Here is a 72,089-nt window from a genome sequence, read left to right on the forward strand (position 1 = left end):
GCTATAAACTTCTCTCTTAGAACTGCTTTTGCTGCATCCCATAGGTTTTGAGCCATCATCTTTTCATTGTCATTTGTTTCTAGGTATTTTTTGATTTCTCCTTTGACTTTTTCAGTGATCTCTTGGTTATTTAGTAGTGTATTGTTTAGCATCATGTGTTTGTATTTTTTACAGTTCTTTTCCTGTACTTGATATCTAGTCTCATAGCATTGTTGTCGGAAAAGATGCTTGATACAATTTCAATTTTCTTAAATTTCCCAAGGCTTGATTTGTGCCCCAAGATATGATCTATCTTGGAGAATGTTCCATGAGCACTTAAGAAGAAAGTGTATTCTGTTGTTTTTGGATGGAATGTCCTATAAATATCTATTAAGTCTATCTGGTCTAGCATGTCTTTCAAAGCTTGTGTTTCCTTAATTACTTTCATTTTAGATGATCTGTCCCTTGGTGAAAGTGGGGTGTTAAAGTCCCCGACTATTATTGTGTTACTGTCAATTTCCCCTCTTATGGCTGTTAGCATTTGCCTTGTGTATTGAGGTGCTCCTATGTTGGTTGCATAAATATTTGCAACTGTTATATCTTCTTCTTGGATTGATCCCATGATCATTTTGTAGTGTCCTTCTTTGTCTATTGTAATAGTCTTTATTTTAAAGTCTATTTTGTCTGATATAAGAATTGCTGCTCCAGCGGTCTTTTGATTTACATTTACATGGAATATCTTTTTCCATACCATCACTTTCAGTGTGTATGTGTTCCTAGGTGTGAAGTGGGTCTCTCGGAGACAGCATATATACGGGTCTTGATTTTGTATCCATTCAGCCAGTCTGTGTCTTTTGGTTGGCACATTTAATCCATTTACATTGAAGGTAATTATCGATATGTATGTTCCATTACCATCTTCTTAATTGTTTTGGGTTTGTTTTTATAGGTCTTTTCCTTCTCTTGTGTTTCCTGTCTAGAGAAGTTCCTTTATCATTTGTTGTAAAGCTGGTTTGGTGGTGCTGAATTCTCTTAACTTTTCCTTGTCTATAAAGGTTTTCATTTCTCCATCTAATCTGAATGAGATCCTTGCTGGGTAGAGTAATCTTGGTTGTAGGTTTTTCCCTTTCATCATTTTAAATATGCCCTGTCACTCCCTTCTGGCTTGCAGAGTTTCTGCTGAAAGATCAGCTGTTAACCTTATGGTGTTTCCCCTGTATGTCATTTGTTGCTTTTCCCTTGCTGCTTTTACTATTTTTTCTTTGAATTTAATTTTTGATAGTTTGATTAATATGTGTCTTGGCATATTTCTCCTTGGATTTATCCTGAATGGGACTCTCTGTGCTTCCTGGACTTGATAGACTATTTCCTTTCCCATGTTAGGGAAGTTTTCAACTATAATCTCTTCAAATAGTTTCTCAGACCCTTTCTTTTTTCTCCTTCTTCTGGGACCCCTATAATTCGAATGTTGATGCAGTTAGTGTTGTCCCAGAGGTCTCTGAGACTGTCCTCAGTTCTTTTCATTCTTTTATCTTTATTGTGCTCTGAGGCAGTTATTTCCACTATTTTATCTTCCAGGTCACTTATCCATTCTTCTGCTTCAGTTATTCTGCTATTGATTCCTTCCAGAGTATTTTTAATTTCATTTATGGTGTTGTTCATCATTGTTTCTTTGCTCTTTATTTCTTCTAGATCCTTGTTAAACATTTCTAATATTTTCTCCATCATATTTCCTAGATTTTGGATCATCTTTACTATCATTACTCTGAATTCTTTTTCAGGTAGACTACCTATTTCCTCTTCATTTGTTTGGTCTCGTGGGTTTTTATCTTGCTCCTTCATCTGCTGAATATTTCTCTTTCTTCTCATTTTGTTTATCTTTCTGTGTTTGGATTCTCCTTTTGCAGGCTGCAGAGTTGTAGTTCCAGTTATTTTTGGTGTCTCTCCCCAGTGGGTGAGGTTGGTTCAGTGACTTGTGTAGGGTTCCTGGTGGAGGGGATGGTGCCTTTGTTCTTGTCAGTGGGAGTGTATCTTGTCCTTTTGGTGGGCAGGGCCGCATCCGGTGGTGTGTTTGGAGGGTCTGTGAACTCAGTATGACTTTAGGCAGCCTCTCTGCTAATGGGTGGGGTTGTGTTCCTGGCTTGTTATTTGTTTGGCATGGGGCATCCAGTACTGGAGTTTGCTGGTCATTGGGTGGAGCTGGATCTTAGGTTTGAGATGAAGATCTCTGGGAGAGCTCTCACTGATTGATATTACATGGGGCCAGGAGATTTCTGGTGGTCCAGTGTCCTGGACTCAGCCCTCCCACCTTGAAGTCTCAGGCCCGACACATGGCTGCAGCACAAAGACCCTGCCAGCCACACGGCTCAGAAGAAAAGGAAGAGAGAAAAACAAAAACAAAAACAAAAACAAACAATAAAATGAACAGAGAGATCCCTAGGACAAATGGTAAAAGCAAACCTATACAGACAAAATCTCACAAAGAAGCATACAGATACACACTCCAAAAATAGAAAAGGGGGAAAAAAAAAAAAATATATATATATATATATATGGAAGCAAGCAACAAAACCAATAAACAAATTCATAAATGATAATAAGCACTAAATACTAAACTAAGATAAACATAAAACCAGAATCAGATTAGACACAGAAAACAAACCCCAAGTCTTCAGTTGCTCCCAAAGTCCACCACCTCAATTTTGGGAACATTCATTGTCTGTTCAGGTATTCTTCAGATGCAGGGTTTAACAAGTTGATTATAGGGATTTAATCTGCTGCTCCTGAGGCTGCACGGAGAAATTTTCCTTTCTCTTCTTTTTTCACACAGCTCCTGGGGTTCAGCTTTGGTTTTGGCCCCACTTCATTGTGTAGGTCACCTTCAGGAGTCTGTTCCCCACCCTGACAGGAGGGGGTTAAAACAGCAGCTGATTAGGGCTCTCTTGCTCTCAGGCCAGGGGGAGGGAGGGGTATGGTTGTCGTAATTGGAATTCGAGGTGAGCCTGCAGGGGCAGAGGCTGGCGTGACATTGCAACAGCCTGAAGCGTGCCGTGTGTTCTCCTGGGGAACTTGTCCCTGGATCACAGGACCCTGGCAGTGGTGGGCTGCACAGGTTCCCGGGGTGGGTGTGGATAGTGACCTGTGCTTGCACACAGGATTCTTGGTGGCAGTGGCAGCAATGGTAGTGGTTCATGTCCGTCTGTGGGGTCTGAGTTGATAGCCGCGGCTCACGCCCATCTCTGGAACTCGCTTAGGTGGTGCTCTGCCTGCTGTGGGCACACTGGGAAGGAATCCCCTCTCCTTGAGCACCCCGAAACAAAGGTCTCTTGCCTCTCTGACAGGTCCAGACTTTTTCCCAGACTTTATCCCGGCTAGCTATGGCACATTAGCCCCCTTCAGGCTGTGTTCACGCAGCCAACCCCAGTCCTCTCCCTGGGGTCTGACCTCCGAAGCCTGAGCCTCACCTCCCAGCCCTCACCCGCCCCGGTGGGTGAGTAGACAAGCCTCTCAGGCTGGTGAGTGCTGGTCAGCATCCATCCTCTGTGAGGGAATCTTTCCGCTTTGTCCTCTGCACCCCTGTTGCTGTGTTTTCTTTTGTGGCTCTGAAGCTTCACCCCCTCCCACACCCCGTTCCCGTCAGTAAAGGAACTCCCTAGGGTGTGGAAACTTTTCCTCTTCACAGCTTCGTCCCAGAGGTGCAGGCCCACTTCCTATTCTTTTATCTCTGTTTTTCCTTTTTTCTTTTTCCCTACCCAGGTATGTGGGGATTTTCTTACATTTTGGGAAGTCTGAGGTCTTCTGCCAGCGTTCAGCAGGTGTTCCGTAGGAGTTGTTCCACATGTAGATGTATTTTTGATGTATTTATGGGGAGGAAGGTGATCTCCATGTCTTAATCCTCCGCCTTCTTGAAGGTCCGATCTCATTTAATTTTTAATTCTTTATTCTTATTAAAAAGAAAGTTTGTTTCTTACTGCCAAAAAAGTTTTTTTTATATATCAAAAAAGAAGTCACTGTACTTTGAAAATTACTTTGGAACTTTGATGGACTCCTGATGATTTTGATGATTTTTGACAATATTTTACAAGATATAGGGTCATGGTGACTAGAATAAATACATCAGAGGAAAAATAAATTGTAATTTTGAGGTGATCATTTTCTGCTTTTGCTTGTTTTACAAAGAAGTTGCACTTACACAATTATTTGTAAATATTCACATTATCCATTCCCAACTTAAGATCTATTCATAATTTATATTTATGGCATTCTGAGGCCAATATTAATATTACCATTTTAATCAAAATATTACGTTTAAATGAACATTTATTAATAACTTATCTAGTTTCTATGAATAGAAGACAAACCACGAGGCAGTAATAGCACTGAAAAAACTAAAGATTTAATATATAAAAAACAACACATACCATAATAGAGCATATTGTAATAAAAATTAAATATTAAAGATAATGGAGAGGGCTTCCCTGGTGGCGCAGTGGTTGAGAATCTGCCTGCCAATGCAGGGGACATGGGTTCGAGCCCTGGTCTGGGAAGATTCCACATGCCGCGGAGCAACTGGGCCCGTGAGCCACAATTACTGAGCCTGCGCGTCTGGAGCCTGTGCTCCGCAACAAGAGAGGCCGCGATAGTGAGAGGCCTGCGCACCGCGATGAAGAGTGGCCCCCGCTTGCCACAACTAGAGAAAGCCCTAGCACAGAAACGAAGACCCAACACAGCCATAAATAAATAAATAAATAAATTTAAAGATAATGGAGAAATGACGTGACAGTTTACACTTTGTTTATTCAAGGTTGACTGAGATCAATTGGCCAATGTTGTTCCTTTAGGAAATGCACATACTTTCAAGGTGTATTTTGAAGAACGTTATAAAATGTCCAAGAGAATCAATAAAATTTTATTCCAATTATGTGAGATATACATGTGCAAAGTTAAATTATCACCTTTTCCTCTGACATCACCAAGGAGCCACTTGTAGATCATTGTCCTGTGGTCTGAGCAGCACTCACAGATAAAAACCATTAGAGATAAGCAGCAGAAAAATCTAGTCTGAGAAAATATTGTTCCATAAATATTATCTATCAGTCTATAACCTTTGTCTATGTCACAGAGCTTTCAGAACTGGCTAATGTGGTACAAGTGTGACGTTGATGTTCCAGTAACAACACTTCCTGGTCTCTTTTTTTTCTTTAGATGCTTTGATGTTGATTTGAAATAAAAGTTAATCATTAGTATTGTTCTGTAATGCACATAGATAGAAGTGGATATCACTGAGCTATTATTAAAATATTATGTTATGAATCAGCCAAACATTACAATTACAGAATTTTTATTTTATCTTATATAATTTATGATAAGCACAGCAGATATCTAAGAAGCACTATAACCATTAAATAATGAGGGGTAAAAGATAGCTCTTTATTGGAGTAAAATATTCAGAAAAATACATCAGATGACATCCGTAGAAAACCATCATTGACTTAGTACTTAAAATTGTCATAAGTTTACAGTAGAAAGCATTCTTTTGAGTACTTAAATAACCGCAGAATGGAAGACATTCCTGTCATTCATGGAAGAGCATTTAAATTCAAAATGAATTTGATAGTTTCCTGACATACTCAGCATTTATTAAATTAAAATTAACAGAAAAAGATGCAATGAAGAAGAAACACAAGCAAAAATCTGGCAAATAGTGTCTAGAAGCAAGGTACTAAATATGAGTTATCAACATTAACTATGTTGTTAACTTTAATACAAAAATTATGGACGATATATACTAATAATGTAGAAACAATTTGTATAGGCAAGATTAGGGTATCAGAATTTTAGTCAGTAATTTTTGTCGTTATACTAAATATCTCTACTTGGTTATAGTTCCTGCAACTTGGGATAAATCAGGATCATTTGGGAAAGTACAAAGGAGAATAAATAAAAGGTTTAAATGATTAAAGTGCAAAATATGTATTTAGGATTAAGAGATTTCAGTATTCAACCAGAAGATGAACAGTCTCTTGATAATGATGGAATGACTTATATCCTTTACAGAGAGAGAACTGAACCTCTATGCAAACTTGAGCTTCCATGTCTGTTTATAACTAGTTTTGATTTTAGGACAGATTTCACTCTAACTGAAGAATGGCAACAGCAGCAGCAGCTGCAACAACAACAAACAGAGAGAAACAACAATAATGAAATTTTGTTGCTCAAAACCCACACTATCTCCTGGTTGAGGAGTCCATGCCACCTACATCTGCACACTGCCGTATGTCCTCATTGAATCTGCTGGTACGCTGGCTTGTCCCACAAAGTCACCAGGGAAACGCTGTCAAGTTCTGTCATATTCTGTCACTGAACACCTGTCCTGCACTGCCATCAGTCTTTAAGTGCTCTAAGTTTTGCAGGCTCCTCTTTCAGACCTTAGGCATTTAATGTCCAGAGCTCATAACAACCACCCTATGTCTCTTTATCACAGCCTTGGAACTCTGGTCACCCAGAGTGGACTCTGAGACAAAAACAGCATTTTATCATCCAAATAAGCATATTCCTTCTCTGACACAAGGCTCTCAGTCTGATGGCAAGCCTTGTGACACTAACCTTCCCCATCTGAACCACAGAACAGTGGACATTGTTTGAGTGACTGTCCCTCAGGTGTCCCATGGATGGTACTAGTACCATATACTAGATGCATAGGATGTTTTCATTATACATAATGAACACCTTAAGACATTAAGGCTTAATTCTCTTTAGGTCCCTGGTGGGGAAATTCTAAGTTTCTAGGTCATGCTTGTACAACTTCTTTCAGGTAATTCTCCATAATCATCTGGATATTGACTCTGAGAGTTGAAGGTGGTAGTGGAGGTGATGACTCTGAAATTAACTCTGCACCCTCCTTATTCTTTGCTTTCCATTCTAAATAAGTGAGAGGAGTCAAACTTATTTTTCTTTGTTCTCTCTCTATCTCTTTTTTCCTAGAGATTTTTCTATCATGTTCCCTTTTCTCTGCCCGAAGGGGTTCGTTTGGGATGGACACCAAGCTCTGTTATCCTTCTAACTAGTGAAAATGGTTGTCTGCATGTTTTTTAAAAAATTCTATGTCTCTGAGTCAATCACACATGAATTCTGATAAAAGAGTTTTAGGATGATTAGGAATTACTGAAAATAAGAATATACTGGTTTAATACTGACTTGATATTTTAAAAACATTAACCCTGTAAAGCAACAATCTAAATATAACTCTGAAGCATTCTGTAGCTTATCTAAATTTGTGAAACTATGTATAAGAATTTACATGAATGTGTTGATGAGACCCCAACAAAATTCCATGCTGATTTTAAAACAGATCATGTTTTGAAAATATTTCCAAGAAACAGAGGACAAGTTTTCATGTATTATGTCACTTACAACCTGTGTGACCTTGACAAGTTGCCAATTCTCTTTGAGTTTTGTTTTTCTCTTCAGTCAAATAGGAATAATGACCTATTTGTCTCACAGTATATTAGAATCATAAGGCATGATTATTAAAAAAGAGATATTACAAACTATAAATTACTTCTTAAAAAAATAGCATCATTTTCTTTAAAACTCCAGCTAAGGTAGAAAGTCTCCCCTTAAGCATGCTTGAACATTCAGTATCATTTTATTTGGAGAAACCACCAGTAATTAGTTAAGATTTGGAATTCATTGTCACAGCTTGTACTTTCTAAGTTCTCACGCATATGAACTGCACTCATTTCCTTTGCACAGCTTGACCTTTTCTAAAATGCAGAGGATTGCCTAACTGCAACTTGCATTGATGTGCTGTGCCTATCGGTAATTGAAAAAGTTCCAGCTCTGTAAATTTCCAAACACTTGCATTGAAAAAAATATATCTTTAAAATTTTAGTTTATTGGATAGTACCCAAATTATTCTTAGTTCATTATTTCCTACATTTGAGAAGTGACTATTATGTAGTGTATTTCTTAATATTGCCAAGTCCATATTACATAAATAACTTTATTCTTTAAAATTATTTTTTAAAAAATTGTGGTTGCATTTATTGTTAACAAATGAGAGTGAGTCATTTAAAATAACAAGCTGACATAAATAAAAATTGGGGGGATGATCTACTAAAAAGGGAATATCTAAAAAAAATTTTAAGTAATATATCTTAGGCATTTTCTTTCTTAATTTCTCTTATTAATGCATCCTAAGTGTAGAACTCATCTTTTCTCTTATTACTCCACAGACCAGTAAAGGATAAGATATAATTTTTAAAGAAAATTGATTGAAGGCCCAAAAGAAGATAAAACAGACCATAAACCACAATTACTATACAAGTTCAAGGAACTTTAGGGTCCCTTATTGAACTACTTCTCTGGCTAGCTCCTAGCCTCATCCATCCTCCCACCCCCCAATATGATGTGAGTCAGCCTGTGTGTTTCCACCACAGCCTTTCTGGCATCCCCTCCTAGAATTCAGATAAACAATATTCAAGAACACCAAGTGAGCAAAAAACATAGACACGGCTCAGAAAATTTGTAAATACCTGTTTCTTTTCTCTACCTTCTTATTACCAACCAAAATTACAATGGATGACTCAAGGAAACACACTAACTTTAAGCTATGACTTCTACTATTCCCTGGAACATCCATGTATGCAATTACAATTTAAGAAACAATTCAATAAATTAATCTCTTTTAAGTGGAAAAAAAATTACCAGGTTGTAATATTAAGTTGCTATGAGCTGACACTTATCTTGCCCTTTCCACGGATAGGAGAGACATGCCCTGAGAAGAGGCAAGGAGGTAATTGCCTGCTATTTTAGATAAGATCAGTGAATTTCAAAATATACATGTTAGTACCGTACATCTTATAAGAAGGGGAAACTGAAATTTCCATCCAACGTCCTTTTGAAATGGAAGAAAATGGTAATGGAACTTTAGATGGAGGGAGAAGGGAAGAATCAACTTATTTTTTGCATTTTAATTTTCAAAGTGTTAATGTTTGGGGAAAATGTTCACATTATACTTCTAAGGAAAAAAGAAGCAGGTAATGAAACAGTATACTACAGAAAAATGTGATTTTTAAAAAAAATGTTACACAGTCACACACACATATACACACAATGCACACACCCTGGCATCACAGGTCTACGGCTACAAAATGAGTCACACTTAATGTTCAAATAAGAGGACTTGTATCCCCAAGGGTGTGCTTTCTGGTGCCTGAATCTCCACCCTTGAGGAGCCTTCCTCCCTGTTTTGGCTGCCCATTTGAGAAGGCCCACATGAGCTTGCCATACAGCTTGTCCACTGCAGTAACTCCGTGGTTTCTGCCACAATAATTTTCTCCAACTCCTTCCATAGCTGATGACTACGCCTCAGAGACTGCCAGAAGGACCCTCTGAGAAGCCAGTGCTGATGGTGTCCCTTGTGAAATCCCAGTTCTATGACAAGGATGCTGCATCCGAACTCTCCAAGGTGAGAAAATGGTGCTGGATTGCATGTAGAGCTGGTAAACTGGATCTTTCCACAGCTTCCTGCCACAAATTGTCACTTAGGTTTCTAAGCAACATTGTTCATTTTCATTGCTTACCAAATTCATAAAAAAAGTTTTCTGCTTTTCCTTTTCAATCTTTTCCTGTAGTGTCAACCAACCAACAAAAAAAAAAAAAAAAAAAAAAAAACCAAACAAACAAAAAAACTAAAAAAAACCCAAACCCTTAAAAAAAAAGAAAAGAAAAACTTCATTTTCTAGTAAACAAGAAAAAGTATTTAGCACAAACCTGTAGAGATTTATATTCTATCTAAACATTTGTCTGCTTCTTTTTTGGTCTCCTAACACCCACCCAACAAAACAGAATTTTTGAAATAAAAATAAAATGTCATTCTCAGTTTTAGAATAGAATCTGACAAATATTAATACTACCAAACCATAATACTAATAGCTATATTCAGGTTAAACATGACTTCTATTCCTACTCTGAAACAATGAATATATATTGGCTTTGAATTTATATAACAAAAGGGCCACTTCTGATCATTATTTTTCTGAAGTAATAAAATGATTTTTCTAACTCACAGAGAAGAAGGAATAGTGAGAGAAAAGTCTGAAAAAAATATAACAGATTGGAAATTAATGCATTTACCCCTGAATTATGGAAATAAGTACAATTTACATTTATTTGTAAATGTTTTACAAACACACATTAAAATGCTAAAATAATGCTATTAAAATGTGATTGCATATTTACATTCTCAAGAATCATGAAAATGTGTATGGGAGAGGGATGCTTGCAACTATTTTCTACTTATCCTGTCTTATATTGCCATTCAGCGTTCAAGGCAATGGCACTATGTCATGGTGAAGGGTACACACTCTGAAACTTGAGTTTGAATTTCACCTCTAATTCTTACCGTGCAACCACTGGTGTTGCATTCTTTGGGCTTCTGTTATCTCATCTCAAAATAGTTATAGTAAAAGTAAAAGGTCTTTTGTATGATTAGCTGATTTAATGTATGTAAAATTTTAATTAGTGTTGGAGTTTACAAAGATTATGGAGTGTACTGGCTGTGTGCTCAGGCCAGTGTATAAACTTCTGGTGAACGTGGTCCTCTGTTGACTGACTTTGAAGATGATCTCTGTGCATTCAATTCTCTTTCATAATTCTGAACATAACCTGGAATATCTGAATTGAGTTGTGGTATTTTTGCTCTCTTAGAGAAAAGTAAAATTAAATGTATAATGTGTTCAGACAATTTTAAGTGCCTATAGAATTACATTTTCTTATTTATGCACTCCTTTCCAATGCAGTTGTTACAGGGGATGCCATTTCTGATACTTTAAGTTGCAACCCGGCACTCATTCTGCCCTGTTTCACACAAACATTTGTTTATCTAATAACCTGTACAGACCATTGCAGCCATGCCACTGTATTCTTTAGAGACACATGCTTCCTTCTTTCTTCAGCAATTGGTACAGAATTCTCTGTATTGACTTTCAAATCAACTTTTTTTTTTTTTTTGCTTTCCCTGTGCATTTTTTCTTTTCATTAGGCTGCGTTACCTGATAGTCTTCAAATCCTTGAACTGATCAGGCAACGGTCTCTCATGGGTTTCCTCCCTATAGTGATCTGCAGGCAGCTGAGTTCTGCATGGGAAACTGAAAACCTCAGGGAGCCTCTGCTTGTCCAGTAGAGCAGCTAGAGCTTTTCCTGGCATTTCTTCCTTTGGATTCTCTCTTAAATTCATTCAGTGAGGCTGGTGACACACACTGGGCCCTCAGTACTCAGGCATTCATTTGGGAAGCTAACTTGCAATCAAGAATCAAGACAGGTGAAATAAGAGTGAGCTCTTGTGTTTGTTTAATAGTTTCTTGGGAGACATGATTAAGAAAAGCTGTGATGATGCTTAATAGTAAGAGAACTGGTAAGAAAGTAGGCAGAAAAAAAATACTACCTTTTTCTAGTTATCTTCAGCTGTATCTGTGGTAGTCAAATACTCTATGTAGTCTCTACTTTAGGATAGATTCACTGTAGCATATATGAATCTTTGCAAAAAAGTAGAAATTTCTTTAGGAGAACTAAAATTAAAAGTTTATTCCTAGGAACTTAGAAGTATAGCTTTTATTAAAATTCCATACTTTCTTTCCTCATCTTGGTTGCTTCTGAGATATGTGCAAAGTATCTGAGGAGAAGTAGTAGTGAGAACTGAACAGGTAATGTTGCTATAACAGCTATAAACAGTAAAGGAGCTAATATTTTCATTAGTGCTTTTGTTTCCAATCATATCAAAAGATTTATGCCCTTTAAGCTTTGAAGGTAAGCTAAGCTTTTCATCTGAGAGTAAAAAGAATAAAATGTTTTTTATTCTATAATTTTACATCAATCAAGCCATGACAAACATCATTCCTCTGGTGACTTGCATATTCATATAATGTCATGTAATTGCTTCTTTTTTTTTCAGTACCAGTAAGTCTTTATTCATTTTATTTTACCAAGGAAAAGAAGGAGAAGGGAAAAGGGTCAGCGTGTGTGTTATAAAATGATAGTAAATGGGAAAGGAAGTACCTGGCACAGCAAAATTAACCGTCAAATAAACACTGCCTAGATGGGGTCGCCAAAGCCCAAAGAGGCTCATTCACCTGCAGTTAAGGAATGAAGGGAAGCGATGAGGGAAAGAGCAGACAGGTGCATGTTTTTCTACTCTCCCTTCCTCCACGTAAATTCAAGATTTCACAGAAAGCTTTGGTTTCTAGCAGTAAACATGGAGTCACATTCATCCGTCTCCTATTAAACAATCTCATGGCCACTTTGACGTTTCTTGCACCTTCATAAAAGTTCCTGAGTGACTTGGATATACATTCATCTTTCCTTCTGTGGTCTCTCAACCCCACTTTCTACATGGAAGGCCCCCTCATTGCTTCTTTCCAACCTAGGATTAGAGATTAAACTAGGTTTTAATTCATCCAAAGGCAGCAGTCTGTTTGGCATGAATCACATCAAGGAATGGTCATGACTCAGGAGACTGGGAACAAGGGATGGAGAGTTCTTAGCTTCTTCAGGATCTTTGCACAAATCATTTAATCACAGACACCCCACAAACTAAATACAGGTGTATGGACTATTTTGGGGGAGCATGAAGGGGGAAAGACAAAGGGGTAGGAATCTAGTTTTTAGGACATAAGATCTTGTTTGAAATAGGAAATCGGGGAAGGGAAACACAAAAGTGTGGTTTAAGACCCCTCACTTCAAGGTGAGGGGCCCCCAAGCTTATGTTTCAGATCTTTCTGCCTGGTACAGAACCTTTAGTCAAAGATACTTTGGCTATTTTTCTCAATATAAAAAGAAGTTTGTAAACAATAAAACCCCAAAAGAACATGGAGAAGACCAACACATTATATTTACAAAAACTAAGCCACCTAGCAATCACCAAATCAGCTACTTGTGAAGTCCTACAAAGCCCAGACAAATACAATAACTAGAGGGGGGCAGCAATTGGGGGAGACAAGAACCCAGGATCAGACACACATCACCCCATGTGTTCTATTGCATTTGCCCCGTTACAACACATTGAGGTAGGTTTGCAGTGAGCTCACAGCATGTAGACGAAACCCCCTTTTCTCCTTTAGCTAATCCGTGACACTAATCACTGCTGCAGCAGGGCAGGACACTGGCTCTGGGAACCACAAAGAAGCCATGGCTGATGGTCTCTCTGCAAGCCAAGGAGGAAAAGCCCAGAATTGTTAAAAGTTAAGGATCTTGTCCTTGCTTCATATATCCATCCCTGGGCAGCTCAAGATGGGTACAGAGGCATCGTTCTTAACACCTATCCTTACCAAGTCACATTTTTTACAAAAACACACACATACACCCTGTTGTGCATGGTAGGCCTAGCCCAATCCAGTGAAGGATGCATCTGGTATGTAAAGCAAGTCCTGTGCCCTGGGATTAGAGGTCTGGAACAGGAATCCTTTATCGCATGTACAGATGACCTCTGCCTAATCTAGGCTGCCCCTCTCTGCACCTCTTACCTGGCCCAGCCTCTCCTAACCTCTCTGCACCACCTTTTCCTGATTAGACCAATTTCCAATCTTTCAGTAGAAGGAGACCAAGTCATGCGGCAACCCAGTTAGAATCTAGTCTCCCATGAAACATTGAAGATGGTGGGGTTTCAAGAGAACACTGTGGCAGAAAAGCCAGCTCTAACTGGCAAAAATGAGGTAGTTCAATAGGCTATATGCTCCAAATAGTTGTTCTCGCTGGTGATATAGAAACAAAAAGTATTCCTGCTGTGCAGACCCGGAGCTGCTGCCGACTTATCCCTGAGATTGCTCACGTACCTGAGAACACAGTGCAGGAATGAGGGCCTTAGATTAAAATACACAAAAATACAAAGCCAGAACACTTATATTACAGAAAAAAAGTTAAAGTGCACAAGATATGTCATTCGCACACAGCTAGTGCAGTTAGCATCCTGGAGAAAGTGGGACCCAAGGTACAGTCATCCAAGGGAGCAAATAAATAAAATTGTATTGGCCCAGAATGGGGTGGGAATGAGCTTAGACGCAGCAGGTCTACAGTTGTTCCCATAACCACCCCTTTTGCCTATCATTACAACCCACTGTTTGGGACAGTTCTCAGCACTTTATCCCAAGAGGGGGTTATGAGGAGACAAGATGTGGAAAACCCTGCCTTACGCCTGAGATATTCCCTCCCACAGAATGTAATGGCTTGTGGGTTGGGCCCATCAATCTGGTCTCATGCTTAATCTTTTCACTCTGGCTGGGAAATATTCTTCCAAATCCTTCTTTAAGAGTAAAACAACTTCTCTATCCAGGCCACTTTCAAAAGCTGAAGATTCTGCGGGTGGAGACTCAGATAAAGCATGTAGGTAGGGTTACCCCCCCAGAGCCCTCATGTGCATTTGGATAGAGCATGACTGGAGTTCCTTTGCCTCACCCCTCTCCCCACCAGGAGGGAAGTGGGGGATGTTGTGGACCCCGGCCTGAGATATGTGACAGTGCCAGCTGTCCCCTACCCACGCTGTCCCCATGTCTCTACTCTGCCGATTGATGCCTGCTCCTCAAAACTTCCTGATCACAAAAGGATAGCCCCCATCCACTGTGGCTCAACTCTGTGCCTCTGGGAGCATGGCAGGGCTATGGATCTCTTCTTCCTCCTCCCGAAAGTAGGCTGGCTTTCCCTGTGAGCTGGGAGCCTGCTGGACCTTCAGTGGCCACGAGGCCACCAAATGGTGGATGCTCTAGCAGAAGTGGCACTTCCTGGGATGGGGTGGCTGTCTGCATCCCTTGGCATGATGGTTAGACCTCCACAGTTGTAGCACCTGTCTCCCTTTGATCTGCTTTTCTGTATGCTCTTCCGTTTGGGCCGCCTCTCGCTCCCAATACGGAACACCCCACGAGGGCCGGTGATTCGGAGAGATTCCAGGCCCTTGCCAGACCTCTTAAAGGTGAACTCCACGGCCTCACCCTCCTTTAGGCTCCGGAAGCCCTCCGTGTGCAGCTTACTCTGGTGCACAAACACATCCACGGGCCGGGGGGCGGGGTGTTGAGCGCGACCCCAGCACGGGAGGTCATGGACGGGAAGCCGAACCCCATGCGCACAGTGAGCCACTTAGAGGCGCCGGCACCGTGCGGCAGCTGCGGCTCCTCTGGCGCCGCCTCGGGTGCGGCGCAAACTGCGCAAACCCGCAAACTGCTGGTTTGACACAGAGCCCGTGGTCTTCGGCTGAGCCTGCGGCCCTGGGGCCCCTGGTCGGGCGGCCGAGGGCCCCAGAGAAGTTGGGAGGCAAAGGGGTGGCTCGGAGAAGAGGCTGCTACATCTTCCCCAGCACAATAGACGTGGGAGGGCCCACCCATGTAATTACTTCCGATATCGACAATTGATTCATTTTTCCAGTCTTTCAAATCTGTGAATAAAGTATCTTTGGAGAACGTTGCTGCTTGCTAATTACTTTGTACTATATATTCTGAGTTACTACAGTGTACTTCTGCATATATACCTTTATTATAGGTTTCCTATCCTCCCTCTGCCCCATTCCTACTAGATCATTTCTCCTTAGCTTGTTACAGATATTCTGTGCATGTAGGTCTTGTGTGTGTGCATCGCATAACTCTGTCTTTTTATGTATACAGCAGGGGGGGGTTGGTGATGGTAGTAGACAGTTTCATGATGGAAAAAATAATCCTTCAGTCTTTGGGTTCAGTCCTTACTGTAGTTTATTTTACTGGTAATGAGGGATCAGAATTTCAAAGAGTCAGGGAAAGTAGAGCACGTTAATGGTCAGCACAATACACGTATTCTACAATACAAAGAACATAGCAAAAGTCGCAGAAGTTGTGTAGCACAAAAACAAGAAATGAATTAGGGAATGATGGGCTGAAGTTGAGGAAGATAACTCTGCTTCGGGAGGCAGAGCTGTCGCATGGTCTGGGGATCTGAGGCAGAGATGTGGCAGAAGCAGGACAAAGCCAACAGTGTCACAGAACCCCGGGCCAAAGCTTCAGTATGCAAACGAGCCACAGACCCTTTACAAAAGGAGCTCTCCTTTCAGGAAACCGGATGATTCTAGGATGGGCCTCACAGAGCTCAGAAGTCATAAAATTACATTCAACCTAGAAAAAATGTGGATGTCCATCAACAGGGCAAAATTTGACTAAATTACAGTGAACAGATGACTATACAGCCACACATAATAATTTGTTCCACATATGTTAGGATATATGGAGAATTATGCAGCCATAAATAGCAGTTTTTATCCATATCTGTGGACACAAATAAATGTCTAAGATATTTTTTCCCAGTGGCACAAAGAAACAAGTTGGAAGGGTAATACTTTATACATATAATTATATATTTGTGAAAAATATATATATATATGTCTGTGAAGAGTGAAGGAGAGAGAAAAAGAGAGAGAAGGAGGCAGAAAAATAAATCTCAGGCCCTGAAAGTGGATTTTCTTGGTGGGAAAGTAAGAGGAAGCTGGCAAATTATCATATTTGAAGTGTATGGAGACTGTTATTCAATTCCAAATTCATATTTACTTTTTTATAATTTAATAAAGATTATGCAAAAATATAAACAATCAAGTATCTTCCTGATTTTATTATTTGCTTTTAGCTTTATTCATGGTCTTTGTGACACAGAATCTTTCAATTTCTCTGCAGTAAATCTGTCAAGCTTCATTCTTTCCTTGGATTGTATGTTTTAATATGTCTTCAAATTATTTCAATATTAGTGTTTTAAAACTGAATTTGTTTTGGCATAAATTGAGGGACATGCCTCAATGTTTGATGCCTTAATATTTGACTCTAAACAATTGTATCAAATCTGTATACTCTGCATTCAAGTGGCATTATAACAAATATCTTTTCATAATAATCAAACTCATTCAAACTTAAACCATACATTTCTCACTGATCATATTTTTCAAATATATGCTATTTTAGTCCATTCAGGTTTCTATAATAAACTGCCATAGACTGTGTGACTTAAAGAACATTTATTTCATATAGTTCTGGAGGTTGAGAAGGGCAAGAATAAGGCACCTGCTGACTTGATGTCTGGTGAGGGCCCCCTTCCTGGTTCGTAGACAACTGTTTTCTTGCTGTGTCCTCATATGGCAGAAAGGACATAAAGTCATTAATCCCATTCATGAGGATTCTACCCTCAAGACAATCATTTCCCAAAGGCTCCACCTCCTAACATCATCACATTAGAGATTAGAATTTCAACAGAAAATTTTTGAGGAGATACAACATTCAGTCCATAACACATGTCATAGATTTAAAAGTTCTAAAAATTATTTAAATAACCATTGAATTAAAAAAATGCATACTGATTCTAGAGTATCAGAAATAATTTTATATTTAATTTATATATTCTTTTAAAATATTATTTATGTTAAGTAAATTATATGGGGTGTTTGTGTGTGTATGGCGTGTATGTGCATAGGATGTGTATGTGTGTGTGTGTTTGTATGTACTTATATTAAAGAAAGTTAAGAACTAAGGTAGAAAATTTAACTGATTTTTCTGGCTAAGGGTACATTCCCAGTGCTGATGATTTCTCACTTGGAGGATTATTAATGAATCTGAAAGAGTTACCAAATTGAATCTATAATGATCTTTTATAATCTTCAGTTTTAATTCTCTTCATGGAGTTGTAATTTATATTTTATTATGCATTAAAATTAATAATAGTACATTTTAGACATTTGTTACACTTGGGTTAATATAATTATGTACTCCCTCTAACAAATGCTACCCACCACATTTCTTCAACTACCATCACCCTATGAAAAATTAACTGGTATTTTGAAAAAATAAATATGTATCTTTTTACATAGACTAAAGTTTAATTTTAAGTTACAAAACCATGCATAGTGTTCTTTCCTTGTGTTGAAAATATAATCCATATTGTTAGTTCCTATTCAGATGAATTAGTTCTTCATAAGCTTTGATGGGTATATCACTTAGTAGATTAATGTAACTTCAGCCCATTACACATAATGGTGGTCAAATTAATTCACTAAAACTCTGACCACATTCTGGATAGTAAACCAAGGAAAGATTAATCAGCTTAGTACTGTGCATCACATTACACTTAGAAGTGAATCATATGAGTGTAAATTATGCAAATTATTCCTATGTCTTTTCAAAATAGTAGCAAGTATATTGTGCAGTTTAACCATTGTAAATTCTATAATTATTAAAGTGTTTCATTACTCACCAATTCTGTTATAAAAATATCAAATGGTTATAGTAAATTGTGAAATCATGTACTTTATAACTAAAGAAAGTATACTTTGATGCATTCATAAATGAAAGCAGTTTAATTGCAACTGTAATAAATAAAGGTATTGCAAATCTGTTTAGTCACATAATCCAGTAAAATAGGTTAGGAATATAATTATTTTGATAAATTTTAGTCTGTTCAAAATATCATTAGGGAAGATATTATGAATCAAAAAATAAAACCATAAAACATTTTAAATTGTGTCAGACCATATCTCTATTTATGCCTTTGATTCAAAACCAAAGTATTGACAGTTTCCACTATTTCTGATTACTTAATTTTACTTCAGAAATATATAAATGTGACAGCCTGGAACAAAGGAAAGAAAAGAACAACAGAGTCAAGGCCCTGTGCTCCCAGACCAAATTTGTCTCTTATTTTTTGTAAAACTTTGAGCAAGTTATTTAATCAAGTGAAATATCTTTCTTGGAGTGTGAACAGAAATAGATGGATAAACTTCAAAATCTGAATAAACTGCAGAACAGTAGGGAAATGGATGAAAAACATGATTTCCCCAAAACTCTCAACAAATATCCATCAGAGAGTCAAAATGTTTTAATACTATTAACATAAGAAAAACAAACTTTGATTTCCACATTGCCTATTGATTATTCAGTATCAAATTGTATTTTGAACATATGCTGTGTTTGTGTGACACTTGTGTTTCATTATGATCTTCTCAGTCATCCACCCACCCATCCAATCATGTATTCATTCATCCATTTGTAACAGGACTGTATCCTGAAATGTTCATGTTTATGTTACTCTTTTTGAACATTCACATAAATGCCGTTCTACCCACGTTACCTCTAGGTGTATTATGGTTGACTTACTGAGAACGCAGAAGTGAAAGCTTTAAATACGAATAACTTGAGTATCGAAAAATAGACTCTTGAAAATCAAAAATAAAATGTCATGTGATTAAAAAAATGACACATATTCTTTCTGAAAGAAAATAATGTCATCAGCTAATCCTTCAGCCCCATTGGAGATAAGATGATGAATTTGTGGACTGGGAGTTGTGAAGAGAAAGACATGAATCATGACATTAGTTTGGGCCAAGGAGCTGCAAGCAATAGGGTTTCACATGGTGATAAGGAATGACCATTAGAGACAAAGGTAGGATGCTGACCAAGATCCAACCAGCCTCAGAGAGCCCAATGGAGTTGCAGTCACATATGCATACCACTAACTAACATTGGGTAAACACCTCCTGTTTCCCTTGCTGATATTTTTGAGCTATTCTTCTCTTTGGTGTGGGGAAGACCTTCTCCCAAGAGCTGGTGTCATGTTAATTAGGGATCATGCAAACAAACTACACCTACTGCTGAGACTTGGCTAAGGCAAGCAAAACAAAACCACTTTTTTTTTTTTTTAAATACATTTGCCCTTTCTTACTTCTTTTCAATCACCCAGGAAATGTAACATTTCAGTACAGCAGTGTTTTTAATCAAGGAAGATTCTACTGAAGGGGAAAGGAAAAATCACAACATTTCTCTATCAATGAAACACATTCTTGTTGCTCTTTCAGTAAAAATATTTTCATCAACTTAATGTCCAAACCCTACAGGAACAGGGCACACAGTCACAAAAAAAAGAATCTTTAGCTCATGGATATTATTGCCTGGTTAGTGGAGTCAAACATTAAACTTTAAAAATATGCAATTACTCACAATTACAAATTCTGGGAAATGTTATGAAGGATGCGTATAGGGTGATATCAAATAAATAGGGGGTAGATCAAAAGAAACTGGCTTGGGGGCAGTACTAGAATATTCTGATTTGAGGAATGATCAGAGAGTTGGGAAGTTTTGACTTTAGGATTCTCCCATGGATTCTAGCCCAAAGGTGGGGCTATGAAATCTAGGTTTCCTAAAAAGCACCAAATTACAGTGGGGTGGCAATCCATATGAGCAAAGTGAAAATAAATAATTATAAAGATGGAGTGGAACCTCAAACAAGAAGTAGTAATAAAAAATAAAAGTCAGTGGAGATAAAAAAGATTTGGAGTTTATTTGGAAAAAATGAGTAGTTGGTTTAGAATTGATGCCAGTATTAAGCAGGGTGCTCCAGAGAACCAATATGATATATCTATATATGTATCTATATCTATATCTGTCGATCTATGTCTAGATCTATGCACACATATATACACATATATGTATTTATATGTGTATGTATTAAGAGTTTTTTTTCTGTTTTAAGGATTGGCTCATGTGATTGTTAGGGCTGGTAAGTACAAAATTCATAAATCAGGCCAGCAATCTCAAAACTCAGGCAGGGATTGATGTTGGAGTCCTGAGTCTAAAATTAGGTAGCTTGGCAGGCTGGAAACTTGGCAGGAGCTGACATTATAGTCATGAGTAAGAATTTCTTCTGGAAAACTCAGTTTTTGCTCTTAAGGCTTTCATATGGTTGGGTGAGGCTCACTCACATTATCAAAGGTAATCTACTTTGCTTAAAGTCACTTGTAGATGTAGATGTTAATCCCATTGCAAAATGCCTTCACAGCAACATTTAGTGTTTAATTAAATCACTGGGTGCTATAGCTTAGTCAAGCTGGCACATAAAATTAACCATCATATAGCATAAACGGTAAGAAGAGGAAGGTGTGGTAAGTGGTGCTTATCAAATTCAAAACAAATAGATTTTTTATTTTTCACATTTCTCCATCTCAAGTATCTAGTTCTAGTTCTGTAATTTATGTTTATATTCCCTTCAGTTATTTCCTGAAAATGCCTTTACTCCAGTCATAATGTTTTATTTTCTTTAGTCTTAGAAAACTTTCTAATTTTGTCTTATTATTTCTTAATATCTGACTGACTTTATTTCTCCTTTTCACCATAAAATTATCAAACTTTTCACAATACTTAGAAATTCTATGTACTGTATTTTTCAATATTATAGTTAAATGTTTCAGTCATCTAATTTGAATCACTCTAAATATTGATTTAATATATTAGAGGCACATTTTCCAGTACATTATTAGTTATATAAAGTAGTGTAAAAATAAAACATATGGTTCTATTTTATTCAAATTAAAAGTCATAAAAAAGCATAAACACATTAAATAAACTTAGAAACAGCTTGTATCAAGAGTAATAAATAAAAACTGGATCTTTAATACACACAAATTATATAATATTAATTACAGGTCTTCAGACCAGATATTTTTATTTACCAAATGAGTTTAGGTTAAAGGTATTTTCTTCAAAGGAACAAGAAAAAAGCCTAATTAGTTATTTCACTTAGAACTAGTACAAATGTAAAAATCTGGATTTCCTAAATATCATTTTATTGTATTATCTATTAATAACTTTGTATACTGTATTATAAAGCTTACTTATTCAGTATCACATTAACATTGGTTATTGATATATATATATATATAAAACAAAGCACAGGCCGTGATCTTATCTGCATGCTTCTAGGTATGTTTCCAGTGTCACTATTCCTAACAATTGCTGCCCCCAAATTCACTTTCATATAAGACTTCATAATATGAAGGCCAAAACAAAGTTAAATGCCAAAAGAGTAATGTAAAAATAGTAATAAACATTTTTTGCAAATTTGCTTTGTTTTGAAAATAAAGCTAAGATAGCTTCATGGTATGCTATGAAGCAGGCATCATTGTTAGCACTATTTTTCAGCCAAAGAAACAGACATTTAGAATTAGTAAATAATTTTTTATGGTTAAAAGAGGTCATGTTTCAAAGCTGAAACTGAAACCAGGTAAGCATTAACCAAAACTTTAATTGTAATCGAAGTTTCCATGGTACTATAATCAAACAAACAAACAAAAAATAAAATAAATAATTCTAGCCATTACATAATTTGAAAAAACTATTATCTAATCAAGTTTCAATAATTCCCTTTGTGCTAGAAATAATATATTAGCTTAAGTGAACAAATGGATTTGCAGAAAATTTGTCCTTTTGCAACCAGACTCTCAGGATGACCCTCATGATCTCTATTTTCTGATATTCATGCCTTTATGTGATCTCTTTCAAATGTCTGTAGAACATGTGACTTGCTTCTAATCAACAGAAAATGAGAATCATGTCAGGATATATATGATTATGTTTTTGCTACTAAATGATTGCATTTCATAAAATTGGAGAACCCATCTTGATGGAGTTTCTCTCTCTCTTCCTTGCTGAGTTTGAACAAGCAAGCAGCATTTTTTGGAAACCCTCTTGGCAAGTAACTGTGAGAGGCCTCTAGTCACTGAGGGAAGTCATTGCCTGACAGACAGAAAGATGATTGAGTCCTCAATTCTAAAGATGCAAAGAACTGAATTCTGCTAAAAATTTGAGTGAGTTTGAAAGTGGATCCATCCCTAGTCAAAATTCAAATGAGACTTCAGCCCTATCCTACATGTTTATTGAAGTCTTGTGAGGTCCTAAGCAAAAGACCCAGATAAACCAATGCCTGACTTCTGATCCATAGAAAACTGTGAAGTAATAAATAACTATTGTAACAAGAGATAAATAATAGAGCTCCTTAGTTTTTCATTTTAGATTTCTCACTAAAAGTGACATTGGGTTGATGGCCATTCATGAAGTGTCCCTCATTGTTATTTTAAAATGCTTATAAGACACTCTTAAAGATAATCCATGCTCATGTACAGAAATATACCACAACTCTGAAAATAAAAACAAAAATATCCTATATGCTTCTAAATATAATCTTTCTTAAATATAAATCATAATGATACCTGTAAACTTCAATGGCTTAAAACAATACTAATTATATGACTCGTAAGTCTATGGCTGTTTTAGGCATTCTTCAGAAACAGGATATGCCAGCTCTTCCCACCCCCAAATGTCAAGACAGATGATCACACACACAGAAAAAGAGGACATACAAAATTTATTACTTATATAATGAGATATTTTATATAATGAGATATTTTAGGCCAGGTTTCCAAGCTGGCCTAAAAATGCCTGGAGAGTGCATGGAAAGGAGACTGGCTTGGGTTTTCATAGTGGTTAGGGAGTGGCACCAGGGTGTGGCTCTTGTGTGCAGCAAAGGGCTTATACGGTTTTAAATTCTGTGAGCACCACAAGAGGGAGTACACAGATATTCTTATCAGCTTTCTGAGATTTGAGACAGAAGGGAAAGAGGAAGAGGTAAGGCCCAAAAGTTGTCAGCAGCCAAATATCAAACAGAGTCAGACTCATTATTACAATGATAGATTGAGTAGGTTTTTCTGGTTTCAGCTCTGATCCCTCATGTGTCTGTGGCTACCTGTAGGCAGCTCTGTCGACTGCTGATCTAGAATGGATGTCTGGAAAACTGAGCTCTCCTCCAGCATTTGTTCCATAGTAGTGGAAGAGACCCAAAAGGGAGGCTTGAAGCACTCAGATATTGAAGGCTACGGCTTAGAACTAGAAACCTGAAACTTTGTAATATACTAACTAAAGTAAATCATAAGGTCAACTTAGATTCAAAGAGTGGAGGAGACTCCTTTTCTCGATGAAAAGCATTGCAAAATCAATTTGCGAGGACATGATTACAGAGAGCAGGATAATTAAAGTCATTTTTGTAAACAGTCTACTATAGAGATGACTAGAGGAAAACATTAAACTATCCATATTTTATTTCATGGCACGTAATTTTGAACACATTGAATTTAACTGAAACAAGGGAAAGAGTCATGATTTACACCTCACCATTCAGTCTTCTAACCAAAAAGAATAAAATTATACTAACCAAAAATTTAAGTGGCCATCTTTTTGCAACGTAAGTTGATTTTCAGTCACTCAGATGCTATTTCTTCCCTGAAAGTTATTGAATAATAGTAAACAATGAATAGTGACTGAAATCATTTTAAATTAACCTATTCAGAAATGGAAATTTCCAAGGAAAAGAATGCAAAGCAGAGGTAGGGGATGGTGAGATTTATAGAAATATTAATTAAATTAAGAGGTAGCAGCACAAAGAGGAAGATTCCTAGGAGCAGGGTATCAAAGGATTACATTTTCTCATGTATTTTTATCAACTCTGAGAATTAGAAAATGAAGCAGTAGTATAGTGATTTTAGTAGTATCTTAATAGTGCATGTCTGGACAATGCTAAAAGGTACAAACTTAATTGGCTGCATCTAAACCTGCCCAACAATTATAGTTTAATAAAGGATCCCACTGTAATACTAGAAGTTAAATCTAAGTCAAGTTCAGGCTTCACATGCTGTCCTTTGGGAAATACAACACTATGGCTAATCTCACTTTATCTGAAAATTAATTGTATGATACATATCACCAGGGAACTTCTGAAAAGATATTCAAACATAAAGGAATGGGTTATTTTAGAAAAGAAAATACCATAATTTGAGATAAAAGAGAATCTTGAACATGATGATTAAATCAACCTATTAAGCAGTAACATACTTAATGGTAAATCACTAGCAGCAGTTTACTGAAAAATTGAAAATAAGAAGGGAATGCCCACCACAGTTATTTAATGATGTCCTGCAAGAAGAGGAAGAACAATGGAAAAGATTGATAGATTTTGGCTAGTTGCTCTAATTAACAGAGGATATGACTTTCTACTTGGAAAGATTACAGGAAGCTAACATATCATTAGAACATATACAGTAAGAGTTGGACACACTACTCTGCTACAACATAAAATGATAGAAGTCAGTAACTCTCATATATATCAATGATAATAGGATAGAAATTATATGTGTTTAGAACAAGATAGAAACTAAAATAGAATGAATATTCCATTTCACCAAATAACCCAAATGACACGTTATTTCCTAAAAGTTTCCTAGAAGTTAATTCTATTATAAATATTCAATACTGATCAAAATATAATACACAATATGATTGAATACTTGTCTAAATCAATACTATAAATGATTCTGAATAAGATTTCTATTTAAATATACTCTATCACCATAAGCCTGTTTTTCAATTACATAAAGTTACTCCAAAATTTCAATACAAACACAAAAGAAATAGTAGATGTCAAACATATTTGAAAAAAGGCAGGCTAGTTTTACTATCTTATGTTTAAATACATTATTTCTTTATAAAAGGTAAAGCAATGGTGTACTAGAACAAAAAATAAACCTATTAGATCAATGAAAATAATAGAAAACCTAGTTGTAGAACATTTTGTTGAATACAAATGTAAGAGAATATCCACATACTCAGACATTCATACACACACAAACCTACACACACACACCCCTAGAATATAACAGTACTTTAAAATGGAGGTTATTCTTGTATGTTCTATAAATAATATAATATTATTGTAATGGTAAGGGTATTCATAAAACAGTGTGATTCTTTGAGTATACCAAGTCTTCAGATAATTTTAATATTCTTTACACTCTTTTTCAATTTTTCTACAATGAATGGAACACACAATTTACACTCTAATTTCAGAAAAGAAACAATAAATACTTAAAGTAATTTGAAAAGTGAATTGAAAACTTAGAAGAAAATAATCATACTTGAAATATTCAAAGTGTAATTTTATTATCAGTAAAAATATAAAACCAAAGTCTCGGTGATTTTGTACCTGAGTTAGAAAATATGTTATGCTTGCAGACTTCCTTGGTATGAAAGAGTTCAACATGTTTATCTTTTTCTTTACTTATATTCACTTCACACATATACATATCATAGAAGGGAAAAGGAAGCTTGCAAAGTGAACCATTTCCTAGAAATTAAAATAAATATAAATATTCTGGGAATGGAAACCTTTCCATAAATTAGTGGTTCACAATTCTGATACAGAATTCTTTCAGAGACACCTGAGGTCAAATGTATTTCTAAAATAACACTAAAACATTATTTTTTGTTTTCACCAATATTCTCTCATAATTGTAGAGTGGAGCTATATAAATGCTACATGACTTTGATGGGGTAATTGCTCTCATGACTAATGGATGTGAATGGAATTGTATACAGTATATTCTTATGTTTCCTAGAATATTCTGAAATAGACAATGCATAGATAGATGATACGTAGGTAGAAATATATATATATATATTTTCAGAGTTCATACCATACTTTTACTAGCTATGTGCAATTATAACTAGCATGATCTCTGTAATATTATTTTCCAATAATTCATCATTATTTGGAAACCCCCAACTTTTCTGCATTTATGCAGAAACACAAACAATACATAGTTTTCTTGCTTTGCAATATTTTTTAAAAATTAAGGGAACTTTTAGGTATCTGAAGCTTATTTTTTAGAATTTTAGTTAGAATATATTTTCTTGCAGTTAAGAATAGATGTTTGGCTTAGAAAGGGAGATTAGACGACTTGGTTTCTCAACTCACATTTGTAGCATCTATGTATAAAGTTGCTGAAGAAAGATAAAATCAGAGTCCTCGCTATTAAACATAGACATGATTTGTGCTTTAAAAGTCAAATATTATTATACCTTTACAAAAGATACATGAAAATGTCCCTGATGCATCTTACAATTTTTAACTTATATCTTGACCCTGAGTACACATCTTTCCAAATTGCTTTCTAATATAGCTATATTGAGGTATAAATGATGTACAAAAAACAGCACAAATTTAATGTCTACAATTTGATCAATTTGATTACATTCATACACCATGTATGTGTGTATCACAAAGATTAAGGAAATAAACATGCACATCACCTCCAAAAGTTTCCTCATGTTCTGTGTGTATGTTAAGAATACTTAATATGAAATCTACCCTCTTAACAAATTTTTAAGTGTTTGATCAAGCTACTCCACCATTTGTTAATTGCAGGCACTATGCTGTACCCCAGATGTCTAGAACTTATCCATCTTGTATAACTGTAACTTTATACCCCCTGGACAATAATTCTTATTTTCCCTTCCCCATGCCTTGGCAACCATCATTTATTTTCTGCTCCTACAAGTTTGACTATTTTAGATAACTCATGTAAGTGGAATAACGCAGTATTTGTCCTTCTCTGACTGACTTAATTCATTTAGCATAATGCTTTACAGGTAGAGCCAGGATTTTTTTTTTCCGTTTTTAAGGCAGAATGATATTCTATTGTATGTGCATACCACATTTTCTTTATCCATTTGTCTGTTGATGAACATTTGGCTTGTTTTCATATCTTGTTTATCATGAATAATGCTACAATGAATGAAAGTCCTCTTTTTTGTTTAACGTCTTTATTGGAGTATAATTGCTTTACAATGGTGTGTTAGTTTCTGCTGTATAACAAAGTGAGTCAGCTATATGTATACATATATCCCCATATCTCCTCCATCTTGCGTCTCTCTCCCACAATCCTACCCCACCCCTGTAGGTGGACAAAAAGCACGGAGCTGATCTCCCTGTGCTATGCAGCTGCTTCCCAGTAGCTATCTATTTTACATTTGGTAGTGTATATATGTCCATGTCACTCTCTCAGTTCGTCCCAGCTTACACTTCCCCCTCCCCGCGTCCTCAAGTCCATTCTCTATGTCTGCGTCTTTATTCCTATCCTGCTCCTAGGTTCTTCAGAACCTTTTTTTTTTTTTTTTTGAGATTCCATATATACATGTTAGCATACAGTGTTTGTTTTTCTCTTTCTGACTTACTTCACTCTACATGACAGTCTCTAGGTCCATCCACATCACTACAAATAACTCAATTTCATTTCTTTTTATGGCTAAGTAATATTCCATTGTGTATATGTGTCACATCTTCTTTATCCATTTATCTGTCGATGGACACTTAGGTTGATTCCACGCCCTGGCTATCGTAAATAGAGCTGCAATGAACAATGTGGTACATGACTGTTTTCGAATTATGGTTTTCTCAGGGTATATGCCCAGTAGTGGGATTGCTGGGTCATATGGTAGTTCTATTTTTAGTTTTTTAAGGAAAGTCCATACTGTTCTCCATAGTGGCTGTATCAATTTACATTCCCACCAACAGTGCAAGAGGGTTCCCTTTTCTCCACACCCTCTACAGCATTTAATGTTTGTAGATTTTTTGATGATGGCCATCCTGACTGGTGTGTGGTGATACCTCATTGTAGTTTTGATTTACATTTCTCTAATGATTAGTGATGTTGAACATCCTTTCATGTGTTTGTTGGCAATCTGCAAAACTTCTTTGGAGAAATGTCTATTTAGGCCTTCTGTCCATTTTTGGATTGGGTTGTTTGTTTTTTTGATATAGAGCTGCATGAGCTGCTTGTATATTTTGGAGATTAATCCTTTGTCAGTTGCTTCATTTGTAAATATTTTCTCCCATTCTGAGGGTTGTCTTTTTGTCTTGTTTATGGTTCCCTTTGCTGTGCAAAAGCTTTTGAGTTTCATTAGGTCCAATTTGTTTATTTTTGTTTTTATTTCCATTTCTCTAGGAGGTGGGTCAAAAAGGATCTTGCTGTGATTTATGTCATAGAGTGTTCTGCCTATGTTTTCCTCTAAGAGTTTGATAGTGTCTGGCCTTACATATGGGTCTTTAATCCATTTTGATTTCATTTTTGTGTATGGTGCTAGGGAGTGTTCTACTTTCATTCTTTTACATGTAGCTGTCCAGTTTTCCAAGCACCACTTATTGAAGAGGCTGTCTTTTTTCCATTGTATGTTCTTGCCTACTTTATCAAAGATAAGTGATCATATGTGCGTGGGTTTATCTTTGGGCTTTCTAACCTGTTCCATTGATCTATATTTCAGTTTTTGTGCCAGTACCATGCTGTCTTGATTACTGTAGCTTTGTAGTATAGTCTAAAGTCAGGGAGCCTGATTCCTCCAGCTCTGTTTTTCTTTCTTAAGATTGCTTTGGCTAGTCAGAAGTCTGGCTTTTGTGTTTCCATACAAATTGTGAAATTTTTTGTTCGAGTTCTGTGAAAAATGCCATTGGTAGTTTGATAGAGATTGCATTGAATCTGTAGATTGCTTTGGGTAGTATAGTCATTTTCACAATATTGATTCTTCCAATCCAAGAATGTGGTATATCTCTCCATCTGTTTGTATCATCTTTAATTTCTTTCATCAGTGTCTTATAGTTTTCTGCATACAGGTCTTTTGTCTCCTTAGGTAGGTTTATTCCTAAGTATTTTATTCTTTTTGTTGCAGTGGTAAATGGGAGTGTTTCCTTAATTTCTCCTTCAGATTTTTCATCATTAGTGTATAGGAATGCAAGAGATTTCTGTGCATTAATTTTGTATCCTGCTACTTTACCAAATTCATTGATTAGTCCTAGTAGTTTTCTGGTAGCATATTTAGGATTCTCTATGTATAGTATCAAGTCATCTGCAAACAGTGACAGTTTTACTTCTTTTTCTGATTTGGATTCCTTTTATTTCTTTTTCTTCTCTGATTGCTGTGGCTAAAACTTCCAAAACTATTTTGAATAATAGTGGTGGGAGTGGGCAAGCTTGTCTTGTTCCGGATCTTAGTGGAAATTGTTTCACCTCTTCACCATTGAGAACAATGCTGGCTGTGGATTTGTCATATATGGCCTTTATTATGTTGAGGTAAGTTCCCTGCATGCTTACTTTCTGGACGGTTTTTATCATAAGTGGGTGTTGAATTTTGTCAAAAGCTTTTTCTGCATCTATTGAGATGATCATATGGTTTTTATCCTTCAGTATGTTAATATGGTGTATCACATTGAGTGATTTGCATATATTGAAAAATCCTTGCATTCCTGGGATAAAGCCCACTTGATCATGGTGTATGATCCCTTTAAAGTGCTGTTGGATTCTGTTTGCTAGTATTTTGTTGAGGATTTTTGCATCTATGTTCATCAGTGATATTGGCCTGTAGTTTTCTTGTTTTTTGACGTCTTTGTCTGGTTTTAGTATCAGACTGATGTTGGCCTTGTAGAATGAGTTTGGAAGTGTTCCTCCCTCCGCCATATTTTGGAAGAGTTTGAGAAGGAAAGGTGTTAGCTCTTCTCTAAATATTTAATAGTATTCGCCTCTGAAGCCTTCCGGTCCTGGGATTTTGTAACAAACAACAAGGAAGATTTTTAATCACAGTTTCCGTTTCAGTGCTTGTAATTGGTCTCTTTTTAGTTTCTATTTCTTCCTGGTTCAGTCTTGGAAGGTTGTGCTTTTCTAAGAATTTGTCCATTTCTTCCAGGTTGTCCATTTTATTGGCATATAGTTGCTTGTAGTAATCTCTCATGATCCTTTGTATTTCTGCAGTGTCACTCTTTACTTCTCCTTTTTCATTTTAAATTCCATTTATTTGAGTCTTCTCCCTTTTTTTCTTGATGAATCTGGCTAATGGTTTATCCATTTTGTTTATCTTCTCAAAAACCAGCTTTTAGTTTTATTGATCTTTGCTATCGTTTCCTTCATTTCTTTTTCATTTATTTCTGATCTGATCTTTATGATTTATTTTCTTCTGCTAACTTTGGGGTTTTTTTGTTCTTCTTTCTCTAATTGCTTTAGGTTTAAGGTTAGGTTGTTTATTTGAGAGTTTTCTTGTTTCTTGAGGTAGCATTGTATTGCTATAAACTTCCCTCTTAGAACTGATTTTGCTGCATCCTACAGGTTTTGGGCCATTGTGTTTTCATTGTCATTTGTTTCTAGGTATTTTTTTATTTCCTCTTTGATTTCTTCAGTGATCTCTTGGTTATTTAGTAGCATATTGTTTAGCCCCCATGTGTTTGTATTTTTTACAGATATTTTCCTGTACTTGATACCTAGTCTCATAGCGTTGTAGTTGTAAAAGATACATGATATGATTTCAATTTTCTTAAATTTACCAAGGCTTGATTTGTGACCCAAGATATGATCTATCCTGGAGAATGTTCCATGAGCACTTGAGAAGAAAGTGCATTCTGTTGTTTTTGGATGGAATGTCCTATAAATATCAATTAAGTCCACCATGTTTAATGTGTCATTTAAAGCTTGTGTTTCCTTAATTATTTTCATTTTGGATGTTCTGTTCATTGGTGAAAGTGGGGTGTTAAAGTCCCCTACTATGATTGTGTTACTGTCGATTTCCCGTTTTATGGCTGTTAGCATTTGCCTTATGTATTGAGGTGCTCCTATGTTGGGTGCATAAATATTTACAATTGATATATCTTCTTCTTGGATTGATCCCTTGATCATTATCTAGTGTCCTTCTTTGTCTCTTGTAATAGTCTTTATTTTAAAGTCTATTTTGTGTGACATGAGAATTGCTACTCCAGCTTTCTTTGATTTCTATTTCCATGGAATATCCTTTTCTATCAGTCTGTATGTGTCCCTAGGTCTGAGGTGGGTCTCTTGTAGACAGCACATATACAGGTCTTGTTTTTGTATCCATTTAGCCAGTCTATGTCTTTTGGTTGGAGCATTTAATCCATTTACATTTAAGGTAATTATAGATATGTATATTCTTATTACCATTTTCTTAATTGTTTTTGGCTTGTTTTTGTAGGTCTTTTCCTTCTTTTGTGCTTCTTGCCTAGAGAAGTTCCTTTAGCATTTGTTGTAAAGCTGGTTTTGTGGTACTGAATTCTCTTAACTTTTGCTTGTTTGTTAAGGTTTTTATTTCTTTGTCGAATCTGAATGAGATCCGTGCTAGGTAGAGTAATCTTTATTGTAGTTTTTTCCCTTTCATCACTTTAAATATGTCCTGCCACACCCTTCTGGTTTGCAGAATCTCTGCTGAAAGATCAGCTGTTAACCTTATGGGGATTCCCTTGTAGGTTATTTGCTGCTTTTCCCTTGCTGCTTTTAATATTTTTTCTTTGTATTTAATTTTTGATAGTTTGATTAATATGTGTCTTGGCGTGTTTCTCCTTGGATTTATCCTGTATGGGACTCTTTGCCCTTCCTGGACTTGACTGACTATTTCCTTTCCCATATTAGGGAAGTTTTCAACTATAATCTCTTCAAATATTTTCTCAGACCCTTTCTTTTTCTCTTCTTCTTCTGGACCCCTATAATTCGAATGTTGGTGCGTTTAATGTCCCAGAGGACTCTGAGAGTGTCCTCAATTCTTTTCATTCTTTTTTCTTTATTCTGCTCTGGGGTAGTTATTTCCACTATTTTATCTTCCAGGTCACTTATTTGTTCTTCTGCCTCAGTTATTCTGCTATTGATTCCTTCTAGCGAATTTTTAATTTCACTTATTGTGTTGTTCATCATTGTTTGTTTGCTCTTTAGTTCTTCTAGGTCCTTGTTAAACGTTTCTTGTATTTTCTCCATTCTATTTCCAAGATTTTGGATCATCTTTACTATCATTACTGTGAATTCTTTTTTAGGTAGACTGCCTAGTTCCTCTTCATTTGTTTGGTCTGGTGGATTTTCACTTGCTCCTTCATCTGCTGTGTATTTCTTTGTCTTCTAATTTTGCTTAACTTACTGCATTTTGCGTCTCCTTTTCTCAGGCTGCAGGTTCGTATTTCCTGTTGTTTTTGGTGTCTGCCCCCAGTGGGTAAGGTTGGTTCAGTGGCTTGTGTAGGCTTCCTGTTGGAGGGGACTGGCGTCTGTGTTCTTGTGGATGAGGCTGGATCTTGTCTTTCTGGTGGGCAGGACTGTGTCTGGTGGTGTGTTTTGTAGTGTCTGTGAACTTATTATGCTTCTAGGCAGCCTCTCTGCTAATGTGTGGGGTTGTGTTCCTCTCTTGCTAGTTGTAGCTTGCTAGTCTTTGAGTGGAGGTGGATCCTAGCAGTGAGATGGAGATATCTAGGAGAGCTTTCACCATTTGATGTTACATGGGGCCGGGAGGTCTCTGGTGGGCCAATGTCCTGAATTCAGCTCTCCCATCTAAGAGGCTGAGGCTTGACCCCCAGCTGGAGCACCAAGATCCTGTCAACCACATGGGTGCTAGTGTCGGAGGGTCTCCTGCAGAGGGAAGGAGTGGCTGTGGCTCACTGCAGGCACAAGGACACTGGCAGCAGAAGTCTGGGAAGTAATCCTTGGTGTGATCTCTCCTGGAGTCCGCCATTATCCCCACCAAAGAAACTCTGAAAGTCCTCTTTAATGGCATCTGCTTCTTGTCTCCAGCAAAAACTACATGTGTGATTATTTGAGTTGTGAGCTAAACTAAATACTTTTTTCCCCCAAGGGAAACCATTTTTACTGAAAAAAAATCTTGTAAAGAAATCATGGTAATTCAGACCTGGGTGTTTTGCAAACACTTTACAGAGAAGGCAAAGTGAGCCACTCACTTTAAGGAAAACAACTTTTTCTGATCATTGCTATTAGCAAAATGAATGCTCTGGGGCAAAAATTAGAATTTTAGAAATTGTCAACTGATGGCTCCTCAACACTGAAAGAATTTTCCATGAAATAAATGGTAATATTAATAAATGTGATATCAACTTTCAGAAGATCTGTATAACTATTGAAGCAATATTTTCCAAAGTAACAAAGGACAAAATTATACTTGTGTAATAGGTCCATTTACAGTGCAACATAGACATTGATTTCAGTAGAGTATGACAAGTTCATTGGTATGGTTTCATATTTCACTTATACAGTTTTAGCTTGGATCAGGATGAATATCCACAATGATCTCAGAAGCTAATTAATTGCTAATCCTTTCCTGGATTTCATCCTTTTTTGGATTTCCTTTATATCCTTTGACAAAAACATTTTGTAACAAATTGAATGCAGAAACAGATATAGGAGTCAAGTTATCCTCTATTAAAGCAGACTTTAAAGATAGGTGCAAAAACATAAAACAATATCATTTCTCTGAGTAATTTATTGTTGTTTTAGAGAACATCATTTTTTTAATGTGTTGATTGTGTTAGTGATAGGGATAGAGTAGGATAAATTAAATAGTCAGTTTAGAAATCCCACTAGGGGATTAAGGACAGAAGGGAATTTTAAGGGAGTTTGGGAGACTGTTGTAAGCTAATGACCACTTGAGAAAAGAATCTAGTAATGTAACAACAATCTACACTACCTTGAAGAAGACCAGGTGCATCCAAGCTCCATATACACTCAAGTCACAAGTCCTGATAATTAAAACACAAGACAATACATATGGGGTCTGAATCTTGTTACATGAATTCAAAGAGTTATTAGTCCTGGAAAAGTAGCATTTCTGATGTAGACAAGATAAAAATACAGGTGAAAGGGGAAAGAAACTAGGTGAAAGGGGACATTATACCAAAATCTGAGATAAATTACAATATTTTGGTATACATTACCACCCTTTTGCTAATATACGTATGATTTAAATAGCACCATGACAGTCCCCATTAAACCATATAGGGCCAAAGGAGAGACTAATGATGTAAGCCTTGACGTCTGCCCAAGAATGAGGAAGAAGGTGGTCTTCTCCCCTCCCCGCTTTTTCTTTGATGATAAAAATGTAGCCCTCTTTGTTCTCCAGGCTGCTGCGCTCCCTTGCCAGCCCGCTTGTATCTCTCACAAGCATCCTATGCTAATAAACTCACCCTTTGCCTGCTGCTTTCCCTCTCACTGAGTTCTTTCAGTAACCAGACAAAAGAACCCGAGCTTCAGTAAATCCTGACATGAGGTGAGCGGTTTTAATCAAAAGACAGTGGGTTCAAGTCCCCTTCTAGTCAGGGATCATGGGTTCAAGTCCTAATTTGAGGTGCGGGTGGGTTAAGTTCCTGCCTGTGGGTCCGAGTCACAATCTGAGTTTTGGCTGGGTTTGAGTCCCACACGAGAAGGAGTGCAGTTTCATTAGTATGTAATGGGTTTATTTTTGGTATTCTAAAACTGATTCATAGATCAGTTTTTAAATCATAAATTTAAAAAGTTTCTCACGGGGGCTTCCCTGGTGGCGCAGTGGTTGAGAATCTGCCTGCTAATGCAGGGGACACGGGTTCGAGCCCTGGTCTGGGAAGATCCCACATGCCGCAGAGCAACTAGGCCCGTGAGCCACAAGTACTGAGCCTGCGAGTCTGGAGCCTGTGCTCCGCAATGAAAGGCCACGATAGTGAGACCCGCGCACCGCGATGAAGAGTGGCCCCCACTTGCCGCAGCTAGAGGAAGCCCTCGCACAGAAACGAAGACCCAACACAGCCAAAAATAAATAAATAAATAATAATTAAAATGCATCTTCTCATTAAACAATTTACAAACATTTAAAAAAAAAAGTTTCTCACGTTTATTTATTAATACAATACAAATCATATATATATATATCTCACATTAAAAATCACATCTTTGGGATCATTTTTTTCTCTTTAAGAATATAAAAAGGTTCTGAGATGAACCTTTCAAAACTTTCAAAACTCTAATTTAAAGGAATATTAACTGAGAGAATTTTATACATAAAAGATTAAAACAACAATAAAAATGACATAATCAAAGTATGCAGAGACATTTTTTCATATCTCTATTAATTATATATATAACGTCTTGGTCAAAAAGCTGTTATATCATTACTAAATGATTCATAATGAATATAGAATAATTATAAAATGAAGCTATAAGAGTAAACACATACATACCTGAAATGCTCTTGAAAATGATATAATTTGTGAAAGTACTATTCAGTTATACCTCACATACATATTTACTCTAAAATTCATAAACTACAAAATTACTTTAAGATCACTTTTATTTGACATTTGACTGGCATAGCCTGTTTTTTTTTAAAAAAGAATAAGGGTAAAAATGTAAAGTCAAAAGTAGTTTTCTTGTAGTTTCCATTATAGATGGCTAAAATATACCTATAGTATAATAATATGTATATAAAAATATTATGCATTTAGATTATTTTGAATGTAGAAATAGTTAGCTTTTACCAAACACTGAGTAGCTATTAGAGCCACAAACAAGGTATCAAGTTTGAAGAAAGATCAATCACCATTTGGGTATGGTTTGACCTTCAATATATTGCTCCTTTTCAGACTCATCACACTACCCATTGCTGCTCTCAGTGCAATAGTGTGTGTAAGTCATGTTTGCTATAGAATGGCGCCATTCCTCTATATTCCCTCCAAAATTCCAGATCATTGTAGAGGATCCAGTTTTCAGACACTGCTGCAGCTTCGGCTGATAATACAGATATTTTTTTATCTTTGATAGCACTGCCCCCAAAATATTTTATTCAAAAAGCTAAATTTACCTGTTGTTCACTTTTTATCGTAGATCTTTCTACCAGCAAGAGACACAGGCATAGGTCTGATAATGACTGTGTACTAAGGGAAAAGACAATCTGAATACTAGGTACTGAGCATCTTAGAATCATTCATTTGACACCTGCCCCTTTGAAACCCTTCCTTGAACCAAGCTTGTGCTTTGTTTGGGCTTTTTTCATATAATGAGTCCTTGCTGGGTGGGTCTTTCAGTTATTCATGTCTAAACAGTGACCCTAGTGAACTAGTGGATATTAAAGTTCTCCAAAATTCTTGTATATACCTAAATTCTTGGTAAGCACTGTTTACACTTAATATTTAAAAGAAATAGAATCCAATTACCTCCAGCCACTAGGAATAAGTGATTTTGGAACTTGAGTTTTAATGAATACATAAGTGTATTAGGTATTTGTTTTATTAATTTTTTGTGTGTGAAAAATAGCTCTCTGAAGCAGGTATGATTGCCCTTGATAAAACATATTTGCTGTATTTTCTTCACTTTGTTGTTGGTGTTTATGGCTGTTATTTGAATTTTTTTTTATGTTTTGATTTGATGATATCATATAAGATTTTTAGATTGTCTAATAGTTTAGAAGACACACTGATCTCTTGGATCATCTTTTTGAACGTTATTTTACTAAAAAATGGGTACATATCAAGCACTATAAATGACAGCTACTCATAGCAGGATGTTCAAATCTTTTCTCTATTAACTTTTCAAATATATACTTGAAACATAAAATAATGTATGTATCATTAATATAGGTTATGAAGGAAATAATACAATAACTTCTCTGAGTTCACCACGAGAATTAGGAAATCACTAGTACCATGGAGGTTATTACTTCATAAATTATATTAATGCTAGATTTGCTTTGCCAATATTCTGGTTAATGCTTTTGAATTCATCTTCATAAGTTAGATCGTTCTATATAATTTCTTTTCATTGTACTATTCTTTTCAGGTAACAATGATAACGTCTTTTATTTATTTTTTTTTTTTATTATTTTTTTTTTATTTAAAGACTATTCTTTTTTATTTATTTATTTATTTATTTATTTATTTATGACTGTGTTGAGTCTTCGTTTCTGTGCGAGGGCTTTCTCTAGTTGCGGCAAGTGGGGACCACTCTTCATCGCGGTGCGCGGGCCTCTCACCATCGCGGCCTCTCTTGTTGCGGAGCACAGGCTCCAGACGCGCAGGCTCAGCAATTGTGGCTCACGGGCCCAGTTGCTCCGTGGCATGTGGGATCTTCCCAGACCAGGGCTCGAACCCGTGTCCCCTGCATTGGCAGGCAGACCCTCAACCACTGCACCACCAGGGAAGCCCGATAACGTCTTTTAAAAGGATGATTTATGTGAAAGATAAGATGATATAAAATGGGCATCATTTTTCCTTAAGAGTTTGATGAAATCTGGGAAGATATTCACCTTGTCCTGGTTTTTTTCTTTGTGGAAATCTTCCTAAGTAGTTCTTCAGTTTTTTTATAATTGTTCTGTAGCACTTTACTTATTCCTAAATTAGTTTTGTTAAGTTCTTTGGGTACTGTTAATCTCTCTACTATGCAAGAGATGGAAGAAAGGCCCATAAGTGATAAACAGAATAAATACAATTTTTTTAACCACTTTATTGAGATATGATTAATTACGAAAATTTGCACATTTTTAATGTTTACACAGCTTGATGAGTTTGGAGATAAGTATATATCCATAAAACCATTACCACAATCTATACCGTAAACGTATCTATCACCTCTAAAAGTGTCTTCCTGCCCTCTTGATTTATTATTATTTCTTTTTTTAAAAAATCAATGCCCACCAGAGTCTTTGAAAGAATAGTTCTCAATTCTAACTTTCTATCAACACATTATTTTATCAGTATTATAACCTGTAGTTTTGGTGAAATAAAACATATACCTATGAGAGAATAGTTACAGTGAAAAGCAACATATGATTACAGTTTCCTATAAGCGTGATAATAATACTGTAGGCATTTGAAAAAGGGTTATATTACAGAGACAATAAGGTATTTCCATATTTACGTTGTGGGCATTTAGAAATGTGCTGATATGATAGTGATGTTTCCTCAATCTTCATTAAAGACATAGTGTTTCTGAAATGGAACATAAGTATCCTGCTGGTTATGATGGGAAAAAAATCTGTGTTCCACTTCTGGGTACATGCTATTTTTGTGAAGCTGGTCAAGATGTTATCTCACTCTGTAAAATCAGCAAATAAATACTGTAATAATTACTATGTATCTCACTGTTGTATCACAATATCTGACAAATGTGGCATTGATTATGTATCTATTGTATGAACGAATAACTGAATCTCAGGACAACTATTGATACGTTTCACTAAAACATATGGTATACTTATTGATTATATGAAATGTGTTCATGTTTTTCAAGTGCATCATATCAGTGTAAACAAAGTGAGTTTATTACTCAGTCATTGAAATGTGGCACTAGGCCAATACAGTTTTCTCAGCTTTCTTTGGTTTTAAGATTTGGAGTCATATGTCTAGTAAACCAATGGCTAAATGAGGCTAGAATTTGCCTCTCTACTGGTAAACAAGATTTTAATTCAAAGTTTCAGATTGTATTATTCAGGTACATGGGCTTATTAATATACACAAATTATTATATGTGGTCCAAATTTTGAATTTTGGATTTTAGAGATCAAAAAATATTCACTTGAACAAGTTTAGAATTACTTTAGGAAGTTTCAGGATGTCCTCTCTTTAGCATAAAATGAAAGCCATAAGATATAAGAAAAATTGGAATTATCAGTGTGAATAAAGAGCTGTCTTTTCAAAAAAATACTGTTACAGAATCGATCAGCATTCAGAATTGATTTAGTGGGGGTGATTAAGAATTGTCGTTCGTTCTAACTAAATTATATGAGAGTCCATAGAAGCCAATAAAATATCACATTAAGCATGCAGTGATTGTCAAACAAACCCATGACTGTCTATGAACAATGTGACATTTGGAAAATAGATTTCTATAACTGGCCAAACAGTTATTATCCTTTATGGTACTATCATGGTAGTCTTGATGAATCTACCAACTTTTAGCCACATATTCATGTTAAACAAGTAATGTGTGTTGCATGAATACATGAGACAAAGGGGAAGGGGGGATAGGGAAGGAGGGAAAGAGGGAGAAAAAGTAGAACAACAAATAGCATATACAGGCTGTTCCACAATCCTAGTAAAGGAAGGTCCTGTTTAGGTTTAAGACATACAGAACTCAGAAAGATCTCCCAAGGGAAAAGATCAGTATCAGTGCTCCCTATCCCTTACCTAGGCTATTCAAGTTTATTTCTGTGAGGTCCATACTAGTTCAGGGGGAAAAAAAGTTACATACAGATAAAACTAGGAATTATTTTGGGCTTCTGAAATTATAATGAGTACCTCACCATATTCTTCATAAATATTCTAGGACAGTGTTGGCTTTTTGACCTATACACCTTAACATGAGAACCATACTTATAGGACTCAGATGCTTCAAATTGGCCTATAGTATAAAAATAAATTCAGAGTTTACGCATATGTTTACCAAACTTATAAATAATAAGCTTAAACCAGATACCTACACATGGAATTCAGAGGCGGGCCTTTGCATATAGTAGTGCAACAACCAGGCAACAAGAAGCTGACAGTTCAGGGGTTGGTCATTATGTCCACCATTTTAATAAAAGAATGTTGAGTCAATGGCTGTTTTCCACTTAAATTATCTGAATTTCAAATCGAGTTATTTAAAATCATCAATAAAGAATGTATGCCCATATTGTTTGTACACGTTGCCTGGATAAATTACAATGATTATGAAGCAAGTTCTCTAGATTTTAACTAATATTAAAAAAAAAAAACTTTTCAAACGCAGGTATTTATATTTAGTATTTAATCAATTCTAACGCTATCTAAATACAGAAATATTACTTACAAATTCTCACACATATGGCCAACATACTAGCATGGTTTTGATTTTGTTATTTTCAAATTTATACTATAATTGAATGTAAATGAATATTAATTCACTATACGTCTAGCTTCTTAAATTTTCCTAAATGTATCTTAACCATGTTAGAAACTAAAGTTAAAAATAATTAATTTTTTTTTCCATGCAAACTGGAACTATGTAAAATAGTTTATCATTTTAAACTGCTTGTTTCCAGTTTGTTCTTCTTGAGTACTAGTTTTTTGTTTTTTGGGTTTTTTTGGTATATATATATAGCAAATTTCAGATAATATTAGTTAAGCTTAAAATAAATTTTGAATTCATTTTTCATATTCTGTAAAAGGCTTTACAAAATTATTAGGTACTACTGAAAATAGACTGAAATATCAAGGTACCGATGAATATAAATCACACTGATTTCAGTTTTAAAATAACATATTTTGAATTAAATTTTTATTTTTATTTGTATATATATAAACCTCTGTACAAGAAACACACACATATTCAGTCTCACATGCTCTCACGTACAATACATATATATGTACACCTAGATGATTTAACAAAGATATGCTTTACTATTGTTATTCTTCAGCTAAATGAATGAAATTTAGATTTGTTAAACAACATCAACAACAAAATTTTTTTTTAGCAGAACAAGCAGTACATTCAAACTAAGTTCTGCCTGCTAAGAACTGAGTCTTTCACTGCCTCTTCTTAAAATCACAACTGTGTTAAATCTGAGGTAATATTTGATTTTGTTTCTGATTGATTCAAACACTATAGGATCTTATTTTAATCTCAGAGACTCCATTGTATTAGAATTTATTGCTCACATAAAAAAGTACAGGAAATTACTTGAATAAAGATGAGGAATGTAGTATTATAATAATGAATATTATGTGTTTCTAATCCAAAAATTGACAGCTCCTTTTAAATACATTTTGGGGCTCTGTAATTAGCTTAATTCACAAGAAAAGTGGCATACTTGATTTTTTTCTAAGTAAAGCAGTTAATTTAAGTGCATTGAACTTTTAAAAATAGATTAAAATACTTCTTATTCACTTTTCTTAAGACACTTCTTGATTTTTTTTCTTCTCCTGCCCTCCCTTTCCCTTTCCTCCCCTAACTTCTCTTCCCTTCCTGTCTTCTCCTTTCCTCTTCTCTCTTACTTCTCCCTAGTTAGATATCAGCAGGAGACTTTTTATGTGTTTCTATAGTTAAAATGTTTGCGAGCAATTCTAAGCTGTTACTGAGTGTTAATTTATACGATTGAATAGCTTCCAAATAGCCCAGCAGACATGACTGAATTTATTTCACTGTTGGGAGAAACTACATTTTTTTGTCCTAAGACTACAAATAGGAATATAATGGCGAATAATTAAGTGCAGAACATGGTCTATAGTTAGTAAATCAATTTATGGACTGCTTCTTGATCCCTAAATTGAATATGCCACATAAATATAAAATGTTTCTCTTAAAGGCTTAAAATCAAAGGTTAAAAAAGATAGTCATAATTTAAAGTAAAAAGTAGGAGGCATGTCAGCACTGCTCAAATCACTCAAATATATTTTAGTACTGTTTTTTTCAAATTCATGACAGACAGAATATTATTAAAAATATCTTCAAATCCTGCCCTACTTTCTGGGACCAACTAGCTTTTAAAAATCAATGCTAGGCTATCTTTTCTGGAGAAAATACATGTAATCTCCTCATTCTGAATAATTCTCTCTCTCTTCCTTCCCTTGGGTTTGCAGGAGGGGTCAAATCAGTTTATTGATTCACAAAGTTTCTTCTAATAAACCAACTGTTCCCAGTATCGTTGGTGTGAAAAATACACTTCGTTATCGCTTAGTACTTGTTTCCTTTCTTCTATGGAGGCCCCCTCCCTTTGTCCACACCCTTTCCCCCCATCCTCCCCAAGGGTAGTGATTAATTTTCATTAGGTAAAAATAATCATGGTCATTCCTTTCTGGGTGCTAGTAGTTCATTTAAGAGTGGACATATAATAATGCCATTCTGGCCAAAGGACACAAGGTGGAATCTGCAGGGGGATCTCTGGGGAAAATTTCTACCTTCACACAAAAGTCAAAATGCTGAGGAAGGCAGAGTAGAGGATGAAAAAATCCTGTGTAGTGGATGGATGTCTTTTTTTATGTCTCTGAATTAACCTACCTTTAAATAGTCATACCTTCAGATTTTGAAGTAGACTAATGAATGTCTTACTGTTCAAACCATTTGGAGTTGGGATATTAATACGAACATCCATCAATATCCTAAATTGATAGCATTAATCAGGAATTGTTGTGTACATTTGGGTCCAAGTAAGATCATGTTGCTAAAATGTAATAATTATAAACTAGTTCATCCTCTTTTAAAATTATATTAAATTTTATGTTAAATTAAGTTGAAACATAATGTAATGTTATTTTTACATTTTTAAACTGTGTTTACTCCAAAAGCAAATGTATTCTAATAAAAGTAATTACTCTGGGAATTTTTCTTATATAAAGCTTATGTGTTTTCTGTGATAACCCTTGATTATGAAGTGCATTTCAGTCCTCAAGTTTGCTTTGTTTTGCCATTAATTTGATTAAAATAATAAAGTAAAAAAAAAAAATTATCCAATAATTAAAACGAACCAAACGAATTACAAAACATTTTTATGAGATCAAAATTATCTAAAACATCAATGGCTCCATGAGGATTGCAAATAATGTAAAATATAATTTCTGGAAGCATCAGAAATAAAATCCAAACATGTCAGGCAAGATTTCTACACACCCAGTGCCTGTACAACTTACTATCTGACACTGATGGTTTATAACACGGATTACCTGCAGGAAACCTGCCATATCATTTGGGAGTAAAGTGTAGCTTAGTAACCTTTTTTATTGTTCAGTTGTTTCAGTTGTACTTCTCTGATTAGGGACCATCAAATTGCTCCTAGGTTTTAGATCAAAAAAACTCTTTGGGTGGTTATCCTAAAGGTAAAGAGGTAAAAGAATATTTCTTCTCTAAATATTTTGTAGAAATATTTCTACATTCCACTTGACTTCAGATGAAAGAAAAACTGGCCTATAAAAATTGCTTTTTAATATTACAGAATGAAATGCCACTTAAAAGGCTACATTTCCAAAGACAGCCTCTGAAAATGACCCCTATGTCCTGTGTGCTAAAAGAAATCACCCTCTTTTCTGCAATGAAGAATTTTATTAATTCCCAAAGTTTCATGATCTTTATTTTCATCATATTCTCCACTGTATTCGTGGCTTTATTCTTAAAAATAAGGACAGTGCTCTGAAACTGATAGCTGACATTTACTTGAATGAAAAGATGCATCATTTAGTGTGAACTTTCATTTTGATCTTTCCATACCCTGATTCCCTTCCAAACATTTTTTTTTCCTTTTTCATAGACTTGAAACCAGTATTTCCTGAACAAGCTCATTTCTTAAGTGACTCATCTAAGAAATAAAATTTATTTATGCCCTAGGTGTCCAGAATATAAACATTGTAATATTAACTTTTTTTTTCTAACAGCAGAGTGATTATAAGTAAAGATCTAGAGCATACACTTAGACTCTGTGACATTCTGCACTTATGAGATATAGTTTAATGTGGATGAAATTTGCAAAGCCTGAAGGTTAAATTGACATTTAGATGCCAGATACAGTCTATGCATGCTATATTCACACAATAAAAAGATGAAGTAAATACTGGTTTTAAAAGAGAATGGTCAAGTTCTATAGTTTCTTCCACTCTACTTTAATATGTATAATAGCCTTCAGTTTTTCCATTTAGACATAAAGTCAATGAATATATGACTACAACTAATATAATAATTTTCCACAGCACAAATCTATAATTCAACAACTGGCTCATCTATTTGGAAGAATAACTGGCAAACTCTGAAGCCCTGGACAGAATGTCTGTGACTTTAATTAGGCACCTGATTTAAGGAATTTAATGGGGTTGACAATATATTTTGGGCCCAATAAGTTTGAAATGTAGATACGTACCTTTTTTTAAGGCTCCACTTTTGATATACAAAATTGCAAATCATTATTACATAATTTCTTATTTTTGTGACGAAAGATAGATACATCAAAAACAAAGAGAGGATGTTGAGGAATACTTTTATACTATATCTTATATTGTTATTGCATTTCTGCTTGTTTTTACTATGACAACTATTTTCAATTTATTTATTTTCACACATATCTTTATATATACTATTCACTGAATGAAGACATTCAATAGAGTTAAGATGAAATTGAAAAAGTTATTTATGTTTATAATAGTTAAACACAGAGAAGGAAATGTTATAAATATGTATACAATATTACCTTGCATATAATGATAGACACAGAGAAGATAGTATCTTAACCTATACTTCAACGTAGACTTAATTATCATCATAGTCATTATCATACTACATACTTTTCATTGTGTAAAATAAGCTTTCACAACTTAAATTACTAAAATAACTCAGATTAGTTCTGTTCTCTGACAAGTGCTGAAATATTTCAGCATAAATCACCGTAGAGTTCTGGAGGCTCTTCCTCTGTTCTGGGGGCCCAACTTGAAGTTCCTCATAAGCTAGTGGATTCATTCATTGTAAGATATACACATACAGCTCATTAAATTCTAGAAGTTTGGTGAAAATCATGATGAAGTATCTGTTTTCCTAATCCTCTTAAATAAACAAACTCCCTCAGTCCCTCAATCACATCCTCTCCAATTATACTGCTTATATTTCCAATACTCTCACTCTCAGGAATTCTCATAATATTCATTAGTTTGTAAAATTTTGCCCATTTTGGCCTATGAGGGCAGGAACATTGTCCTGTATTATTCATTATTGTGTCCATTATTCACTTTTAAAAGCTTCACGTATCATAGGTTTAAATGGGGAATGGTAATGGCGTTCCATAATACTAGGCATAAGCTTTTGAAAAGATGTGTATTCATAATCTTCAATTATTCATAATCTCCAATAATCTCCAAAATACGTGTTCTATGTTTTATAATTATTCAAATTTTATAGGTTTTATGGTTTACTTAAAACTTGCTTTAATTGCATTCATTTAAATTACATGATTATACTTTGCAAATGTTTAATTAAATAATTTTAAGTAAATGTTTCAAGATGTTGATTATTATGGGGTGCCTTTTAACATTTTTATTCTCATCCCTGTCCCTTTAAATGTATTTCGTACATGTTAGGATGTTTAACTGATATATTTTAGGGATATTAAAGTAGTAATATACACTGGAATGTGTAAAAAAAATGGTTGTTAGGTACCCTATGACCCCAAATTATATTTAAAGAAAAACTAACAACCAGAAAGTGTGGCATCCCTAACCACTCCTCTTGTGGTGTTAGAAAAACAGAATACTTAGTTGAGATATTTTTTAAATAAGGAGGACAATATGCCTTCAACGTACGTTTTGCTCAGTGGAGTGAGTGGTTCAAGTAAATTCTTATATGAACACATGAAACAATTCAAAATTTTCCACTGTTTTGAAATGATGATTTCCACATTACATTGAATGAATGTCAGAATCTTCCAAGTTTCTTCTGAGTTAGTGAGTGGGTTTTATTCAGCCATTTTTTAAAATGTTAAGTAAGTCTCTGGTTGTTAAGTAAAAACCTCTGTGCCCTAATACAGTGAGCTTAGAAGGAAAGAACGAACATTATAGACATGTATTGAACAAATTCCTACAAGGTATTCATATTTTCCTACAACAATCCCATTTTTTAAATATACTAAACCAAAAGTCTATGTTTTCTACATTAATTATGGCTCATGATAGTGTTTTGAAAAACAAAACACTTCTTAAATTGAATCCTGATTAAGACAAGTATTCATCATACAACATTTATTTAATGATTTTTATAAAATGGAAGAAGTCTATTTCTTACAGGTTATAATGATGACCTTGAGATCCATAAGTAAAGTTTTAAAGCAAAACTGTATTTTAAGAAAATATTAAATTGATTTCACAGTCACAGAAAACTATCTGAAGTAATATATCAAGAAACATGATAAATAGCAATATTACATTGAGGAAGTTGTCTTATGGTCTGTCACAGAGGTCATTCTTTGCCTCCATCTGATTTAATATACTGTTTAGCATTTTAATTAAGAATTTTAGAAGAGCAAGTAAATGGAATATTAATAAGGTTCTCATATGATACAAAATAGAGAGGTGTTACAAACTACGTCAAAAACAGAGAAATAATACAAATAGACATAATGAGGTTAGTAGTGGGGATAGTATTGAATAAAATGAAATGTATTTGTAAAAAAGATGAGTTAATGTGCATTTCACAATTCAGGCATGTAAGTATAAAAAATGTGTAGATGAAGAAGATGAACAAAGGGAAAAAGTTGTGCATGTGGAATGCTTGAATATATTGTAATGTTCATTATACAAATATGTTACCTGGGTTCAAATATAGAAATTATGGTCTAAACTAATGATTGCAATACTAAGTCCAACCTAACATTTGCAAGAGTATAAGATCCATATATATATATGCATTTGATTAAATAATTAAAATATCTAAACAAGCTAAAGCCATTAATAAATAATGTTCAATTCTTCTACCTTGAAAACATATCTTTACAGTCACTGAAAGGTCAGGTGTGAGTTTCCAATCCTCACTTTTAAGAATTCTGTCCTGGAACATGATGATATGAGGAGAGCCAGCACCCTGAGCCTCAGTGCCTCTGGGTCTGTACCATATATGACAAGGGGCTTTGCACTTGCCTTTGTGGACATCCGCACCTCACGTTTTAGCACTTTCCGAAGGAGCAGCTGCATAACTTTCTCTCAGGCCTAGGGATTAACTCACCAGTACCATGGTCTGCCCTCAGGGCAACACATTTTGGGACAAAGCCAATGCCAGGCCTAGACATCAGCTCAGTTTTGTGGAGAAGTCCAAAGTCCTGGGAGCCTGGACTGTAGTCTACAGAAGTGACATGAGATCAGGTGTACAAGAACCCTATTCTATAAACGCCTGAACCAGTGGTACAAGATACAGTTAGAAAAAGGCCAGAATATATATTCCATATCAGAGCCAAGCAAATTATCTCTCTTCTCAGCATTTGAAAATTGTACTGTGTGATACAATAACATATAGAAGACACCATTATTGCAACATTCAACTACTCAGCTGACCGAAGGCAGGGTATTAGGAATTATAGAGTGGCTGATTTTGTAGAAACCTCTACCTACAGAGCAATGGCAGGAACATATACAGTTGACCCTTGAACAGCACAGGTTTGAGCTGCATGGAGTCACTTATATGTGGATTTTTTTCAATATATATGTACTACAGTACTACATGACCCCGGGCTGGTTGAACCTGCAGATGCCAAACCACAGATACAGAGGGCCTACTGTAAAGTTATACCCAGATTTTCAACTTCGCCGGGGTTAGGACCCTTAACCCCCACATTGTTCAAGGGTCAACTGTACCTTTAATAGATTACAACTGAGAAAGCTGAAAATTCGTACTTTTAATTTAAAATCTCATGGTCACAAAGTGTCTTAATTTGGCTTTCCTGGAAACAGAGGCTGATACAGGGTTTTAGTTGCACATGGTTTTTTGAAGGAATTCTCTCTTCATTTCAGGAGAAAGTGAGTGAAATAAGCAGAATAGGGTAAAAGTTGGATGAGATCATAGCAGGGGAGTAGCTTCAGTCTGATTTCATGAGATGTCCCAGAGCATGAAGAGTCCAACAAATAGGCCTCAGTTTGAGGAAAGAGGAAGGCATTAAGCATCCTTGTCAGCCAATCATTGACTGTAGGTTGCCCCCTGCAGCGAGCATAACCTATTTTATTTGGACAACAGTAAACCTTTGAAAGGGAGGAAGCTATGAACCAGTAAGAGACAACCCTTAAGGCAGCTAGGATACACTGTCCTAATAAAAGGGATCTAAATGCGACATCATTAGTCTCCACCATGGTCAAGGCATTGTACTGTTCAAATCTGCTTCCTTCTCATGTTTAGTTCGTTTCATCCAGGCCAAAGGTTGGCCACAACTTAAGAGAAGTTTTACAATAGAAAAGTTATTGCAATGAACTGCAGCACATGCTGCTGCAGTTGGTCTAAGGCTGTAATTGATGTGTATCATCTAGTTTTTCTGCTACCCAATCAAGACCCCTCTTACATTTAACTAGTACTTCTACTGGTCTTTGTGGTTGCATGGTGGAAATTCTGATCCCTAAGAATTCTGAGCCTTGGTTACTGTGTATTTATCAGGTGTGTCTATTTACTGACCCATTTACAATTAAAGTTAAGCACAGAAGTACCAAGAAATACCCACAGGATCTCCTGACTGCCGTGTACCTTTTGCCCTGCCCTTGTTATGGAACAGCAACCCTCATGATGGTCGCAGTTAATTACCTTTGGTAGTATAGTAGCTTCCTTCTGAACCAGTTGATCAACTGCTGTAAAGAGCCCAAAGACACCAGGCAGCAGTTATAGCTTTAAGTCTAGTGAAAATCTTAGTGTATTTCCTTGTGGAAGTGACCTACTCTACACTCAAGGGTCTAGAGGAGACAGGAAGCACAAATTAGTCACTGGAATGCTGGCGAGTGGAACCACTGCTACTTCCATTCTTTCATTTCCAGACCCATGTACTCCATCTATTGGAAACAATGCACTGTATCACAGCCATGGCTTTAATGATTATTCCACACTCTGAATGACAGCATCGCATCCTTTCAGAGACTCATCTTCAAGTTGGCATTTCACCTGTTTCTTCAAGAGGCTGTGAACCTGCTTAATCAGACAAACAGCTTCAGGACAGTGAAGTTTGTGGCTGATGCATGGTCATGTACACGCTGCTGCAGTACTTTTGCTGTTAAGAATCCTTAGTTTGAGGATATGTTATAGGAGAACCCACATTAGTATGTATTTAAGTAGTGGAGCTGGCTGAGCCACAGCACAAATGGAAAGCAAAACTATTTCTAGAATGAGTGACAATTCAGGATAAGTCATTGCCCTTTCCAGATTCTAAGGCGTTCATTGTAACCAAATTGCCACCAAATTACTGGTCCTCCTACTTGAGGGACTGTGCTGTACTGTGGACTCAGCATTGTTCTCTGGCACTGACAGGTCAGATACTCAGCACCAGCAAGAACGACATCACACTGGTTTAAGATCGCGAGCTGCTGGACCTCCATCTATACTACCATGGCTGTTCCATTCATAATCTATGGCACAAGCACTGGGATGCCCAGTGATGAAGACTGGATGACATTTAATGACACTTAATTTAATAAGGTGTCTTGTGCACGTGGTGGTTTAATGCCTCTTCCGCAGGTGATGCTCTCTGAAGGGCATTGACTCTTGATGCAAATATTCACACAGTATATTTTGTGTCTTATAGGTCCATCCACATGCCTCTTGTATATACTTTCCTCAGGACAATTCTCTTTCTATACAAAGTGGATGATCAGTAACACTGCCCAAACTCTGCCTACTGAGAATACACCCTTCACCACTGTCTTTCAGGGCCAAGCTTGCTTAGGACTATAGAACATAAGCAGACCATGACATGCACACCCATACTAAGCTAATTTATCCTTGCATTAACCTTAGGCTTTTCCGTTCTCCATCAGCTAGGTATAGGAAATCCCAATAAGGTCATAGATGTCATTTGACAAAAAATTATCAGTACAATAGTGGAAAATAACATGGGAGTTTGATCATCTTTTGTGCAGTTTACATGTGCCCTCTGGACCCCTTGAACCCAGTTCTAGATTGACCACTTCTAGTCTATAGCCTTCTGGGATCACCTGAACTTAAACTTAGTGGTCAATCCTGACTGCTTGGTATATTGATGTAAAGTTTCTTGCAAGGAGATACTTTTCAAATGGTGCATAATTATCTTCTGGAGACAGCAGGTCCTTGTGCCAGGACTCTAAGGATCAGTGTGTGAATCTCTTATTAGGCCTTGTCATTGGTTTCACCAGCCTCACTTCTTACCACATATACCTCTCATACCTTGGGATCAGTTTATTCACATGGCCTGAGCGGCAAGGCTGCTTGTACTGTAGTGTCGACTTGCAGCAGAGACCTTTCATGCTCAGAACCATATTCAAAATAAGCAACCCTTCATGTAACCTGATAAATAGATCTTAGTTTCAGAGTTTTCTTCCAAGCATTAAATATACTGCCTGCAAACCTCAAGGAAGTCTACCATGTGTTGTGCTTCTTTTAAAGTGGTAGGAAGTACTGATTGTCCTATCTTGTCTTTAACTTTACAAGGGATATCCCAGCATGTCACAAAAATACTAAAACTCCCAGAATATCACATCTGTGGTAGGCCCCTTAGTATATTTATGGTTTATCTTACACCATACTTACAACACTTAGATATTCTGCAGAACACCACATTGATCCTCTATATTTATGATATAATATTAATTAAACCTGATCAGAGGAAGTGGCAAGTACTCTGGATGCCTTGGTAAGACGCACACACACACACACATCAGCATAATCTTTTGGACAAAACAGCGCCCCTTTATGTAGTTGCAAATTAGTAAGAGTTAGTACATTTTCTAGAGAAAGGTGCAGCTGTGAGATTTCATCAGATATCACTGAATCACTCACTCCACTGAACAAATCACTGACATGCTTGTCTATGTAGAAAAATCTGAGAAAATAGACAAAAACTTTTCCTGGAAGTAGGCAAGTGTAGCAAGTTTGTAAGATACAAAGTTCATTGCTTTCCTAAAAAGAAGCAATAAACAAGTGGAATCTAAAATTGAAAACACAATACAATTTATATTAGTGCCCTTCACAAAAATTAACTCAAAATGATCACAGACCTCCCTGTAATGGCAAAACTATAAAAGCTGGAGAAGGTAACATAGAAGAAAGCCTAGATGACCTTGGATTTGACAATGACATTTTAGATACAACACCAAAGGGAATAATCCATAAAAGAAATAATTGATAAGCTGGATTCCACTAAATTAAAAACTTCTACTCTGCAAAAGACAATGTCAAGAGAATGAGAGACTAGCTACAGACTGGAAGACAATATTTGCAAAAGATACATCTGGTAAAGAACTGTTATCTAGAATATACAAAGAACTCTTAAAACTCAATAATAAGAAAATAAACCATAGGACCAAAAATGAGTCAAAGACTTTAACAGACACCTCATTGAAAATAAGCATAAGCAAATATGCTCCACATCATATGTCATCAAGAAAAATGAAAATTAAAACAGCAATGAGATATCATTACACACCTATTAGAATGGCCAAAATCTAGAACACTGACAACAACAAATGATGGTGAAGATGTGGAGCAACAGGAACTCTCACTCATTGCTGGTGGAAATGCAAAATAATACAGCCATTTTGGAAGACAGTGTGCTAGATTCTTACAAAACAAACATACTCTTACCATATGATCCAGCAATTGTACTCGTTGGTATTTACCCAAAGAGTTGAAAATGTATTTTCACACAGACACCTACACAAGGATGTTTAACCCAACTTTATTCATAATTGCCAAATAACTTGGATGCAATCAAGATGTCCTTCAGTAGATGAACAGATAAAAAAACAGTGGTACACTCAGACAATAGAATATTATTCAATGCTAAAAAGAAGTGAGCTATCAAACCATAAAAAGACAGGAAGAATCTTAAATGCATATTACTTATGCCTATGTATATTACTGATATATAATATTGTATATACAACATAATTATCTATAATATGATTATATATTACATAATATTCATAAGTGTAGGAAGCCAGTCTGAAAAGCTACATATTGTATGATTACAACAATATGACATTCTGGAAAAGGCAAAACTATGGAGAAGGTAAAAAAGATCAGTGGTTGCTAGGGACTGGGTAGAGGGAGGGATGAATAGGCAAAGCACAGATGATTTTTAGGGCAGTGAAAATACTCTGTGTGATACCATAATGATGGATCTATGTCATTATATGTTTGTCCAAACCCAAAGAATTGTACAGCAATTCTTGCTGTACAATTCTTGACTATGTCCAGTACTTGACTATGATTTTGCGAGATTATGATGTATCAATGTAGCTTTACCAATTGTAACATATCTACCACTCTGATGAGTGATGCTGATAATGGGGAAGAGTATGCATGTGTTGGGTTAGTGGGTATGTGGGAAATCTCTCTACCTTCCCTAAAATTTTGCTGTGAACCTAAAACTATTCTAAAAGAAAAAAGTATTAATAAATAATGTATTACCAAGCCTGCAGTTAAATTTATTATCTAAAATAGTGCTAGAAAGAAAATATTTATAAATATTATAAACAGAGAAGGCAAGACATACCTTGTATTAAGGGGAAAAGTGTAAAGTGAAATGTCACTGTTGTACTGGTTAGACTAAAATAAGATTTTTTAAAAATCAGATTGAAAAAGTTTCCAGCAACATTTATTTGTATCCTACATATCAAATATTACTTGATAACATGTACTTACACATCTGATAACTTCTATAGACTATTAAACTATGCTTGGACTTTCCTATGACAATCAAGATTTTATCATTAAAAGAATGTTCAGGAATATATGTAGGTGTATACCTTTTAAAATTAGAATAAGTGTTTTTTTCAGGACTTTTATATGATTACTTAAAAAATGAAGTGTAAAATGCCATATTTAAATGTAGAAATATATTTTTAGCTTCAAGTTTATTTAACGTAAAAAGAGTTTCTCTACACTAATAAACTTTAAAATAAAAAATATAAAAGTTTATATATATGAATAGGTTTTTTAAAAGATCTTTAAATATAAATGACTAATAAATGAACATTTTGAGTAAAATTTTACAGAAAAATTACTTTTTCAGATGCTACATAAAGAATACCAGTAAAATTAATAGCAGACCTGTATGACATTTACAACAATTGTAATAATATTTGACTGTTGATGGCATTCTCTTGGGCTTATTTTAATTTAATTCTTAAATATTCTTGGTTTCAAATGCCCAATCATTCCAACTTTCATAAAAGTTTGCAAAACTCTTTCATAAATGAAACTTTTTATCTTTAAAATGTCAAATAGTGAATAATAATGCAGGATTGATTTTGCTTTTGTTTTAAAAATTATTAATTTGACTTATGAATGAATCACATAAATTGAAAACTGTATATAACCATATAATTTCACCCTCCCAAACAAAGAAAACATATTTCAACACAAACTTCTCCAAAATTCCAGACTCACATAGCATTAAATTTTTAAAAAATGAATCTTTTGTTTAACCACCCTGAGCCGTGTGGCTGACAGGGTCTTGGTGCTCTGGCCTGGTGTTAGCCCTAAGCCTCTGAGGTGGGAGAGCCAAGTTCAGGACATTGGACCACCACCAGAGACCTCCTGGCCCCATGTAATATCAATCAGTGAGAGCTCGCCCAGAGATCCTCACCTCAACACTAAGACCTAGGTCTACCCAACAGCCAGCAAGCTCCACTGCTGGATGCCCCATGCCAAACAACTAGTAAGACAGGAACACAACACCACCCATTAGCAGAGAGGCTGCCTAAAAACATACTAACTTCACAGACACCCCAAAACACACCACCAGACATGGCCCTCCCCACCAGAAAGACAAGATCCAGCCACACCCACCAGAACACAGGCACCAGTCCTCTCTACCACGAAGCCCACACAAGCCACTAAACCAACACCACCCACTGGGTACAAATGCCAAAAACAACGGGAACTGCGAACTTGCAGCCTGTGAAAAGGAGACCCCAAACACAGTAAGTTAAACAAAATGAGAAGACAGAGAAATATGCAGCAGATGAAGGAGCAAGGTAAAAACCCACAAGACCAAACAAATGAAGAGGAAATAGGCAATCTACTTGAAAAAGAATTCACAGTAAAGATAGTAAAGATGATCCAAAATCTTGGAAATAGAATGGAGAAAATACAAGAAACATTTAACAAGGACTAGAAGAACTAAAGAGCAAACAAACAATGATGAACAACAAAATAAATGAAATTAAAAATTCTCTAGAAGGAAGCAACAGCAGAATAACTGAGGCAGAAGAACGGATAAGTGACCTGGAAGATAAAATAGTGGAAATAACTACCACAGAGCAGAATAAAGAAAAAAGAATGAAAAGAATTGAGGACAGTCTCAGAGACCTCTGGGACAACATTAAACGCACCAACATTCGAATTATAGGGGTCGCAGAAGAAGAAGAGAAAAAGAAAGGGTCTGAGAAAATGTTTGAAGAGATTAAGTTGAAAATTTCCCTAACAAGGGTAAGGAAAGAGTCAGTCAAGTCCAGGAAGCTCAGAGAGTCACGTACAGGATAAATCCAAGGAGAAACATGCCAAGACACAAACTATCAAAAATTAAATACAAAGAATAAATATTAAAAGCAGCAAGAGAAAAGCAACAAATAACATACAAGGGAATCCCCATAAGGTTAACAGCTGATCTGTCAGCAGAAACTCTGCAAGCCAGAAGGGAGTGGCAGGACATATGTAAAATGATGAAAGGGAAAAACCTACAACCAAGATTACTCTACCCAGCAAGGATCTCATTCATTTTCAATGGAGAAATTAAAACTTTTACAGACAACCAAAAGCTAAGAGAATTCAGCACCACCAAACCAACTTTACAACAAACGCTAAAGTAACTTCTCTAGGCAGGAAACACAAGAGAAGGAAAAGACCTACAAAAACAAACCAAAAACAAATAAGAAAATGGCAATAGGAACATACATATCTATAATTACCTTAAATATAAATGGATTAAAATCTCCAACCAAAAGACATAGACTGGCTGAATGGATACAAAAACAAGACCCATATATATGCTGTCTACAAGAGACCCACTTCAGACCTAGGGACACATAGAGACTGAAAGTGAGGGGGTGGAAAAAGATATTCCATGTAAATGAAAGTCAAAAGAGAGCTGGAGTAGCAATTCTCATATCAGAAAAAATAGACCTTAAAATAAAGACTATTACAGAAGACAAAGAAGGACACTACATAATGATCAAGGGATCAATCCAGGAAGAAGGTATAACAATTGTAAATATTTATGCACCCAATATTGGAGAACCTCAATATATAAGGCAAATACTAACAACCATAAATGGGGAAATTGACAGTAACACAATCATAGTAGGGGACTTAACACCCCACTTTCACCAATGGATAGATCATCCAAAATGAAAATAATTAAGGAAACACAAGCTTTAAAAGACACATTAGAACAGATGGACTTAACTGATATTTATAGGACATTCCATCCAAAAACAACAGAATACACTTTCTTCTCAAGTGCTCATGGAACCTTCTCCAGGATAGATCATATCTTGGGTCACACATCAACCTTCAGGAAATCTATGAAAATTGAAATCATAACAAGTATCTTTTCCAACCACAACACTATGAGACTAGAAATTAATTACAGGAAAAAAACTGTAAAAAATACAAACACATGGAAGGTAAACAATATGCTATTAAATAACCAAGAGATCACTGAAGAAATCAAATATGAAATAAAAAAATACCTAGAAACAAATGACAATGAAAACATGATGACCCAAAACCTTTGGGATGCAGCAAAAGCAGTTCTAAGAGGGAAGTTTATAGCAATAACTACCTCAAGAAACAAGAAATATCTCAAATAAACAAGCTAATCTTACACCTAAAGCAATTAGAGAAAGAAGAACAAGAAAACCCCAAAGTTAGCAGAAGGAGAGAAATCATAAAGATCAGATCAGAAATAAATGAAAAAGAAATGAAGGAAACAATAGCAAGTATCAGTAAAACTAAAAGCTGGTTCTTTGAGAAGATAAACAAAAATGATAAACCGTTAACCAGAATCATCAAGAAAAAAAGGGAGAAGACTCAAATCAACAGAATTAGAAATGAAAACGAGGTAACAACTGACACTGCAGAAATACAAAGGATCATTGGAGATTACTACAAGCAACTATATGCCAAAAAAATGGACAACCTTGAAGAAATGGACAAATACTTAGAAAAGCACAACCTTTCAAGACTGAACCAGGAAGAAATAGAAAATATGAACAGACAATTCACAAGCACTGAAATTGAAACTGTGATTGAAAATCTTCCAACAAACAAAAGCCCAGGATCAGATGGCTTCACAGGTGAATTCTATTAAACATTTAGAGAATAGCTAACACCTATCCTTCTCAAACTCTTCCTAAAATATTTCAGACGGAGGAACACTCCCAAACTCATTCTACGAGGCCACCATCACCCTGATACCAAAACCAGACAACGATGTCAAGGAAAGAAAACTACAGGCCAATATCACTGATGAACGTAGATGCAAAAATCCTCAACAAAATACTAGCAAACAGAATCCAACAGCACATTAAAAGGATCATACACCATGATCAAGTGAGATTTATTCCAGGAATGCAAGGATTGTTCATGCAAGGAAAGTACATGCAAATCAATCAATGTGATACACCATATTAACAAATCGAAGGATGAAAAGCATATGATAATCTCAATAGATGCAGAAAAAGCTTTCAAGAAAATTCATCACCCATTTATGATAAAAACCCTCCAGAAGTAGGCATACAGGGAACTTACCTCAACATAATAAAGGCCATATATGACAAACCCACAGCCAACATCATTCTCAATGGTGACAAACAAACTATTTCCACTAATATCAGGAACAAGACAAGGATGCCCACTCTCACCACTGTTATTCAACATAGTTTTGGAAGTTTTAGCCCCAGCAATCAGAGTACAAAAATAATAGGAATCCAAATCAGAAAAGAAGAAGTGAAACTGTCACTGTTTGCAGATGACAGGATACTATATATAGAGAATCCTAAAGATGCTACCAGAAAACTACTAGAGCTAATCAATGAATTTGGTAAAGTAGCAGGATACGAAATTAATGTACAGAAGTCTATTGCATTCCTGTACCTTAACGATGAGAAATCTGAAAGAGAAATTAAGGAAACACTCCCATTTACCACTGAAAAAAAAAAAGAATAAATACGTCAGAATAAACCTACCTAAGGAGACAAAAGACCTGTATGCAGAAAACTATGACACTGATGAAAGAAATTAAAGATGACACAAACAGATGGAGAGATATACCATGTTCTTGGACTGGAAGAATCAACATTGTGCAAATGAGTATACTACCCAAAGCAATCTACAGATTCAATGCAATCCCTATCAAATTACCACTGGCATTTTTCACAGAACTAGAACAAATTATTTCACAATTTGTATGGAAACACAAAAGTCCCTGAATAGCCAAAGCACTCATGAGAAAGAAAAACAGAGCTGGAGGAATCAGGCTCCCTGACTTCAGAGTATACTACAAAGCTACAGTGATCAAGGCAGTATGGTAGTGGCACAAAAGTAGAAATAGAGATTAATGTAACAGTATAGAAAGCCCAGAGATAAACACACGCACATGTGGTCACCTTACCTTTGATAAAGGAGGCAAGAATATACAATAGAGAAAAGACAGCCTCTTCAATAAGTGGTGCTGGGAAAAATGGACAGCTAAATGTTAAAGAATGAAATTAGAACACTTCCGAACAGCATACACAAAAATAAACTCAAAATGGATTAAAGACCTACATGTAAAGCCAGACACTATAAAACTCTTAGAGGAAAACATAGGCAGAACACTCTATGACATAAATGACATAAATCACAGCAAGATACTTTTTGACCCACCTCCTAGAGAAATGGAAATAAAAACAAAAATAAACAAATGGGACCTAATGAAACTTAAAAGCTTTTGCACAGCAAAGGAAAACATAAACAAGATGAAAATACAACCCTCAGAATGGGAGAAAGTATTTGCAAATGAAACAGCTGACTAAGGATTAATCTCCAAAATATACAAGCAGCTCATGCAGCTCAATATCAAAAAAACAAACAACCCAATCTAAAAATGGGCAAAGGATCTAAATAGACATTTCTCCAGAGAAGATATACAGATTGCCAGCAAACACATGAAAGGTTGCTCAACAACACTAATCATTAGAGAAATGCAAATCAAAACCACAATGAGGTATCACCTCACACCAGTCAGAATGGCCATCATCAAGAAATCTACAAACAATAAATGCTGGAGAGGGTATGGAGAAAAGGGAACCCTCTTGCACTGTTGGTGGGAATGTAAATTGATACAGCCACTATGGAGAATAGCATGGAGGTTCCTTAAAAAACTAAAAATAGAACTATCATATGACCCAGCAATCCCTCTACTGGTCATATACCCTGAAAAAACCATAAATCAAAAACAGATATGTACCACAGTATTCATTGCAGCACTACTTACAACAGCCAGGACATGGAAGCAACCTAAGTGTCCATCAACACATGAATGGATAAAGAAGGTATGGTACATATATACAATGGAATATTACTCAGCCATAAAAAGAAACGAAATTGAGTTATTTGTAGTGAGGTGGAAGCACATAGATTCTGTCATACAGAGTGAAATAAGTTAGAAAGAGAAAAATAAATACTGTATGCTAAAACATATATATGGAATCTAAAAAAAAAACAAGTTCTGAAGAACATAGGGGAAGGACAGGAATAAAGATGCAGACATAGAGAATGGTTTTGAGGACATGGGGAGGGGGAAGGATAAGCTGGGATGAAGTGAGAGAGTAGTGGTGACATATATACGCTACCAAATGTAAAATATATAGCTAGTGTGAAGCAGCTTCATAGCACAGGGAGATCAGCTTGGTGTTTTGTGACCACCTAGAGGGGTGGGTTAGGGAGGGTGGGAGGGAGATGTAAGAGGAAGGGGATTTGGTGATATATGCATACATATAGCTGATTCACTCTGTTATACAGCAGAAACTAACAACATTGTAAAGCAATTATACTCCAATAAAGATATTAAAAAAATTTTTTTAAATAAAGAAATAGACAAAAAAAGAACATTTGTCATCTTTAGTGTCATACTACTATTTTTAAAGGTTGACTTTTAGGCAGAAGAAAAATAATTTAACATTGAAATTTTGAGACATAGGAAGGAATAAAGAGGAATATAAACTCTAAGATGTGGCACTTCTAAATGAATACTACTGTCAAAACAAATTTATGGAGTTTAATTATACTTACATAACATTACACAAATAGACACAGATACATACACATATAAACATATGCATATATATAGATAGGTGTAACAGAAAACAATAATAGCATATTCAATGAGGGAATGGAAAACAGTTAAAATGTTCTAATATCTTTCAATTTTTCAGGAAGTTAAAACACTCATAGATGCATGTTATAATCTATAATTAACCTCATTAAGAAAAGTAAAAGAATGTATAACTACAAAACCATATAGAGCTAAAATGCAATTTTTAAAAATCCAAAAGAAATAAGATTAAAAAGAAATATGGTACAAGTGGGGCAAATAAAAGATAGTATTACTCAGATACATAAGTCATTATGTCCTATTCAATGAAATAAATTCTCCAATCAAATTGACAAAGCTTTCCTGAGGGAATATAAAACATGACCCAACCATATGTAATTTATAAGAAACCAACTTTACTAAAAGATAAGAAAAATGAGAAATGAATAGAATGGAGACATATAGCTCATGGACATTAATCAAAGATGGTTTAACTCTTGAAATACCTGCTCAAGAAGATGTTAAGGAAAAATTTAACTAGAGGAAAAAATGGGTTGTGTCTTAATGATCAAAAGTTTATTCCACTAGGAAATACAAGAGTTAGCTTTGCATGTTCATGGCCCTAATGTATATATATAATAAATATTTATATATATGTTTGAAATAACTAAAAGATAAACATTCAAGCATATAAAAAAGTTAGATTTTTTACCATGCCTCTCTCAAAAACTCACAAAGCAAGTATGTTAACAAATTATAAAAAGATGGATGATTCAAACAACCTAGATTGACATATATTGAATAACGCACTCCACAACTAAAAAGTACACAAATGTACTCAGAATAGTTACTTTAACTGACTTTTCTTCAGCCATATAGTAGATATTATCTAATTATAAATGTTTTAAAACATACAGCTATGATCTCTATACATAGTGGAACTAAGCTAGAAATAAATAGCAAAAAGTTAACAAAGAATAAATCTACAAATGTTTGAAATTAAACAAAGCACTACCAGATAAACCATAGATGAAAGTACTCAAATGTAAATAGAAAATATTTTTAGCTGAATCATATTATTAATCTCATTTTATAAGGCCAATGTAAGCTTGATTCAACAACCTGTGAAGGGCATTTTAACTCTTAAAGATAAATAGATGAAATATCCCTGAGAAAACATTATCAAACCTAATCAGATGATACACAGAATGGTGACTAAGTCATGGCCAATTCTACTTTAATCTCAGAATACAAGTTGCACTTACCACAAAGAAACAATGTATTCACCCTATTAATATTATTAAAAATAAATGTTATTATATCAATATATGCATATAAAATTGATAATTTTTAACATCTATTTGTGTTTCAGAAAAAATCTTAGGATATTCAGACCCAAAGAAGTATTTTTTAATCTGGTAATAAGGTATCAGTTACTGACCTATATTATATAATTTTATCAGCAGTTTGAAAATTTTCCTTTAAGATCAGGCACAAATAAGGGTTCAACAATCTACAAATTTTATCAGCATTAAACACTGTACACACGGTCTTAGTCTTTGCAATAAGAAAAAAAAAAAGAAATCAAAGGATTGACAAAGACATATAACCACCTAGAAGTATCATTATTTTCAAAAATTGTGACCATAGAATCAAAATAATCTACAATTAAATTATAAAAATCAACAGTAAATACATGATTTCAATAAAGTCCCTGAATTCCAAGTCAATATACAAAAATCAGCATTGTTTTTCCATATAGTGGAAACAAAATATTAGAAAATAAAACTATCAAAAATAACACTATTTATCGTCAATAATATTGGGGGGAGTGACATCACCAAAATGATGAAATAGGTTGTGCCTGACTTCATTCTCCCTCAGAAGAACAACTAACAATTGTTCAAAAACAAGACACCACTGAGAGAATCCTAGGACACAGGGGTGAGGATGGAGCACCACCCCTTCCCTACAGAGATTAAGACAGATTTCATTGGAAGGATAAGTGAAGTGACTACACACTGACCACATTGTCCCTCCCTGAAGCCAGTGCAGCAGCATCACATGGCACGACCTCCCCTGAGCCTCCAGTACCTCCAGTGGGAAAAGAGAACCCAGGAGGAACAAAACCAACACTTCCTGGCATTGGAGTTGCTTTGTAGGAGCCCCTGCTCTGGTCTCATACCACGAAGATTGCAGGGGAACCTGTGGGTTGCAATTACTGGGAATCTGACTGTGATGGAGAAAGGGGGGAGGGGCTTGCAACAACCAGCACACAGATCTTGGTAGACAAAGTTCATACCTGCAGTGCCCAAGTAGTAAGTAATCCCAAACAGTGGCTTTGCTCATCTGCAGAACCAAGTCAGGGGCACACTTTGACCAGGGAACTTGACAGGATGCAGATCTGCCTGTTCACATCTTCAAACAAGGAGTTTTGCTGGCCCTAGAGCCTGGGATGTCTATACTCAGGCAAGAAGCTGAGTCACAGTCACACCCACTGTAGAGAGTGTCTTCCCACCCCATCTGACTAGGGGGGCTGGTGACTACTCCTGGAAGCTGTGCAGCCCAATGGTGCTCAAGCCATGAGAAGGGCAGGCAGAGTTGATCATCCCTGGAGCAAATTCAGTACCAGGACTGGAGTATTCCTGTGCTATGCCCAGGCAAGGGGATTAATTCATAGCCAAAGCTAAGGATAGCTCTGGGCCTCTCCCAACTAGAAAGACTTTTTTGGGAAATTGATATTAACATGGAATTGACCTTCACCCTCCTGCCTAGGCAAGGGAGCTGAGACATAGCTCCACTAGGAGCTGAGACACAGCTCCACTCACTGTGAAAAGTGTCTTCTGGCCCTATCTGACCAGAAGAACTGGTGACAACTCCTGGTAAATGTGTGGCCCAGTGGCACTCAAGTGGAAAGGCAGGCAGAGCTGATAGTTTGCAAAGCAAAGCCAGTGGCTTATTCAGCCAGAGAAGTTGGGGAGTGGGTCATCTTGAGTTAAGATGACAAAGAGCTTTAATGGCTTTGGAGCTGCTTCTGCTGCACTCATTTGTAGCTCCACTCATTTCTGGGTAGCCTTAAGCCTGTCTGAACAGGGGACCTAGCTAGAGAACTCAGGAAACTGTGTAGGCCATTCAATAGCCCTATGTACAGTAGCCTAACAGACAATACAGAATATTCTATCCAATAACAGCAGAACACACATAGAGCATATTCTAGTATAGACCATATGTTAGGCCACAAACTTAGCCAACTCAAGAAGACTGAAATTATCCCAACTATCTTCTCTGCCGACAATGACATGAAACTAGAAATCAACAACAAAAGGAAAACTGAAAAATTCATGAACACATAGAAATTAAACAACATTCTAGTGAACAACAATGGATCAAGGAAGATACTAAAGGGTAAATTAAAAAGTTTTTTGAGACAAATGAAAATGGAAATAAAACATATCAGAACTTACAGAATATAGCAAAAGCAGTTCTAAGAGGGAAGTTCATAGCAATAAACATGTATATTAAGAAGCAAGAAAGATCCCAGATAAACAAACTAAGCCCAAAGTTAGTAGAAGAAAAAAAAATCAGAGCAGAAATAAATAAAATAGAGAACATAAAAATAATAGAAAACACTAGCCAAACTAAGAATTGGTTCTTTGAAAAGATAAACAAAATTGACAAACCTTATTTATATCAACCAAGGAAAAAAGAGAAGAACCCAAACCAACAAAATTATAAATGAAAAAGGAAACATTACAATGGATACCACTGAAATTCAAGGAATATTAAGAGGCTACTATGTACAACTGTATGTCAACAAAGTGAGCATCCTAGAAGAAATGAAAAAATTCCCAGAAACATTCAACATACCATGACTGAATCCAGAAGAAATAAAAAATCTAAATAGACTAATTGCTACTAAGGAGATTGAATCAGTAATCAAAAATCTCCCAACAAAGAAAAGTGCAAGACTAGATGACTTCACTGCTGAATTCTACCAAACATTTCAAAAATTAACACCAATCCTTTTCAAACTCTTCCAAAAAATTGAATAGAAAGGAACAATTCCAAATTCATTTTATGAGGCCAGCATTATCCTGACACCAAAACCAGAAAAGGACACTACTAGAAAAAAAACTATAGGCCAATATCCCAGATGAATATAGATGCAAAGATTCTCAATAAAATACTAGCAAACAAAATTCAGCAGAACATTGAAAGGCTCATTCACCACAATCAAGTGAGATTTATTCCTGGGATGCAAAGATGGTTTAAAATACACAAATCAATAAATTGGTACATCACATTACTAAAATTAAAAAAAAATCACATGATCATCTCAACAGATGCAGAAAAAACATTTGACAAAATTCAACATTCATAGATTTTAAAAATTCTTAGCAAATTAGCCATTGAAGAAGTATATCTTAATGTAATAGGCTACATATGGCAAGTTCACAGCTAATATCATACTAAATGGCAAAAAATTGCAAGCTTTTACTCTAAGATCAGGAACAAGACAAGAGTGTGCACTCTCACTACTCCTATTCAACATAGTACTGGAAGTCCTAGCTAGAGCAACCAGGCAAGAAAAAGAAATTAAAAGGGTCAGAATTGGAAAGGGAGAAGTAAAATTTTCTCTATTTGCAGATGACATGATTTTATATATAGAAAATCCTAAATAGTCAACCAAAGAACTGTTAGATCTAATAAACGAATTTAGTAAAGATTCAACACTAACATATAAAAATCAGTCTTTTCATACACTAACAATGGATTTCCTGAAAAAGAAATAAAGAAATTGATCCCATTTACAGTAGTGTGAAAAATACTTAGGAATAAATTTAACTAAGGAGGTGAAAGATCACTTTAAAAACTACAAAACACTGAGAAAAGAAATCAAAGGAGATACAAATAAAGGTAAAGTTATGTTGTATTCATGGATAGGAAGAATTAATATTGTTAAAATGTCAATACTGTCAAAAGCCATCTATAGATTTAATGCAGTCCCTATCAAGATTCCAATGGCATTTTTTTTAAAGAAATAGAAGAAACACTTCTAAAGTTTACATGGAACTACCAAAGACCACTGAATAGCCAAAGAAATCCTGAGAAAGAAGAACAAAGCATGGGGCATCACAATTCCTGATTTCAAGCTATATTATAAAGCTACAATAATCAAAACAGTATGGCACTGGCATAAAAACAGACAAATACACCAATGGAACAGAACTGACAGTCCAGAAGTAAACAAGCATAAACAGTCAACTAATATTTGTCAAGGGAGCCAAGAATACTCACTAGAGAAAAGACGGTCTGTTTAATAAATGGTGCAGTGATAATTGGATATTCACATGTAATATAAAGAAACTGGACCCATTTCTTACACCACTCACAAAAATTAACTCAAAATAGATCAAAGACTTAAGTGTAAGACTTCAAACTGTGAAACTCCTAGAAGAAAACATAGGAATAGGCTCCTTGCCATGGGTCTTCATAATGATTTTTTGGATATTACACCTAAAGCACAAGCAACAAAATAAAAAGTAAACAAGCAGGACTACATCAAACTAAAAAGCTTTTGTACAGCAAAAGAAACCATCAACAAAGGGAAGAGACACCCTATAAAATGGGGAAAATATTTGCAAACCATATATCTGATAAGGGGTTAATATCCAAAATATATAAAGAATTCATGCAATTCAATAGTAAACATACAAACAACCCCCACCCCCAAACCCCAATGACTCAATTAAAAAATGGGCTAAGAATCTGAATAGACACTTCTCTAAAGAAGACATATAAAAGGTCAATAGGTTCATGGAAAGATGCTCAAAATCACTAGTCATTAGGGAAATGCAAATTAAAACCACAAGGAGATGCTACCTCAAACCCATTAGAATGACCATCATCAAATAAATAAATGCTGGCATGGATGAGGAGAAAAGGGATCCCTTGTGGACTGTTGGAGGGATTGTGAATTTGTACAGCCACTATGTAAAACATATGGAGTATCCTCAAAAAATTAAAAATAGAACTACAGTATGATCCAACAATTCCACTTCTGGGTATATATCCAAAGGAAGCAAACACTGATTCGAAAAGATATCTGTAACCCCATGTTCATATCAGCAATACTTACAATGTCCAAGATTTGAAAACAACCTGAGTCTGAGTGTCCATCAATAGATGAATGGATAAAGAAGTTGTATACACACACACACACACACACACACACACACACACACACACACTGGAATATTATTCAGCCATAAAAATGGGGGACATCTTGAAGGCATCATGTTAAGTAAAATATGTTAGATAGAGAAAGGCAAATATGGTATGAGCTCACTTATATGTAGAATTAAAAAAAAAAAAAACTCATAGAAAAAGAGGTCAGACTTGTGGTTACCAGAGGCAGAAGGTGAAGGGAGGGGGAATTGGAGAAAGATAGTCAAAAGATACAGTCTCCACTTATAAGTAAGTACTAGGAATGTAATATATAGCTTGATGACTATAGCTAATACTGCTATAAGATATGTAGGAAAATTAAGAGAGTAAATCCTAAGAGCTCTATCACAAGAAGAAAATTTTTTTCCTTTTCTTCTTTTTTTTTATTGTATTTGTATGAGAAGATGGATGTTAGCTGAACGTAAAGTGGTAATCAATTCACAATATATGCAAATCAAACCATTTTGCTGTATACCTTAAACTTACACAGTGAAGTGTGTCAATTATTTCTTAATAAAACTTGAAGAAAGACATGGAAACAATCTAACAGAAGATGTGCAGGATCTTTACAGAGAACATTTTGAAATGTTATGAGATATTAAAAAGAAATAAAATATTAAAGGGTTTACAAAGTAAATGAATCAGAACTCAGTATTATAATGATAAGAATGTTACCCAGATTAGTCTAGAAATTTTAAAAATCCCAAATAAATCCCAGAAGCTTTTTTTTTTTTCCAGAAATGGACTTGGTGATTTCACAATATGCAGGGCAATGTAAAAGAATATGATCATCCAAGACAATATAGAAGTCCAACAAAGTCAGAGGACTTCCTTTACCAAATTGCAAGATATCCTATAAAATTACAGCAAATAAGATTATGAGGTATTGGTGCAAGAAGAGACAAATAGACCCACCTATGCAATAGAGATAAAAGTCCAGAAATAGATTGATGCATGTATGAACATTTTGTTTATACCACACGTGGCATTGTAGAACAGTATGGAAAAGACAATCTTTTCAAAGAATGATGTTCTGTCAAGTGGATATTTATATATCTATAAAGAAATACATAAAAATTAGCTCCTGCCTAACAAATAAAATTATTTTTAAGTGAATTGTAGATCTGAATGTGAAAGTAAACAAAAAGCTTCAAGAAAATAATTCAGGGAAATAATTTCATAATCCTGACTTAGGGAAATATGACTTAAGTGAGACAAAAAGGCAGCAACTATAAAGAAAATGATGGTAAATAATATTACATAAAATTAATTTATTCTGCTCATGAACAAACATCATTAAGACAGTAAAACAGTATATTTCACCTGTAGTTTTACACAGTTAACGTGTTATATTCATATAAAGAAATACCATACAAAAGTAAAAATGGGAAAGTAAGTTGTATAGAAACAGATGGTTCTCAAAAATACATTAAGGCAAAGAAATCAGATGCTATGGAATGCATACTGAATATTTTCACATGTATATTAAAAAAGAACAGGCAAAACGTCTACAGTATTAGAAGTCAGATGACAGTTTCTTTGGGGATGGGAGGACAAGGTAGATAATGGGAGGGAGAAAAGGGAGTCTTCAGTGTTGTTGGCATTGATCTATTTCTTGACCTGGGTGATGGTTAAATGTTAATACTCTTATTATTTACTGAATTCTACACCTAATGTCTTTTATACTTTTTATGTGTTTTACTTCAATAAAAACTAAATTAATAAAATATCAAGAAACTGCTATTTTCCAGACACTGTTTTGCATCCCTTTATACATAGTAAGTCATTTAATCCTCCCCAGTCTCTTAGTTAGATATTATTGTGCTTGATTTAAAGATTAAAACATAATTAAAGACTATGAAATAAGACAGAGTATTTAAGTAGCTTAATGAGGAAGTTGCTGATCCAGGATGTACATCTAGATATCTGGCTGCAAAATCTGTATTATTAACTAGAATTCTTTGCTCTATTTCAAATTCAAACTTTGCATAGGTGGAAAGTTTCCAGTCTTCAAATACAGCAGTGTTTTATCTCCCATGGCTGCCAAGCCTCAAATAACTCACTACAGGAGAAAGGTTTTAGGTCATGATTTTCTCAATCTATACCACCCACATATATGTAACACTTTGTGTTTACATATGCTTATTGCTTTTTTACAATGATATCTCAAATATATTACTTTTAATACATAAATTTAAATGACTCATACAGAGTCATTAATCATATTTGAATAATTATTATTTTTGTATTTAAAAATCAACATATGGAGTATGGCCCTGAGAATACTAAGTTTAAAAATTCAGTGCATTATATAGCGAAAAGTTGGATGAATCTCTCTTTCCCAATAACTCAGTTTTTTGAACAGGCTACCTACAGATAAACTTAGTGCCTATGTTACAGTAAATTATTTTGTGGGTTGATGATTCATGGAGGTTCTGAGATTAATAATATGGAGCATATTGTTTTTCCATTAGCAAGTATAAATATAGTTTTTACATATCTGTGTGTGGCTCTAGCTCTGCATACCTATGTGATTGGAGAAATAAAGCATCTAACTTTTGTGATTTCATCTATATCTTTGACAAGGTCTAACTAAACAATTTTAAAGATAACTGCATGTGATTTCAGTCTTTGTAAAATTAATGTATCATATGATGGCAGTTTCAGCAAGTTGACACTAGGTGGAGTTTATATTTAATTAATAACATTTGACTTGCAAGCTGCATTGTTCAAATACAGGGTTCCCCCCACTGTCTGAAAGTAGAGCAGTCCTATGAAATCTTTCTTTAGCCAAAATGGGCTACAGCGAAGAAGCAGTTACGTTAGGACACATCTTACTAACGGATATACAAAATAAATTGAGATAAAGCATGCATGATCACAGACAGAGTTCAAAGCTATGGTGGCTTGATGTGAGATGCTAAGTGTAGCTCCTGGGGAAGGAGCTTTGCGATGCCATTCTCCCTCAGGGTGCACACTGCCTCTTACAGAGGCCCACTGAAAAACAAACGTTGAACACTTTTTTTTCTTTTTTCATAAAATCGAAAATCCTCTTCGGATTTATTTTGGTTACCAAAAACAGGTAGTAATTTAGGTCTTTCATAAAAGTGACATGGTATAAAGAGAATTTTCGAAAAGCAAGAGATACCTGTTCTTTGGTTTTTAGAGAATCCTAAAACAACTGTTCCTCAAATATTTATTTTTGATTTTATTAAAACTTAGTTTTTAAAAATCAGCAACAGTCAACATCATTATAATTAACTTACTTGAGAGGAAAAAATAAAAGTATAAAAAAATAACTGCATGACTAACTCCCAGCAGAACCTGTTCTGAGTACTTTAAATTATCTGTGTGATCTTGGCAAGATATTTCACATCTCTGGGACTCTCTTGGGGTAGAATTAAATTAGTGTTTTAAAAATATATTTAATAGGAGAATTATTTTCAAGGCAGAAAAAAGCACACAATTAAATATAGCTGCTTTGATTGAATTGGTGTAGGGTTTACTTGCTTCTTCCTTTCCTGATCTTCCACCTAATATAATGTTCCAAGTCCTACTGTTGAAACCAAATTTCTATAAGATGCTCTAAAAAACACTGACCTTCATCTTTCTCTGAAGGCCTTTAATGAAAGATTGCTGCTTTTTCTAGATCACTGTTGGCCAAGCCTGTCAACTTAAGCATTATCTGGAGGCTTCTTTAAAAAAAAATTCTAATGCTCAGCTCCTATCTTGGACCACATAAAACTGAATCTGTACAAGTGGACCCCAAACACTGTTATTTAAAAAACATTGCCCTGTAATTTAGAGGCACAGTGAGTGTTGAGAACCACTACACTAACAGCTTTAACTCAATTCTCCTAGAAGTCTGACTTTTTTGGGAACCTCCATAAATAACTTCAGCAATGATTATATTGGCAAGTATACGTGTGGCGATATAGAGAGGGCATCATATCTCTTATGCAACGTATGCCCCAAATTAGAATGTCGAAAGGCTTAGATAAGATTGTGGTCATCCATGTCCAAGTAAGCCATGCTGATAGTGGGGGTAGGAAGAGGGGGCTGAAACCCAAAGCTTTTTCAGAGACAAAATTGACAACTGTTTTTTCCTACTCCAGTTACATTTATATGCTGCATATCCAGTTATTCAATTTTGCTCTATTTTCCTGCTCCCTATTCTTTTTCGGAAAGATTTTTAAAATACAAGTTTAAATACAGTAAAAGGTATTAATCACTGGTTTTGCCTTATATTTAGGTTTTAAATGATTTTTATGACAAAATTATAAGAACATATAGTATAAAGGAATAAATGCTTGCTTTAATCACAAAATGTTAAGCAAATTTCTTCACATTGGATCATATTTTTCACTTCACTTGCATTTTCAAGTGAAAAAAATTGCTCTTCAAAAATAATAAAATTGCCTTCAAATACACTGAAATCATTACATATTGAACAAGAAAATAATAAAATCAGATGTCAAAATGTTAAGTACTATTATTCACACTGATATATGAAAATATGAATATAAGAACTTACTCTTAATTATAATAGCTTTAATTTATAGACCATCTTTCAGTAGCAATATAAACTTGCATTTAAAGGTTTCTTTTTTAAAGGTCACTTTTTAAAGGTTTCAAGCACACAGAACATTCCTTTAAAATAACACTGTGTATAAATTAATTATACCAGGTTTGTGATTTCAGATGTGCATAAAATAATCACAGAGAATACGGAAAGATTTGGGAAATTATAGGTAGTAGAAAGTATAGGGTGGTGAAACCAGATTCTATGTTTCTTTTTTTTTTATTTTTTAATCTGCAATAGATGCTAAATATCATTAAATTATTATATAATTTAGACAGTAAATATGGTCTATTTTTGCTTCTTTCCAATAGAATACATTTGATCATATATTTTTTTTTATACAGCACGTTCTTATAAGTCATCAATTTTATACACATCAGGGTATACATGTCGTCCCAACTGCCCAATTCATCACACACACCCCCACCCCCCCCGCAGCTTTCCCACCTTGGTGTCCATATGTTTGTTCTCTACATCTGTGTCTCAATTTCTGCCCTGCAAACCGGTTCATCTGTACCATTTTTCTAGGTTCCACATAAATGTGTTAATATACAATGTTTGTTTTTCTCTTTCTGACTTACTTAACTCTGTATGACAGTCTCTAGATCCATCTACGTCTCAACAAATGACCCAATTTCGTTCCTTTTTATGGCTGAGTAATATTCCATTGTATATATGTACCACAACTTCTTTATCCATTTGTCTGTCGATGGGCATTTAGGTTGCTTCCATGACCTGGCTACTGTAAAGAGTGCTGCAATGAACATTGGGGTGCATGTGTCTTTTTGAATTGTGGTTTTCTCTGGGTATATGCCCAGAAGTGGGATTGCTGGATCATATGGTAATTCTATTTTTAGTTTTTTGGAAACCTCCATACTGTTCTCCATAGTGGCTATATCAGTTTACATTCCCACCAACAGTGCAAGAGGGTTCCCTTTTCTCCACACCCTCTCCAGCATTTGTTGTTTGTAGATTTTCTGACAAAGCCCATTCTAACTGGTGTGAGGTGATACCTCATTGTAGTTTTGATTGGCATTTCTCTAATAATTAGTGATGCTGAGCAGCTTTTCATGTGTTTCTTGGCAATCTGTATGTCTTCTTTGGAGAAATGTCTATTTAGGTCTTCTGCCCATTTTTTGATTGGGTTGTTTGTTTTTTTAATATCGAGCTGCATGAGCTGTTTATATATTTTGGAGATTAATCCTTTGTCTGTTGATTCGTTTGCAAATACTTTCTCCCATTCTGAGGGTTGTCTTTTCATCTTGTTTATGGTTTCCTTTGCTGTGCAAAAGCTTTGAAGTTTCATTAGGTCCCATTTGTTTATTTTTGTTTTTATTTCCATTACTCTAGGAGGTGGATCAAAAAAGATCTTGCTGTGATTTATGTCAAAGAGTGTTCTTCCTATGTTTTCCTCTAAGAGTTTTACAGTGTCTGGTCTTACATTTAGGTCTTTAATCCATTTTGAGTTTATTTTTGTGTATGGTGTTAGGGAGTGTTCTAATTTCATTCTTTTACATGTAGCTGCCCAGTTTTCCCAGCACCACTTATTGAAGAGGCTTTCTTTTTTCCATTGTATATCCTTGCCTCCTTTCTCAAAGATTAGTTGACCATAGGTGCGTGGGTTTACCTCTGGGCTTTCTATCTTGTTCCATTGATCTATGTTTCTGTTTTTGTGCCAGTACCATATTGTCTTGATTACTGTAGCTTTGTAGTATAGTCTGAAGTCAGGGAGTCTGATTCCTCCAGCTCTGTTTTTTTCCCTCAAGACTGCTTTGGCTATTCGGGGTCTTTTGTGTCTCCATACAAATTTTAAGATTTTTTGTTCTAGTTCCATAAAAAATGCCAGTGGTAATTTGATAGGGATTGCATTGAAT

General features: G+C 35.3%; 1 pseudogene; it reads right to left on the reverse strand.

Annotated features, from left to right (window-relative positions):
* Positions 1–14,599: 14,599 nt before the first annotated feature.
* On the reverse strand, positions 14,600–49,446 carry LOC118892025 (annotated as a pseudogene).
* Between the last annotated feature and the right edge of the window lie 22,643 nt (positions 49,447–72,089).

Source organism: Balaenoptera musculus, chromosome 3, assembly GCF_009873245.2.
Source record: "Balaenoptera musculus isolate JJ_BM4_2016_0621 chromosome 3, mBalMus1.pri.v3, whole genome shotgun sequence".
NCBI classification, from domain to species: domain Eukaryota; kingdom Metazoa; phylum Chordata; class Mammalia; order Artiodactyla; family Balaenopteridae; genus Balaenoptera; species Balaenoptera musculus.